We start from the raw sequence: 65,096 nt of genomic DNA, 5'->3' as shown, positions 1-65,096 counted from the left end.
TCTGGTCTGATGAGACCAAGATAGAACTTTTTGGCCTTAATTCTAAGCGGTATGTGTGGAGAAAACCAGGCACTGCTCATCACCTGTCCAGTACAGTCTCAACAGTGAAGCATGGTGGTGGCAGCATCATGCTGTGGGGGTGTTTTTCAGCTGCAGGGACAGGACGTTGCAATCGAGGGAAAGATGAATGCGGCCAAGTACAGGGATATCCTGGACGAAAACCTTTTCCAGAGTGCTCTGGACCTCAGACTGGGCCGAAGGTTTACCTTCCAACAAGACAATGACCCTAAGCACACCGCTAAAATAACGAAGGAGTGGCTTCACAACAACTCCGTGGCTGTTCTTGAATGGCCCAGCCAGAGCCCTGACTTAAACCCAATTGAGCATCTCTGGAGAGACCTGAAAATGGCTGTCCACCAACGTTTACCATCCAACCTGACAGAACTGGAGAGGATCTGCAAGGAGGAATGGCAGAGGATACCCAAATCCAGATGTGAAAAACTTGTTGCATCTTTCCCAAAACGACTCATGGCTGTATTGAGATCAAAAGGGTGCTTCTACTAAATACAGAGCAAAGGGTCTGAATACTTATGACCATGTGATATTTCAGTTTTTCTTTTTTAATAAATTTGCAAAAATTTCTACATTTCTGTTTTTTTTCTGTCAAGATGGGGTGCTGAGTGTACATTACTGAGAAATAAAATATAATAAAATAAAAAACTTTTTTGATTTTTGGAAAATGGCTGCAATGAAACAAAGAGTGAAAAATTTAAAGGGGTCTGAATACTTTCCATACCCACTGTATATACCTTGCTAGTACAGGGTTGGACCCCCTTTTGCCTTCAGAACTGCCTTAATTCTTTGTGGAATACTTTCAACAAGGTGTTGGAAACATGATCATCACGCAGTTGCTGCAGATTTGTCGTATGCACATCCATGATGCAAATCTCCCATTCCCCCACATCCCAAAGGTTCTCTATTGGATTGACATCTGGTGACTGGAGGCCATTGGAGTACAGTGAACTCATTGTCATGTTCAAGAAACAAGTTTGAGATGATTTGAGCTTTGTGACATGGTGCGTTAACCTGCTGTAAGTAGCCATCAGAAGATGGGTACCCTGTGGTTATAAAGGGATGGACATTCCCTCACACCATTACACCACCACCACAAGCCTGAACTGTAGATACAAGGCTGATGGATCCATGCTTTCATGTTGTTTACACCATATTCTGACCTTACCATCTGAATGTTGCAGCTGAAATCTCGTCAGAATACTGAGTGTCTGAAATACTCAGACCAGCCATTATTATAACTGCATTATTATTAATAATAATAATAATAATAATAATCTTTATTTGTAGAGCACTTTTCAAAAACAAGTTACAAAGTGCTTTAACAAGTGTAAAGACAATAATACCCAAGAGACAATAATACAAAAACAATACAAGATAAAAGCATGAAAACGTCCATAATGGACAGTATAATCTGTTAGTGACTGATCAGTGACTATGTGTGTATATATATATATACATATATATGTGTGTGTGTGTGTGTGTGTGTGTGTGTGTGTGTGTGTGTGTGTGTGTGTGTATGTGTGTTACAATAGTGTCAGTGTGAAAGTGGTACAAGGACAAGTGCCTAGAAGAGCACAACAAGACATGCAAGATGAATTACATTTAGTACATATACTTTATACTGTGTTGTAATTTCACCTGAACAAAATATGAAGTCAAGTTACTGTACTGTCTTGTCACTAACTCAACATATTAAAGGATAAAAAAGACATGACTCATAGTCAGGTCATTATAAAAAGTGTATTTAGGATACAGTAATTCAGTAATAAAGAAAAAAGAAGGGAAAAAAAATACAAAGACTTGAAGTGGCAGCTAGTGGCACTGCAACATGTTTCAAGCTTGGCACCAAAGACATCAGTTTAACTATTCTTCATTCAGTGGCTCCAATCCTTTCTTCTTTGTAAAAACATATATTTATAATCACATGTAAACATTGAATGGGTTCATGTTCCCTCTCATTAAACACTAGACCATGATCTAGACTATGATCCCATACAGGCGCTGGGCGCTGTATTGAGCAGGTCAACAATTGGATGTGCCAGAATTTTCTTCAATTAAACAAGGATAAAACTGAAGTTATTGTTTTTGGAGCCAAGGAGGAACGATTGAAAGTCAGTGCTCGACTTCATTCTGTAATGTTAAGAACCACAAATCAAGCCAGAAATCTTGGTGAAGTCATGGACTCAGACCTCAATTTGAGGAGCCATATTAAGACAATTACAAAGTCAGCCTACTATTACCTGAAGAATATATCAAGGATTAAAGGACATGTCTCAGCAGGACCTTTACATTGGCTTCCTGTATGTCAAAGAATTGATTTCAAAGTCCTGCAGTTAGTTTATAAAGCACTAAATGGTTTAGGGCCAAAATACATTTCTGATCTTCTGCTTCGTTACGAACCATCCAGACCTCTCAGGTTGTCTGGGGCAGGTCTGCTTTCTGTCCCCAGAGTCAAAACTAAATAGGGAGAAGCAGCGTTCAGTTATTATGCTCTGTATATTTGGAACAAACTCCCAGATAACTGCAGGTCTGCTGAAACTGTCAGTTCTTTTAAATTAAGACTGAAGACTTTTCTTTTTACCATTGCTTTTAATTAAATATTTAAGATTTTTCTTTTTATTGATAACTTACACTGCACTGTAACTTTTACTGTCCTGTTTTCTTTTTCTTTGTTTTTAGCTTTTTATCATTGATTTTATCCATTTAACTCTTTTAACCCTGATTGTAACACTGTAACTTTTATTATATTTTATGTTGCTTTTAAACTTTTTTATATTTCCCTGTTGCTTTTATGTTTTATGTAAAGCACTTTGAATGACCTTGTTGTTAAAATGTGCTATACAAATAAACTTGCCTTGCCTTAGACCATCTCAGTCTGCATTGACGCTTTGCTGCCTCTCTGTGGCTGCAAAAGATTACTGTACAGTTCAGTTCCTAAAATCTGGAGATATCACAGTTAGCAGACATTTAAAAGAGTGCAGTATTTCAGATGATCAGAACAAATCTGGATTACCAAATTGGCAGTGGGCAAAGCCCCAGGCCCTGAAGCGGCCCAAAGGCTCCAGGTCACTATATATGTTTTGGTGTATATTATGTTTACATGGCATATTTTAGGTAGGTTTATTATCACAATATAACAAGTTATAGAGTGAAATGAGTTTTGTAACTCTCTTCTGCTACATAGCAGACAATATACATTAATACAGAATCAATTGTGAAAAATGGTAAACAGAAATAAACTATTATCAGTGGAGCAGTGCTGAGTATGAATTAGAGTTAAAGAGTCTGATAGCTTGGATGAAAAAGCTGCTCTGCTAAATAATGTTGTCCTTCAATCAAATTATCATAATAAATTACTAATACATACACAATGCATAGAGACTGAGAAACTGGGTGGTTGGTCCATAGGGACCCACAGCTAATTTTTGGCCCACAGGCCCTGATCATCTAAAACAGTTAAGGAGAAACACATTATTCTAAAACTGAACACTGATTTTGATCATATTTTTCATTCATTTAAACTACTGCAGGAAACTATATTTTAATATACTGGGAAACTATACATTTCACTGTATATTAAAATATAACAGCTGGATCCTTGTACTTTCAACACATAGTATTGCTGACTTTAACCAGGTGTCCTGCTTGGCCTTTAACATGACTATCTGTGGCACGACCCCTGCTGCGCCGGGCCCTGAACCCTGCCATTTCCTCCCCAACACTGCCAGCACTGTATCATTTCCCTGTCACCAAATGACTAGCTAGCTGCTGTGGCGTGCTAATGAGGGGAAGAGAGGGCAGACGAAGAGAAGCTACAGGAAGACTGCTTCTTCATTTCCCCTGTGCAATACAATACACAGAATCAATCCCCCACTTGTCTGTCTGCAGCCACTTTGGCTGCAGGGAGAAATTAAGAGCAACACAACAGTTATTAGCGTTGGAGAAAATCTCATTTGAGAAGATAAGAGTGCTGATTTCTATCCAACAAAAAACAGATCTGTGATTCAGTGGCTGTAATTTGTACATCATATTGGCACTTGTTTATCTTAGCAGATAATATTGCACCTGTCCTGTTTTTCCTGAGCATAATAATATTGTACAGTACCTCCTCTGTGTCAGTCAGATGAGCTTGTTTTGAATAATAAATGTCATTTCCCCCCTTGTGGCTGCACAAATATATTGTTAGATTAAAATATTAACATTTAAATATTTTTTCTCAACGTATTACTGTGCATTGTGATCCCAACCGCGACTCTGGGAGCTTCTGCAATATTTTAATGTTTCTCTGGCATACACGAGACATAAGAATCATCCTATACACTACTCCTTCAGTATATCTGCCTCATCACACTCAAACTTTAATCTGAACATCTTCTCAGTTTTCAATTAATCTCAATTAAACTGGTTTAAAAAGATAACATTTTACATAAGATGGCTGTGTTTCTTTAGACTCATTCAAAGTTAAAGGTTTGATTTGGTTCATATTAAGTTAATCAGATACTAACAGAGAGTGCAGACAGATAAAGGATGGGCAATCTAATGTGTTGCTTTCTCATAGAAAGCCATCAGTGTCTTTGAATAGGTTTCTCCAACAGGCCCGGCTGAATGAATTACACTAGTCTGTTAGTATTCTGCCTCTGCCGTACAAAAGGTCAATGTCAAATGCACCTCATTTAAAAGTCAATAGCAACCATGCACATCATCTCCTGGGAATTCTGTCCGGGAACCCTCCAGACGGCATTGTGTATCATTCAGTTAGTAGAGGGCAGCCAGAGAGCTTTTTTAATCTTGACCTTCCAATAAAATATGCTCCCCATCCAGAATTACATGGTCTAAAATGGAGACATAAGCTCCCAACAAATCATGCCCAGACTGGAGCATCTCAAGGGAGAGGTTCAACAATGTCGGACACAGACACAACAGGTTCAGCACTGCATGCAGCATGCAATCTCTCTTCTTTATTTCCATTATCTTTAAATCTTAAACACACACACACACACACACACACACATACTCATTCACTACAATGTCAGTATTGACACGTATGAACAAAATTGAATACAATAATTGTAATGCAAGATTTTAAGATTTTAATTGCATCTGTTGTATTATTAATTGCAAGAAAACAAAATGATGCTAAAAAGCTAAATGATCACAATAAATGATTCAATACTGTCTCATTGGGAGAAAAATACACCTCCTCTAAAATGTTTTTAACACTGTTTGCAGAATACTGTCAGTAGATATTATAAAATGTGTCTCACACAGACAGCAGCAGCGCCACTCCAGCTTCAATCCACTTGGCAGGAGGCTGTTTAGTTCGGAGGTGGAGGGTCCACACATATGTGGGCCCACGCTGCTTAGTGCGGTATACTGGGCACTCGTAAGTGTTCTTGAGCTCCTGCTCCTCCACAGGCACAGCTCTAACATACAGCACAGGCATGGCTGGGCTCAGATCCCTCAAAACCGCCTCAGAGATGACTCCAGACTGAGTGTCCCAGCGTGCTCCTAAAAGGACACAGAACATGCTGGAGACGCTCATTTTACAAAGACATGCATTGCAAAATACTGTCAAAAATCAATGTTATTTAATTAAGTACAGCTGATTAATTCTGACCCTCCATGAAGAGTCCATGGATATAGGCCCCCTCCCGTGGTGGATGTCCAAAGTCATCTTTTGTCTTCTTTGTCACGTCCACAGTCAGAGTCATCTTGTCCAGGGGCCACTGATTCTTGCGAGCAATACTCTGCAGCACAGCTGGGTGAAAAAAAAGTCTGCATGTTTATATTTCGGGTGCACATGTCATCGAAATCATCTGTCTTGATGGTTTTGAGATTGTGATCTCACCAGTGAGGAAAGACTGTGGGTTGAAGAGCCCTGGGAGCCAAACAACTGCAGGAAGAACCAAGTCTTGAGTCCAACTGTCCAGCTCTCGACAGCTACACATTAGATCACTAAACCTAGAGAAAAAAGAAGAATCATTAATTGACATGATATATCATTACTTGAAGACTTCACAATGTGTTTGCAAGAGTCACCTTAATATTGGCTTCTTGTCTGAAGTTTTTTCAGACAGAATTTTTACTACAATGAACAATGCAGTGTGTCACTGGGAACATAATAAAGGGCTTAATAAAAAGGAGATAAATAAAGCCATGTTGAGAAAGAAATACAGTATTATTAGGAAGGAGTAGTTACCATTGTGCCAATGTTTTAGTGGAGGGATAACACAATCTGGCCCAGGAATCTGGAACAGAGTCATTGAACAGGGCTGACTGCAGAGTCTCCATACTGGAGGAGATTGTGAGTTCTCCCTGTGGACAAAGACATCCTCATTCATGCTACAGGACCTTAATATTTATTGAGTGATTTTTAATTTTGTATATGGCACAGTAGACTGTACCTTCAGGCCAAGTTCCAGCTCATTAAGCGACTTCCTTATTTCTGCTAGTAGAAGATTCATGCGCTCACACTCCTGGAAACAGACTAAAATGTAGGAGCTTCGCTTTGTTGTCTTTGTGATTATCTCTGCCATGTTGTACTCCTCAGGAAGCTTGTCAAGGATATCTTCAATGACAGACTTGACCTGACAAATATAATATACATGGTTAGGGGGTCATTGTAATCTCTGCTACTTCATCCCAATAATGGTTCTGTCTGCCTCCACACCTTCTCCTCTGTGCTCTGAGCTGCCCCATCTCCTCTGGAGGTGTCCTGTGGCTGCAGTTCCAGCAGACTCCTTAAGAGGTTGTCTGAAGTGACAGTGAGGCACTCAAGCTCAGCATTTGGATGGAGACCGTACAGAGTGGGGTTCTCAGGTGGGAGATGTTCATCAATATAACTGTGGTAACCACTGTAGTCCATGAATGCAGGGCCCAGGAACCCAGGACACAGAAAAAGCTCCCCTTCAAACTATGAATTGAAAATTTAAAGAATCCACACACACACACACAATATACAGCAAAAATTGTGAAATTTAACATTCAACTTAAACAGCCCTCATATATCTTAGCAAAGCTTAATGCAAGCAAAGCTCAGCGTCTGTGTTTTAGAATTCAGTATGACAGACAGCAGTGCAAGCCTGTTGCTGCACATTCAGCAAAACACACAGATTGACGTCTGATTGTTCAAATAGCAACTTTGGAGAAACGGTAGCTGTTAGCTTGTAGTAAAGGTAAACTGGAAGAGGGCTAATCAGTCCTCTGAGTGAAACAGATGAATTACAATTGAAGCATCGATCATCTTAACACATGCTTAAGAGAAAAGTACCAAATGATCACCTAATAATGCTCATAGTGTAGCTTGCAAAGTTGGCACATTGCACAAAGAGGTCACATCAAATTAAAGTCAGGGTGGAAAATGTAGCAATGGGAGAAACTTTAAGTGCAATATTGCAGTTTAGGTTTACATCCCAAGAGGGCACCCTTTACCTTAACACCACCACCAAGAAATTCAAAACAGCTTACTCTTTGGCACAGTGAAATTGAATGTAACCACATTGAGTGTATATCCAGGTTAACAAGTAGTGACAATGAAAAAATGAAATGAAATGTATACAATTAAACCAATTAAAATTAAGTAGTGTTATAGTTTTGTTTAGAAAAAAAAATACAGAAAAAATTAATAAATTATTCGAACATGGCAACATGAACACTGACATACCATTTTTGGATGCATGAACTCCTGCAGATAGGTCTTACAGAGTCTTCTATCCCAGTCATCAGTGATGTGTCCTCCATACATGATCTCTCCAAAAAGATAACACAAGTCCTCCCAGGGCACCTGCATGGACTATAACAAACTTAGTCTGTAGACTGATATGACAATGCAAAATACAAGAAGAAGAAATGTAGTATTTAAATTATTAGGAGCATCTTAAACTAGAAAGATTAAAGACAATGGTTTCAGGATCATCTCACAAGTAATTTTCAGCACATTCATTCCATTTTGTCCTTTGGAACTTCAAGCTGTAACTACATGTCGTCATCCCAAATGAGCTCTTTCAATAATGATAAAGGTAGGGAAACGTAACAAAATTATGTTTCTTTGCACACACTGATCTAATGTATGACAGAAGAGTCTTCTCCTCAGCGGGAGATTATGATCCGTGAGGGTGAAGGAGGAAGAAAGGAACCTGCGATTCATAACAAATTACAAAAGCTGGAGGTTCACAATCATTTGTACCTGTATTGTTTTGCAAATTGCTTCCTTCATCAGCACTAATTGCAGTGATCACTTATGTAGCGTTGTGAACTGTCACATTGGCTGCATGTAATTACATTTAGCATTACGCTTCATTGGCCTCCTAATGAATTCTCTGTATACGCACATACAGGTTACTGTTTGGTTAACATAATGAAGGACATTCGTTTTTGGAGGGCAGAATACCTAGGAGACATAATTGGTTGTGACCAGAATAATAGGAGTTCTTAGAGACATGCATTAGGAGTTGTGAGGGGTGCAGCACCCCAAGAATGGATTTTTTGTCTTCGTGAAATAAAGCTAAATTATAGGTTGCGTGTTCATAGTTATAAGAGACGAAATGTGAAAAAGACGAGAATGAAAATTTTTCACAAATAACATTAGGACAAAAGATTTCAATAAGTAATTGGATACACTGTGGTATAATTCAACATCCCTGTCTGATAATAATGCCCCTGCAAACACTATTATCGTTATACATTTACACAGCTTTAAAAAAAAGTCATAGTAAAAACAAATTAAAAGTTTTATGAATATCAACTAAAATATGAATAAAATATATATTTTTAAAGAAATATGCTGAATTATCTTTACAAAACGGCGGTATAAAATACTTTGGTGTTGGCCTCTAAATAGTTGTACAAGACACTGGCTGAGATGGTGAGGTCTCCAGTGCTGAAGGGGTAGTTATGGTTCCACCCTTGGGGACCAAATTTACGGCGCTCTGTTACGCAAGCATGAAAGAAGCAGAGGGAGAAGAACATTGAGTTGAACTCCTGTTCTCTGGAAGACATGTCCAGAGTGTCCTGAAAATGGAGAGAGGGAGTAATAAATACAGATTAGTGAATGCTATGTTCAAAACCCATTAGAAATTTAATCAAATACAAAGCACTTTTAGTAATTATTTAAAAACTTTAACACACTTGACTGAAGTTGTTAAGGGCTGTGTGTAGACTGGCATTCATGCCAGTGGGGGGCTCATTGGTGATTTTGATGGCATTCTCCAGTATGCCTCTGGGAATAACATGCTGCTCAGGGCTTGGTGCTGGTTCCCCAGTGATGAACACCCTGTAGTTTGGGTGACTGCCCACCGCTGCTGTCTCCAGAAGAGCATCTAGAGAGGGCAGCCAGCGAGCCACCAGGTGTACATTCTGAACAATTACAATTTCAAAAAGATTAGACAGATTATGGTACATGTTGATAAAATTAAATGTGTTTTTATGTCTAGTTACGAAAGATTCATTCTGAAAACTGTCTTCCTATGTTCTGAATTAGTGAGAAAAACATTCATTGGCTCACTTGGCCGCAGGCTTCTCCCTTTAAAGGAGGCATTAATGGCGCTGATCTAGCCAATTATGGTTTTTATTGAACCAAATTGAGTTTGTTTCTCTTGCTCACGCAATGAGATAATATCATTATGTGCATTACAGGCTGGCTAGAAGAGCAGACTGAAGTCTCTACAGTAGAATAGTCACTGAAAAGAAATGCTCCCTACCTGCAGAATGACCCAGTGTCCAAGTTTACAGGCATTTTTCAGAACCCTCTCAGCTACTTCCTCCTGCCCCTGTCCCAGTGATACATTGTGCAAAGTGCCCTGGTTGATGGAAAATCCCAGCTTCAATCCTGCACAGAGAGAATATTTAGAAAATGTATGCCTACCAAGTGATACCGGAGGTGTAAATAATAAACAATACGTGTAGTACCTAGTTTCTCTACGTCTTTGAGTGGATCCACTCCAGGTGAGAGGATGAAGAACACAGGGGTTGATGGCCCACTATCCTCGAATAACTTGTCAAATTCCAGCCTGGCAGCCTCCACATATTTTGTTCCCATGCTTTCCTCCACAAAGTTCCTGGAGAAAGGAAAACATTGTCGAAAAGCTTAGTGATATACTGAACTTAAAGATATGAATGTACGTTGGTCATTTACTCACCTTAGTGCATAGGTCATCCTATCAGGGCGAAGTGCTTTAAGGATGATGAGCTTCTGGAGGGAGCTCTTATTTTTCAAGTCCTGGGGAAGTCTTTCCTTTTCAGGACAACTGGATTCAACGATCTTCCTCCAGCGCTTCGGTGAGCTCTCCACATCTCTGTCAAGTCCACTGAAGTCCTCCATTGTAGCAATTGTCTACAAATAAAATATACTGTAATTGGAAAATGGTATGTAGTGAAGACCTGCTAACAAGAATGAAAATGTGACCCTTTAACATGTTATATCACATATGTTAACAGCCTAGACTGTACCTTAATGGCTCCCCAGGCATGTGCAGAGAGGAAGGACACAGGACTGACTTTGCTAGCTTCTACAGGGAAACGCAGAAGGAAGTCAAACTCCTGAGCATCAATCAGGCCCTGCTTGAGCAGAATCTGTGGGGAAGAACCAACAGCAGTTTGTAATGATCTATGTTGTATTGATGTCTTTTCAATCATTTCGACAATAATTGAAAGAAAACTCATACAGGCTGAATAAGTGCCTCTGAATGTGAAATAGCCACATGAAGGACAGCTTTCAGAGCAGCACTATTTCTAAGATGAAAACAGTTGGCGCAATGACAGATAATTGCATTATGCCATCAGAACCAACCCCCTTGTCAGAACCAACTGTCTGAACAGCAGCCATGGGGGAAGGTGTGAGAGGTAATCAATAGCAGCGTATGGTCCTGCTGACTGCTTTTAATTGAAGTTAATGTGGGGGCAGAAAAGTACTTTGATTGATGAGGATGACAGGAGGCCCCACCTTTGAGGCGGCCCTGAGTCCCTCACCTGGAAGGCAGTGTGTGACAAGAAGGTTAACTTGTCTCTCTCAAACAGACCCTGGCTGGTGTACAGGAATACAGAATAGGTGATGGCCTCAGTGATGGTGTGCACTCGGGTCCCCACATCCTCGTCCCATTCTGCGCGCTCCATTGCTTTGTTAAACACTGAGTTAAAGGTCTGGAATACAACCAAAAGGAGGACAGTGCTCTGATAAGGAATACATACATATAGCCAGGACCCAACCTCTGCATTTGGATTGACAGCTAAACACAAAAACACACATTTAAGCTGATTTGTACAGACAGGGCTGTGCCTAAAATCTTAATCACCAAGAAAAACAACAATTACAATCGGCACGGTGGTATGGTTTGAAATGCTGCAAAAAATGTGTGTCCCCTGAGAGCACTTCAGGGGTGAAGGTTTCACCTTGAGAGAAAACTGGTACATGAGGTTAATCTTGCTGAGGTCGTTGATGATGAAGAAGAGGAGCGACGCTCTCTCAGCTGCTGGGCGGTATAGTTCTCGAGCCTCGTTGATCTTTGTCTCATTCTCTCTGGCCTCCACCACCTGTGCGTTCCAATTGCACAAAATGAGCTATTAGGCTCTCAGTCATGCTCCAAAACCCTCTCATTACACATATTCCTAACTGCGCATCACTTGCAGCTAATGCAATAAAATGAGGCGCTCGCTGTGTGACATTCAAAAACACTTGATGACAAAAAAAACACATGCACTTGACTACAGTCAGACAACTGAGAGGACCCTGTTGGTGTAATAACCTCACCTTGTACTGAATGTGAGCGGCTGTGGTCTTGGTGTTTTCGAGTTGCTCCACCAGAGAAATATCACCCAGAAAATTACCCTGCGCTGCAGAGAGGCGATTCAACAGGTCATCCTCTAACCTCTTAAGCTCAATCTTGAAGTGGTTCTGCTGTGTGGTCAGTTCCATCTTGGGAAATGTACACAAAACAATTCAGACTTTCCTATTTTTGTATTACTGATGTCTTACATGTAAAATCACTAAGAGCAATGCTTACCTGTAGGTTTTACAGTTCATATCTTTCATAAAATGAAATTCACCTTAAGGGCCTCCAGGTCGGGCCTTTCCCGAGACACGACCTGTCCCAGCAGCTGTTCCTCCAGGCCCACCGGAGTCACTGTGAAGTTGATGAGGGTTGTCTGGGCCTGGACCTCAGGAGGGAAATGTGGATTGGCCAACTTGGTGTGGATAATGAGTTGAAAGTTACTGTTGTATTCACACTCCTTGCCCCCAATCCGAATGTACCTGGAGAATAAGACAACGGCACCTAAAGAAATCAGCCAATGACAACTTAACTGCTGTGATAATTTATTCCTTAAGTAAAGGTCACTGATGACCCTTGCAAGGGTCACCCTTGCAAAAGAGTTTCTTACTCTCAATGGGACTCTCCTGATTAAATAAAGGTTAAATAAAAAATACATTTAATAAACAACAAAAAGTACACTCCCTGCTTTAAACAATTTTACGTCTTCTTCATTTTAAAAAAGTCAGCATGACATTAATTCATACTTTTAAGCCAGCATGAATGAAAAAAGTATAACAGTTACCAAGCTTACATGTTTACAGACCCATCTCCATGACAACTGAGCAAAATAATTAGTTTAAAACTTTAGAAAAAACTAGCGAGTGGAATTTGAGTTTGTACTGTTTTGTCAAACTACAATTTTCCAAGGTCAAGAGTTAACGTTTATGTTTAGAGTTATTGTTTACAAATCAAACACCACTTTCATTCCTGCCTGGCAAAGAAAAATTATCTACTTACAAAAATGGCAGCAGAGTTAAACCTGCTGTAGTTATTACATTAAATTTCAATGTGAGAAAATAAAACATTAATGATGATTAGATGCCGACTAGACGATTAAATCTAGTGCAAGGTGATTTCAGAATTATTTAGACAAAAACAAATCATAAATGATGATGATCCTGTAGAACATTTGAACTGTGGCAAACCCTCTGGATCTTGGAAGCCGTTTGTGTCCTTATGCATCTGAGCACATCAACCTCTCACTTTAATGCATTGCAACTTCAACAGGGGAAAGAACTTACCAGCGAACACTCCAAATGTCACTTAACACTGTAGACAAATAATCTTGAAAAAATGTGAAAGATTATCACCACAGCAGCCAATATTTATCTGTTCCTGCATTTCAATTAAATTAGCGCTGGCTTGACGAACCTGGTGGCTTTTCATTTTTCTCTAATTACCCCTTGGATGTCAGGCAAGGCCCCAATTTTACGGCACAGGTTCCTCATGGCCTGGGTCTGGTTCAACTCTATATCTTCACAAGCCAGAATTAATGTACTATTGATAGAACCATTACTCCACCAAATTAAAGTCCTTGCTGATGGATTGGCTTGTAGTCTTCTGTCAGCCATGAAAGGAATAATTAGTATTCATTACTTCACACTCTACAACATTCCAATTATTAATGAACTTCAGCTGTGGATCCCTACCAGATCCATCATGGCTGCCCCAGCAGGTTGTATTAATCATCGACAGAAACAAGTGTGTGGGTCATCTACAAGGGATAAACTTATAATCAGATTTACTATGATGAATTGTTATGTCTGGACAGATAGGACTTCGGAAGAGGTTCGATGAACATGCACCGAGATATTTAATATTCATGGTCATACATAGATCAGAGCAAGAAAGATGTAAACATTTTTAGAGGTGGGAAGTCAAAACGGAATGTCAATATGTGGTATGTTCTATTTATTCTGCTGTTGGTTGTCCCGTTTAGGAAACTTGCCGGATTTTGCCTGTTGAGGGTAATTGGTAACTGAGCAAAGGTAATTACAGAGCAGCTATTTTGGCGGCAATGTTATATTTGTGAAGTGGATTACAGAGGGCAGCAGTAGTCATGTTTTGTTTCAGACAAGAGCCAGTCTGATGGCATGTTTAACTCAATAACAGAGAAGAAAGTAGCATTAGTGGTAAAGCCTTGTTCATAATTAAATGGCACAAAATACTCGCATAATATGACCTCACTACTTGACAATTCACATCATGGTACAATTTAAGATAATCCAGATGCAACGAGTCATCTAACGGAGTGTAGAGCAGATTGTTCTTTTTTTCAAATAAATGAATGCAGAAAAATACCAGCAAATCACCTATCAGCGTTACCAAATTATTGAAGCCTAAATGAGTTTGCAATAATGATGGAGGACCACTGAATTTAGTGTGTTACATGCCATCTTTTTGTGGGTGACATGAGTCCTTATACATAACCATGACTGCCCTCAAATTCAGCTTTTCCACTGAGGCTCAGCTGTTCAATATTCATCCTACCTAAAGAATATGAACACACAAATATACATCTATCACCCGTCTTGAGGGGCCAATCAATATGTTGGCCTCAGGGATTTAGAACACGCGGCGCAAATTCATTTATAATCTAAAGAGTGGGCAATAATAATGCATTCAGTCATGTCTTACTGGTGTTTCAATGCTCAGTGAGATTCAACCATCTGGCAAATCTGCTCCTTTTGTCTAACAACACAGACACATTGGGTTGTGGGCATATCGACTTGTGTATCAACAGGGATACAAAAACTGCACATTGATTTTAAATGCTTCTGATGTGCAACAGCCTCGTGCTAAATAGCTTTTACAAAACCAAAAAAAAAGCTGGTTTGATGCTTCATACCCTTGATCTCGCTGAGTACAACAATGTAAATGTAATAACGCAGTTTCATTACCAACCTTCCTCTTTTGATAGTGTTTCTGCCCAGTAGAGGCTCCAAGACTGGGTCTACCTTTTCTTGCAGATTTTCTATTAGAACTGTTTCACCACAGGCAAGGGCTTGTTCAATCACATCTAAATACCTGTTGGAAAAAAAGCAGCTACATATTAGAACTATTTTCAAACAGGACACTGTGATTGCAAACATACAATAGATAGCACCTCTCACCCTTTCTGTCCCAGCTGCACCACCCTCAGCTCTGAGCCTAGCCAGTTTCGGATCCACTTGATGCCCTGCTGCTGTGGGTCAATGATGAGTGGCCAACGCTCACTGGTGGTCAGGATGGCAGCATTCTCAGTGGACATCCTATCATTTGGCAGGCCCTGGTTATGCCAGGCAGCCACAGTGGCATCATCTGTAAGCATGAGGACTGGATCCAGGCCGTCTGTCAAGGGTACAGAGACCTGGAACAGAAACAGGGAAATGAGGTCACTCTAGATGGAGCACTGGCAGCAAGCAGTACAATGAACTCTAGTTCACAGACTCTGCTGTGGATGTTTATAGAGAGAACAATTTTACTCTGTAAATAACTAGTCCACACAATACAAAGTCTTTTGAAAAACTGGCCTTACCATCTGAGACCGAAGGAAAGGGATCCATGCATTGTTAAGGAGCTCCATACGATACTGTCTGGTAAAGTAACCCATGTAGGAGACGAATGCTGAAGTGATGAGGATATCACCACACAGGGTTTTCTGTTGCTTTTCATACTGAACAACTGCCTGGGACCAGCGCTCCTTCTCTGACTGAAAGACACAAAGAGCAGGCTTCAATATCCTTTTAAAAACACACAGGAGACACAATAAATAATTTACACAGGGAAATGTACATGCTGGGCAACTTCCCTCTCCGTTTCTTGTACACACTAAGAAGATGTAAGTAGTAAAGAATACAACTGCAATTCCCTTAAAATAGCATTGGAAGCTTGCCTGTAGATTCACTCAGCATCAATTCAGCATTAATTTAAACCTTCAATACTATGACTGTGACAGCACTACAACAATAAATCATGCATGGCATTTTCTTACAAGGGGCTGTGGAGCTAGAATATGTCACATAATAAATTCTCAGACAGTTAAAAATCACTATAATTTTGCTCTAATGCATTATGGATTGCCTGTAATATCACTCAGTCTGGGGTGAGACATTGTTAATTTCCAACAGCTGTTCAGGCTTTGAGGTAAGTTAATGATTAAATATAGATGGCCTGATTTATTAGTCTGAACACTATTGCTTCCAGGTCAATGCCATAAAGACAAAACATTTATCTTGATATGCTTAAAAGGCAAGCTGTTCCATGCAAACCACATTTATTTTATGGAATAAGAAAGTCCAACTTACAAAATGGCCACTGAAATAAAAATCTTTTATTTCATATTTGCATCCATAAACATAATAGATACTGTAGCCTGAAAAGGCATGCACAGGAACGCAAAAGAGTTGAATATTATATTCGACAAATGACACAAATGTGCAATATTCAACATTTACATATTCCATATATTCATATTTCACAACTTTACCTTGATACTTTTTCATTTTCTTCAAAAAATATTAAGAATTAATTATTATTGCTTTATTACTGCATAGTTATGTGCACACACACACACACGCTACTCCTTTCTTCTTTTGGAAAACATTCAGGCAGCCAGTTGCCCAGTTCAGCCATGCGTTTTCTGTGGTCCAGCCCTCTCTACCTGTCTCACAAGTCCCGAGGATGCTGCTGGGCCAGGCTGTAAAATCTCCCTCTGCCTGATCTACTCACACAACTGTCAGGCTACCTTGCCAGGACATAACAACTTCAAGTCCAGATTACTGATGCAATTCGATTACTAGCGCCTCTCCATGCATGCCTCCGGCAAATTGACAGTTTACTTTGTGCCAGGGCAGCCCCAGTGACACCACCAAACTCCTCTGTCTCTCCTTGTTTACCTCTAAGCCCTTGACTAGTCGGTTGGCCAGCTCTATGGTCTGATTGGTACGCGTCACCTCCTCCTGACAACTGATTTTCTCAGCTGTAGCCTTTTCAAACTGAGCTGTGAGGCTCTGGAGGCTGGCATCAAGATCCTAAAGAAGCAAACCAAAGAAAGCCATGGAAATTCCACACTGTTAAGAAAATGTAGCTGTAATGTAGATGTAACAAAGTGACCAAATTAAGTATAATAACATTGCACTCACCACCAACTTCTTTTGAACTGCTAACAGTTTTGCTGTTGCTGTTTCTAGTTCTGCATTAGCTTGTGATAATGCATGCCTCTTTGGAATGACCTCACAATAAATCTGCAAAAAAGGAGGCATACTTTATGGGGAAAAAAAGTATAATGATAATAAAGTATATAATAAAGTATAACGAAGAACAAACTATCTTGCAGAAAATGCCAAGAAAATGTATTGACATTTATTTTAATTACAACTTTTCTGAAGGCATTGTCTGACCTCATAGTATCTGACAATGTTAATAGTCCAGGCACAGAGACCAGCTGCAGCTGTAGATTTGGTCCGAACTAGATCAGGGTGGAACTCTGGGTTTCTCAGATACTCTTGTTTCACCACAGTCAAACAGGTCTCATGGATGTGCTCTTTGTCATATGATACTAGGGCCTGCAGGAAATCATCCACCTGACAGACATAAGGACAAAAATAGGTTTCATAAAATAATGAATGGAAAAGGCATGTATCAGTTTTAACTTTTCAAATAAATCTGATCAACCAATCAATCCCTTAAATAACTTTTAAACATTCTACGTTTAAAATCCTTAAAACATGCTTTTGGTATCCCCATTTAATCCTAAATTCTACTGGCTTTTTAAAAAAAACAAATACATCCTTTTATGGCCAAACTTGCATAAATAACAGCTAGAGGTTGAGAGACGGATCAACACACTTGCTCCCCTCCTGAGAGAGCATATTCATAGAGCCATCCAGCTGTAATGTGAGCACTGGAAAGATGCTGGGCAGGGCCAGGGTCAAGGCCCACACACAAATTAGATTGGCATTAATCAGGCAGATGTGATTGACATGATGACAGCTTAACCTTGCCCATGAAGGCCCGCGCCGCCTTCCAGCTCCGATCCTTAGGCACTCGACCACGAGGAGCTAGCAGAACCATCACAGCTGCTGCTACATTGATCACTGCAGCTGGAGGGTTTGGAAAGGCCTTCAGCTCAGTAAGATTCACCTAAAAAAACAATTATAAAAATTACATTTAATCTTTAGAAAAACTGAAGATTTTATGGAAAATTGTCCAGGTTGATAAAATTAAGCACCTTGTTGAGGGTGTGCAGTGCTGCTGTCGCAGCTGTCAGTGACGGCTCTGCCTTAGCTAGATCATTTTCACAGTCTTTCTGTTTAACCGCGACTTCTTCCTGGATGACAGCAACCTGTACAAAACAACCACAATGAACTAAATCACAAAAAGTATATGTAATGAATGGTGTGACATGGTGTGGTATGAAGAGTGCAATGCCAAAAAGTGGCATGAAAACCATTATGTGATCGGATAGCTCACCTTTTGTGCCTCAACATCTGCAGCCTCTCTCTTGCTGCTAACTCTCTCAGTCTGCAGTCCAATCTTTGTAATTAGACACTCAATATTCTGTTTTTTAAAGGTCAGCTCAGATTCTTGGGATGCCAATTTAGCCTTCAGATCCTCAACCTAATACAGAGAAGAAAATTGTTACACATACGACAGTGTGTAATACGTTTAATGTCAGGGGAAATCCTGCCCTGTTTAAATCTAAGACTAATACTATTCCTACTTTTCCTACCTTAACCTTGTACCTCAAACACTAATATTAGCCCCCTACAGTATACTGTATAATAAAGACGTTTACCTGAGTGGCAGTGGTCTGGAGTTTTTGAAGGCCGCTGTCAAGCCGGTTCATCTTGTGGTGGAGCTGAGCCCGACTCTTCTCCAGAAGGTTCCTGTACAGGGTGATTTGCTGGAGAAAGCTCTTGGGGGTGGTGTAATTGTACCTCTTCTCATTGCGCTGGTATTTTTCACTTGCCTGGTTGACACTGGTGTGAACATAGGCCATGAAAAGACTGATGGATTCCTGGACGGCAGGCTGTAAAAATAAGCAGACAAGGGGGAGAGGGGAGAACAGGGAGAGCTGGATTGAGTAGAGTTTAACATCCACAATCTGATGGGGACTGAAATATTATCTTCATAAATTTTGAATTCATCTACAAGTTTTGCCATCTCACTTGGCTGGCCCTGACTTACTCAATCTGAAATTTAGGTGCGGCTAGCAGGAATGATTGGGCTTTGAAACCTCTGCGAAAATAATGTCTTTAGACTGCTGACGTTCAGCTTGTAAAACATGCTCACTGTTTACATTACCTCTGATGTCCTCCAACTTTCTAAACACCATCTACAGCGGCTGTTGTACTACATTCCAGCTAGGTATTCATCATATGTTGCTCAATGACACAAAGCCTTTATTAATCGTATAGTTAGCAATCAATTAAAGCAAAAACAAATGAGCAGAGAATACAAGGATCAAACCTAACCATAACTCACAAAAAGCCATTGTTAATGATCATGAGCCAGTAGGGGAAAAAATCATTATTAATTAAGATCTGACATAATGCTTTTTGACAAAGCATGCTATGCTCAGTTGAGATGCGAACAAAGTTCTCATTGATTGGTCTTGTGCAACAACTATTAGGGGGTTGTGCATTTCTAACTTTATATAAATGATCATTTCATTTCCCTGCCTCTTTAAGATAAACAATCATTTATGATCATTAACGTAATGTCTCACATACTGTTTTGTTTCAACTTTTCAAAATATTTTGTTATTAATGCACTTTAACTTAAATAAACACAAAAGTCCTTTCTACATCCCCAATCATGTTATTATTTAATTATTATTATTATTTATTGTTATTATTTTCTCCTCTGAGTATCTTTCTATTACTATAACTTTACTGCTAATAGAGTTGCAACTAATGATTATTTTCATTTTCAATTCATCTGCAATTATTTTCTCAATTACTCGTTTTCTCTATAAAATGTCTGAAAAATATGAAAAATGCCTTTTATACATTTTCTACATCCGAAGATAGTGTTTTTTTTATAGATCTTTTTTTGACTGACCAACAGTTAACCCCTCCTCCCCCAAAAAAGGATCAAATGTTGACATCTGAGAAGCTGAAACCAAAGTGTGAAGTGTTTGGCATTTTTGCTTAAAAGATGACTAAAACGAGTATTTGATTTTTAAACTTGTTCGACCGATCAATTGATCGACTAATGATTGCAGCTCTAACTACTACCACCCAAATCTAGAATACTGGTCTACTAAAGCTGCTGCTACATCCATTACACAACTCTACCTCCTACCGCTAATAATTTTGGTGCTTAAGTATCACAGCTTGTTAAGCACTAAAGCTACTATAGCGAACACAAATTCTTTTGCTGCACATGAACATCCACACATGAACAGATGTACACACACAAACAATGGAAAGTAATAGTCTGGCACATGTTCACATATGTGATGACACTTCCTGGTTGTGACAGCTGTGCCTCCTTAGAGGGTCGTTATGTGCTTAATCACTCTTCTCTCATTAACATAAATGATTCTGGGTTGTGATCGTTCCACTGCAGTGATGGAAAACAATGATATGCCTGCACTCACTGTAAGTCTCCAGGCATGTGTTCAGCAATTTGTCAGTACCTCAGCAGAGAACTAATGATGAGGGATCTATGGAGAAGTTAATCCAGCTGCACTGTAGTAATTAGAAGGTGTTCATTAAAGTCTAACCCAGTCTGGAATAAGGGGGTAAATGGAAAACCTTGGGTAGATACTGTACTGTATGTCACATCCACAGATCTCTGACAGCTAATACTGTTTAGCTGTCAGAGATCTGTGAATACTGATTATTATTTGCAATAATAGTACATAGCTGAACACGTGTGTTGGAAAGGAGGGAGAAACAAAATAATCATTTCATTTTGAATTGAACTATTAGGAAAGAGAAAGATTATAACATCAAGTCCTTAGGTTCAAATGCCTGACCTCAATGTCTTCAATCTCTTGGATGAACCTGTAGCTGACCGATTGCAGAGCTTCAAAGGTCCAAGGATGGAACCAGTCAATGGTGGTGCATTGGACAAGAGCAGGGAATCGACGGGCCCTAAGACGAAGGGCACTGCCCACGGGAGACAAACACAGTACCACCTACAAAAAGGGAAGCAGGGACACAAAGAGTCACTCAAGCACACATACACAAACAGGTCCCTACAAACATGCATCCCCATACTTGAGCATGATATACAGCCAAGTGCACATAGGAAAATCAACACAGGTCATAGATATCACAGATGCATTCACAAGGGAAACCCATAACTGGCAACATTCTATGCCCCCACCTTCGTCAGCTTGGCATGCGGACAGGCAGCAACATTCCCAGTTGTCTTGAGCAGACGGTGACGCTACCAGAGGCCCTGGCGCAAAGATTAACTGGATGGCATACATGTGTACTGAGACAAGAATTTCCTTCCTTTTAACCCCCCAGTTTGTCTGACTCTGTTAATTCACTGTGTCAAACATATTTAATAACACTAAACAGCAGCTGTGCTTTTAATTTTGTAGCTCCAACATGCTGGAGTACGTGTAAGATTTTCTCATTAATTTCATGTTGTGAACATCGGCTGCGCAGGCACATTCAAGTGCTATCAAAAGTCCTCAAGTGCAAAAGCGATCTAATTTGTGTTTTCAATTTGTGCTGGTCACTTTATGTGTCCTCCACTTCAATAGCTGGCTGAGGCTCCAGCCGAAATAAGCACTAATGGCAGCTAGACGCTGCTCCAAAAACCAAACAAAAACAAATGTAATCTTTTTTTCTCAGAAAAAAAAAGGGTTTTCTACAGGGTATGAGTAACATGTTGCTGCTGCCATGTGAAAATTTACTATTACTGTCCTAAGGGTGACAATATCTTAAGAAGAAACATTGCGTTGTTGACGGAAGGCATCTCACATAGACATCAACACTGAATAGTTATGACATGATAACTGAACACATTATCTGTGTGAAAGAGTAATTATATATCAGTAACTTTCATTCTTCAGACTGATAAGGCTAAATGTGCTGGTGAATAATGATGTTTTTAGAAGGAAAATTAAAATTAAAAAAGACTAGACCGTGAGCTGTAATCGAACACGGTCAGTAAAGAATCTCCAGCAGTTCTCCCTGTTGTCCAGCAGTCCGAGGGCTCGGACCTCAGCTCTCATACCCGACACAATACCTTCAATCTCTTCCTCACTGAAGAGCTCAGGAATTTCTCCTGGAGGGAAAGGCACAGTCATAATATTATAATTTTCAGAATGATGAGACTGACTAAGTTTAATAATTGATGATGTACATTCATGAAGAAAACTATGTTGACAACAGGCAAGTTCTCTCAGGTAGACACAGCAGAAACACAGTGTGATTATTATGGGGTTTGGGTCTGACCTGATGCCAGTAAGTCATTAACAATGACCAGGAACCGCTCATCAGGTATCTGTGCATCAGTCAGGAGCAGAGCCACACGCTGGTTCTTCACTCCAGTCTTGAAGAACAAGCCTGCCAGGTCCATCTAAATAAAACCACACATGCCATGAATGGACACCTGCTGTATCATGTTCATGCTGAGTCCACTAGAGAATTTCAAATTGTCCAACAGGAATCAATGGGATAGCACAAGTCCCATGATAGCACCTTTATTTTTTTAAAGAGGCTATTAAATGATTAAAATCGACAAACTTGCTTCGTCAATGAGATATTGAAACATTTCCCAGTGGCTTTAAATAGTATCTGACAAGTGTTTCCCGCGTCAGTGGGGAACAAAACTGAATTACATCAATATCCTGCATGCAGCTGGAAGGAAAATTGATCTGGCAAATTTCTTTCAAAGAAACCCTGATTTAAGTTAATTGTGAATAGTAAAGGATTGTAACTACAAGCGGGTTATACAGTTATATTGTGCTTGATGTTCTGTTTGGCTATAATCCATTCACAACATCAATATTTACCTTGAGGTCCTGGATGCTATATCCCTTACTCAGAGTGATTTGGAAGACTTCCACAGAGGATATGTAGGCAGCCAGACGGGTCAGGCTCTGCTTCCCACTGCCCCCAACCCCGACCAGTAAGCCATGACCCCTCGGAGACTCCAGGATACGGCTGATGCGACAGCTGGTAACAACACAGTCTTTGTTATGCTATGAAACCTCTCTGCCTAACCATATGTTATAAATCTATACAGACAGTCTTTCAAAGTCTTTATAAATATTTTAATTTAATATATTATTTTCATTTTCTAACATACTAACACACACATTTTTTCAGTTTTAATTATGAACTTTTTTTATATTCATTTTTACAGAATTTTTATATTTTAAATATATTCTTTTATTATTATTATTTTATTTTGTAACTTTTGCCGTTTTATTTCCTTATCTAATGAAATGTATGAAATGAATTGTCCTTATGTACTTTATATATAGCTTTGGCAATATTGTTGCTTTAAATTCATGCCAATAAAGCTAATCTGAATTTGAATTTAAATAGTCTCCACATCAACGGCATGGAGGCTTTTAACATATGTCTGTAACTCACATCATATAAACTTCCCTTCCTGCATTAAACTGCTATCTTTATATTTCATAAAATTGTTTATGTCCTTTTCTTACTACTTTTATGTTGTGTTTATAAGCTCTTGCTTTAGTTAATGTGTGTTTAATATCTTAGTTTTAATTTAAGTGTGCAAAACACTTCAAGAACATAACTAAGTTTTCTCTGATCTTTATAATGATGTGGGAACCAAATATACTTACATATGTTGCATTGCATCTTCAAACATCACCAGATTCATGGCTGCATTGAGCTCATTGTAGCTCTCCAGGGCATCTGTGAGGATGGACCTGAGAGCAGACCAGTCTGTAACAGGAGTATAGGAGGCTTCATCACCCATTTGGACAAAGTGGCAATAGAGGAGGGGCTGCTTTGTCACCTTTTTGTCCTCCAGTCCCTAGAAGAGGACAGGGATAATAAATCATTTAAATCTTTTGGTCAGTGTTAATAATGTTACCTGGAGGTGAAGAACAGCAATTTATACTGTTTGCACTGTTTTTCAGAATCCGTATTGCACCTCAAAGCATTCATGCACAGTTTCCATCTGGAGCTTCTGGAAGAGCTGCAGGTCCTTGACATCTACCAATCTGTCTGAGTACACTCTGCAGGACTCGTGGAGCCACAACAGTGCCAGGTCAGTACTCTCTTTCACACAATCAGGCCCCGCAAAAAGGATCCCCTGAATAACAAACAAAATATATCAATATTTCACTTTTCAGTCAAAAGTCTAATTGCAAAAAATTGCTACTACCTGAAAGACGTTGGCCAAGTCTCGTAGATTAAATGTGTAGTGAAATTTGATGGCTGTGGGCAGAAAGCTGTGAACCATCTTGTGATGAATAGTTACGGCAGCTTGGACCACAGCTGCAGCGTTCCTCTGAACCAGCGGATTGAAGAGCTGCTGCTTCAGGTGGCCACACAGGATCTGACTGAAGATTGACATCTGAACTTCAGATGACGGAAAGTTCACCGCAAACACTGAGAAGTATCTCTGTAGAGAGAAAAGGCACCACCAAATGTCAGAAAATATAGAGCACTGTATAATATTAATTATTAAAAAGATGCTAGTTTAGGGATGACTTCAATATCAACTCAAAATTTTCAAAACTTTCAAAACTATGCTATACTTAAAACTAAAAGAAAGTTTATATAAGACTATCAACACAGATGAAAAAATAATTATGATGCTACAATATGCTTCTTTTAAGAAATAAGATTAAGGGCAGTTGAAATGGGAAACATACCTGTAGTCTGGGATTGATACTGAAACTCCCAGCAGTTGGATTCATACAGGTAACATACTGGGTATTGTGTATTTCTTTTAGGGTCAGTTTCTGTCTGTCATACCTACATAGAGTGATAAAGAAAAGAATGTTTGGTTTGATAAGCAGAACCGTAGTTTGGCAGAATGTTTCATGCTGTGGCGTAAGACTCAAACAAACAACTGTAAAACTGGTACTAAGTGTGCCAGTTCTTCTCACCAGTGGCCATAATCCAGATGCTGGCGTATAAGTGTGTGAGGTTGCACTGTTCCATAACTGTCGACAGCAGGCATATTAATATCATCTATGAAATATACCATCCTTCTGTTGCCTACAGGGGAGTAGCTTTTGCCTGCTCCTTTCTCTAATGGTCGCTCCAGAATCACTGCAAGAGAAAGCAAAGTGATTGAACACATACAAGACAAAACACATTGCTTTTTTAAAGAGCTAGAATAATCTTTCCCTGGTCAAACCAACTTTGGGAGAGTCTACCCTTTCTGAATCAGTGAACATTACCAGCAGGTGGTGCTAGAGTTTACTTGAAGTGTTACAGAACAATCAAAAAGCCTCACTCACTCTGCAGCATGAGGGAGTTAGTGTAATAGTTGAAGGGTACTTTTGTAGTCATGTAACTCTCTGGCAGACAGTCTAACTTGTTCCTGACAAGTGCAGTCTTTCCCACTCCAGCGTTCCCCACAAGCATCAGTGGCTGTCTCCGCTCCAGCAACAAGTCCATGAAGTACCGAAGGCGCACGGTCTCTGCTGTGTGCACCAGAACAGCCTGCAATCACACAAACAGCAGGACGACAGAGAACAGAAACATACATAGTTATTATGGCTTTCTTTGAGTGTGATTTATTGACAGACATGTGTTCAGTGAATTGTATGTGATTTATAATTTCTTGTATTTCTCCAGTACACCACAACTATTCTGTCATAATAGCATCATTTGCTCAGAACAAAACCCTACTAATTACAGCTCAGCAAGAGCCTCTGGAGCATTCACAGCTGTACACAGGAGCTTAAAGAAAGACAATAGAACGTGGGTGATAGCTCAAGCCTTGTTGCTCATGCCTTCACCCCCACACAGTCTAGTATGGGGTGTACTAGATGGTAATCAGACACAGTGGAAAGCCTATCATCCATTCTAGGGCCCCTGCCATAACCTCATGATGTGACTTTACCCTCTCTTATTATGTTCACTGAGGCATACATATATTTTTAATATGACTGTATTGTTCATTTTTAGTTATTTTTCTTTAAAATGGCTGCTTCTTGTGATCGTGTATGTGATTATTTGTCAAACAACTTAGAAAGGTCTGTGTTTCTGAGGTTGCATGAGGGGTTCTACTGTCCCATATTTATAGAAGCTTATATATTCTTACCTGTAATGGTGTACAAGTTTCCGTTTCAAATGGAGGCACGGTATCACTCCAGGGCAGGAACCGTCTGGTTTGAGGGTCAAGGTAATAGTCAAACACTGTACCCTGTGCTGGTAGCTTCACTGTCTTCATTTCTTTGGTCCACCACTGACTGAAGTCTACCCGGTAATCAAGGAGCTGGAAAATCATGGAAAATATAATATCACGCATTAATTCATATCATTTCAACAGATAACATTAGTCCAAATGATTGACAGTTAAACTTATATTATTCTTGGTCACATGACACTCTTGACATATCTCATGCCTCACCCTATATTTATACCTTCATGAAAGGAGAACAAAGAAAAAAAACAGGAGTGAGTGGACAGATAACTAAGTGGACTACAGTCCTTGTCGAGGGACAACAGTTTATTTTTGAGCAACATTTGCTTTATTACGACACAAACACTTGTCATGTCAACACTTATGCACCCATATTATAAAATGTATATTTGCTATATATAAGTTGATATATAAAAGAAAATTAAATTAGAATTGTTATACCATACTCATTTTCATCCCCTTTGAAGTTATACCTGGTCTTGATACAGGGCCCCACCAAAAGCCCAGATGCAGCCAAATGTGAAGTATGTTTCATAGAGCTCACGTGGAGAGTCAGAGGGAATATTTTCTGGTGTTAGAAGGCAGTCGAGCAAAGTGCAGAGTGTCTGTGCAAGAAGAAAACAATTTTTTTATTGGGATTTGCTGAGGGCATCATCATATGAAAGAAGGAATAAATTCCCTGTATGTGCTTGTTGTGTACCTGCACCATAGAGTTTTCTGGGATAGGAGTGATTGTCTTGAAGGTGTTTCTCATCTGTTCTAGACAACGAGGAACATATTTTTCAAACAGTATGGTGAGGTGGGCTCGTTCTGTCTGGCGTTCTCGTTGGTCAATCCAACTGGCAACGTACCTGAGCAGCAATCCAAGGAATAATTTTACATTGCTGTGCTGATCTGATCATGATCTGAATCAGCGTCCCTTGTCTTTTACGAACAATACATGCATGATATAATGATACAGATGATAATAAAAAAAACAGCATTTCATTGAAAACCTAAAAATGCTTTTATGTTATGTGAATACAAATTGTGTGACTTACGGGTTCCAGCCCAGGTCCTGGTGGTTAACATAGAGAATTCCTGCTCTGGACACAGTAGCAGGAGTGGCCGTCCTTAGGTGACTGATTTCAAACACCAGTCTCATGGAAGACGTGAGTGGCACACGTTCATTACTGGCCAGAGTCAGGACCTGAAAGATGTTATGAAGCAGTACGTCCATATATCATAACATTTGAATGGCTAATATGACAGACAGGACTCTACCTAACAATAAGGAAAACCCCTTCATATCTCATCAGGTTTGACAGACTTGCTTTAGAATATTTCAAAAGGAACACTATCACCGTGACATGATTCATTGCTCTGGAAAAAGACCTCCAAGTACTCACAATCCAGGAAGTGATTGCTGAAGGAGGGGGAAAGAAACATCTTTTTCTATCCCTACCACCTTGGTTGCGTGTTGTACAATAGCTTATGAGTGAACACGGGGAGGTACCTTGTTGTCATCCATCACTGTGTTGAGTGATTCAATCCACATCGGATCAATGTCTCCATCCAACACAATCCACTTAGGTCCTATGTGGGAGATGTTTGCTTGCTCTCGCATCAGTGATGAAAGCAAACCTTACACAGATTGAAGAACGCAAACAACAACTGAGATTTTAAGGTAAAACCTCTGTTGACATTTAGTATGAGTTAGCACTGGTTCAATGTGTAGTTATTCTCATTAAAAACCTAAGCTCTGTTTACCATCTTTCCACTCTCGAGTTGCGGGATGGATGAAGCCAAACAATTCATCTCTGTCCACTGCCTTTGGATTGAGGTCATTCCATACAGGCTTCCTCTTCAAGTTTACGTAGGTTTTGTGGAGAACTCTCAATATCTATTGAAAAGACAAATACCTGACATTTGATGTACCTTACAAAGTGCAGTTAGTTTACAATTTCTAAGGCAATAAAATCTGACCTGGCTTTTCCCAGTCCCTGCATTTCCAAGAACAAAGACAGAATGACGCACTGCCACGAGTTCCTCCAGCTGCACCACCTGACAAAATAAATGTTTAGAACCAGATTATTTCATTCCTTTTTTAAGCACTGACCAGGTACACACTGTGTCATGTCCAACCTTAAGGATGAATGTCTCCTCAGGCTGGAGTCGGAGCTCCAGTGTAGTCTTCCGGATGGCCTTTTCAAAGTCACAGTCCCTCTCTCTCTCCACCTCCACGCCTGGGAAGAGGTCTCCCAGCAGTCCCAAGAAGATAGTCACATCCTCAGTCACAATTTTAGGCATGTTGAAGTCCCTCAGCGCACGCATCAGCACCTGGGAAATAAAGTGCACTTATAGATTATATAAAACAATGGAACTTCCTCTTGTGGCTGTGAGATGACGTGCACATAGAATTCACCTGTTCCTCTGGTCTACTCTTGTCTCTTCTTCTCAGTGCCCCGGCCACAACCAGAACAGACTTGACAGCACGCAAACCCCAATCATAGTGGTCCTAACGAGAATAGACAATCATGATGTGTATTCCAGTGTTTATGTTTATAATAAATTATATCATAAAAATTACTAAGATTTACTGAATGTATCGCTGTGCTCCTGAGGTATAGCTCTCTGTTCTAAGCCAACATTATGAAATATAAAAGTGCTATTAAGTGCTTTTCTCCTACCTGCTTGGACAGCAGTTCCTTGCAGAGAGTGTACAGAGTGATAAACTTCCTGGCTAAAAGCTTAGCACCACGGAAGCCCTCTGCCACCAACATTATCTCACAAATAAGCTCAGTGTCAGGCACCACCATGGCACAGGGTCTACAGTGGGACACAGACAGTGCAGACAATGAACTTCACGCTGAGTAAAGACATGGTATTAACAAAATGACTTTATTACTCCCACCTGAAAAGAGCCTTAAGGTTCTCAGGTAGCTCTGTCCTGCCTGCATAGCCAGGGTTCATAGTGATGAAAATCCCCACAGAGGGCTTTAAGGCAATGTCTTTATCCAAGAACAGGAACCTATGAGGTTGCAAAGAGAGTTAACCCAATTTTTTACAGTATAAATGCATTATGTATTCAGATTCAGTTGCTTACCTTTTCTTTTTGGAGCGAATGGCATCCTGTATAGTTTTGACCTGCACTGCTACAACTGACAGAACGTCTACAGCGATACGATTGAACTCATCAAAGCAGCCCCATGCTCCAGTTTGGGCCAGACCTTTGTAGATGTTTCCAATTGACTGAACATAAACAAAAAACTGGTTTTAAACATACATGTTTAATTAAACATCTAATCAAGACATAACCTGACCAACACTGAATTTCACACCTTGTAGTCCATCTGTTCAGAACAGTTGAAGATGTATACCATGACGCCCATGGCTCTGCCCAGATCCTTAGTGGTTTCAGTTTTCCCTGTTCCAGCGGGGCCTGCTGGGGCTCCACTCATGGTCAGGTGGAGTGACTGAGTTAAGGTGATGTAGCACCTAAACATGCCCATGGCAACAGCACACAGAGAAACGCAAATGTGCTACTTCAGCAATGCTGAATGTAGCAAATGTATTGAAACGAGACGTTACATGCATAGACTGAAAACTGATAAGCAGGAGAGCTGACCTGTCTGTGAGGGGAGTGATGACTAGACGAGGTGTATTTCCAAGATACTCGTATGAGTAAAGGAACTGAGCGTCACAGATGTTAACGAAGCAGTAATGCTGCTGCTCATACCAGCAGTGTCGGAGCTGGGAAAGCCACTGGAAGGCCTGTGAGGTGGTGACCTGTGAACACAGGTGGCTGCTTTTTAACTATGTCAATCCTATGTCACAAGCGATACGGTACAAGTTTGCAGCAGGTAGTATGATGATCATAACTAGTTAAAATATAGTCTTTTTCCCCATTACATTTAGGCTAACCCTAGCTATATGATGAGTAAATTAAGTTACAATCCCAAAGTTTGCCCAATCAGACCTAAAGGAAATGCTGATTATGAAATGATTCAATTGCCATTACCTTTTGGGCAATAAGCCTGGTAACAATGTCTCTCGCATGGACATCAATAGTGCATATAGTCATGATCTTCTGCCTGTTGCCTGAGCTCAGTTCTCCCAGCAGCATGCTGATCAACAAGTTGAGTTGAGAAATCTGGAGGAAGGAAGGAAAAAAAAGATTCAAAGCAATGCTGAGGAAAATTGTCAGAAGAGTGCCAATTTAAATTCCCACGAGACTGAATTGACAACAATCTGCTTTGAAATCATATTTCCTGTCTCACTTGTATAGTTAGGTATTGAAAGAACAACATACACACTGTATGTATGAATGAAGACCATGTGGAAAATTCAACAGACACACCATTGATCACTAATCAACCACTGAGACACCAAAGACAATCAAAAGAAGACGTATGTTCTATGACAGACGATCCAATCAGTGCATTGAAGGGAGAGAGAGATTATTCATACAACCACCAAGGACATGCCAACCTTAAATAGTGCTGATGAAATTGACACAAGTGATGTTGTAATACAACTATGAGTATAGCTCACCATGAGGCTCTACAAACCGAACTCAGGTCACTGACTCTGATGTGATTACGGTGGCATTATGGAAATCATGTCAATTAGAAGTTGCCACTTAGCACAGATTACACACAAATTAGTACAATGTAATACTATCTTTACATTTAAATATACACTGTATACCTGTATATATAATGCACACTTGAAATGAAATTAATTGAAATTAAATTGCAATAATGCACTTTTACACCTATGGTCAATTAGTATAGTAGAAGCATCAGCAACATCAAGATGAGGTCAAATTTTTTTCAAGCAAATGTTTACAAAAATGTTAATGTTTTTTTTATTTTGGATCTTTTCTAGCCAACTAAGATGCATTTAATAAAATTCTATTATTGCGTGTTCACGCATCACACGATGTACCTGTTTCTTGTTGTAGTCTTTTAGTGCAGACTCAAATCCTTCCTCCAGTCTTTTAAACACAAGCTCCATATCATTGCTCCACCAGATCTGAGATCCAATGAGAGCCACCTGGGCAGGGAAGTCGAGAATCCACTGCTCTCTGGGCCTGTCCTCGTACACAGACACAGCCTCAGACAGGTGACCCCTGACACATTCCTTCATAGATTCCTCCAGACAAGTAAGCCACGCCTCCACCTATTGTAAAGTATTTTTAACATTAGTTAAGTTATTTTATAAACTGTGATAGATAATTCTTAATTAATGGAATCTTACCGGACCGTAACAGCTACATTCAGTCTGGAATGGGACATATTCCCTCTCTTTGCTGTACATTCCCACTGCAAGTTTCGGATTATCCAACTGTTTGTTTTTGGCAAACTCAAGATCTGACATGTTGTCAAATAATTTTGAGAGGTGGACAATTACCTGCAAAAGAGTCATTACATTTTGTATGACAGATACACTAGAGAAAAAGTGACACTGGATGAATACTAAAACAACAATGAAGGGAAAGTCTACATAAATGTACCTCTCTGGGACGATTCCCTTTAGAGAGGATGTCCAACAAGTCTGCAGATGAAATAAAGTAGAATCGTGGAAATGCAAATCTCTTTGTCTCCAGATATTCAGCAAGAGCTTTTTCACATAATGTCAGCCTATTAAAAGAGAAAGTATGGGAATTCTGTCCACAAAATAGCAAACTGTGAACAGTATATTGAGAATGTATTGAATAAACATGGACCTTTTTTGTAGATCCTCTAACTTCTCAAATAGATGAAGTTTGTTGGTGGCCTCAATCACGTTTTTAGTCTTAGCGCTGTCCAACATTAACTCCTGAAATAAGCAAAATCAACAATGTTATACGATGATGAGAACAATGAAATTTGCATAACTAAATTACTGGTATTTTAGGGCAGACCTGAAATTCTGCATCTATAGCTTGGAATCTGTGTGCATCTGCAGGCAGCTGTTGACAGATGTCATCACAGCCTTTGAAGATACTTTCCAGGTAGGCCCATGTCCTTTGGACCTCCATCCAGACCATCAGCACAGAGTCAGCCACAGTCAGCTGTTTCTGTAGTTCCACTACCTGGACCAGGAAGTGATCTACATGCTTGCTCTGAAAGATGCCCTGGAGATGAACCTTGTGGATGAAGAAATGGAGACGTGAGCATAGCCTATCAAAATCATTTGGTCCAATGTAAAACTCAAATACACCAAACTCCCACCCAAGCTTTGGCAAGAAAAAGTAATATCTTGATAACCTTAATATCATACCATATGTTAGTTTAATTTCAATGCATATTCAACCGCATCAGCATGCTGTGCCATAAAAAAGTGGGGATGGGAAACAGTCTGTTTACACAAAGATGGAGGCACTAAAGTGGCAAGACATCTAATTGCTGGCTATAACCCCCCAATGCATCTGGTGTATACGAATAAAGACCGCCATTGTGCAACAATGCCCTGTGTCCTACAGCAGCTATAAATCTAAGGACTCAATAGGGACCGCTCCATTCTTCATAGGGACCTCTCTATTCTCAGTTGTGCTGTTAGACAGTCAGACAGGGCGGACCCTTACTGCACTCTAATCTCTATTCAGCATATCAGTGCTTCTCACAGACAACTGATCTCAAGAACTTGTTGTAGTGTTTCACCATTATGCATTTTTCTAAGCTATGAAGTCACAGATAAAATATCAGTATCAATATAAGTAACTTAGATATTTACCTGATGATCCTCAAGAGTTTCAATAAGTTCCTCGTCACATTTAAGCAGTGGCACAGAGGTCTGGTAATGATCTTCATATGAAAGCTCCATTGATGCCCACGTTTGACTTATTTGTGTCACAACCTGAAATAAAAAATATTGGACCACATAATGGTAACATGTTTGGATACAAATTATCTTACTGTATAAAATATTATATTTGGTTTAGAAGTAACACCCAAACCAAATATAGTAACTACACAAGCAGCTGTCCTGCAAAAACTCCAAATCTTGTTAAAGTTATTAATAGCTGAATAGCTGGTACAGTATGTTGCAATATAATTGGTCACTATGACTACAAGACAGCAGATGATGTGTGATGTGACCACAATCTATTAATAATGGAAGAAGAACCTTCTCTATGGCCATTTCTTTGACCGCCTTATCCACTACGTTAAGAACTTCGTCTTCCAACGCATGGAGCTGCAGAGCCAGGAGGTCTTCCAAGGTGGTACTGTCAGTCACAGTGAAGTCCATCTATTTCAAAAGAATTACGGTCATGATGCAAAGTCTCAGAATTCTATCATGCAAGAAATAACGCGGCTTTATAGTAAGACCTCTGCTGTGTGTATTTATGCACCTGTGTTGTTCTAATTAGCTGCACCCAGTGGCGCTCTCGTATTGCCAGGTTCTGTAGCTGACTCACGGCCCGCAGTGACGTCAACAGGTTCTTTACATAAAGGTCTAACCCAGAATACACATCCCACACGCGAGCCTCTTTGTCAAACTTCCGTATGTCCTACACAAACAGAAGGTAGGTAAACATAATTAGTTATTAGGGGCATCTGTTACAAAGAGCAACGGTGCATGACAGCAAGACAGCAGGAGAGATGCGCTGGTGTGATGTAGCACGGTTGGTGACCTCACCTTGGCAAAACTCCTCAATTCTGCATCCATCTGGTCCACGTTTATCTGCCTCCATTTGGTCATTGTCCAGTTTTCCACACTGCTCTGTACAGATAAAGACAAACGCAACGCAAAGGGGTCAATGGGCTAAGGGTGCTTAATGGGGACATTTAAAGTCTACAAGTTATTCAAAGAATCAGTGACATACTGGTCAAGTTATTGAGTTATTGGGGTATTGTAGTGCTGTGATCCCTTCAGCTGAATTTCTATTTCCTCCAGAATAGTGACATTTTAAGTATACAAAATATACTAAGTCACTTACCTGCACAAATACAACAATGTCCCACAGTTCTTTGAGGACCGTGATCTCTCGTCTGCAGAGCTTAATGTCTCTGTAGTCAGGGACAGTAACATCAAACAGATTTGTGGACTCCTGTAGCTCTGCTACCTCTTTTTCCATGTCTCGGATTGCTTTTTCAGACTAGAAAACAACATACTACAATTGTTATCCAAAGTGTACAGAATAACACAATGTAATTTTAATTCTATATTCAAGCAATGTTTAAATTCCTACTTTCTCCAGACTGACGTAGGGGTGCACTGCATTGTAACTGAAGGGTGCAGTTGCTCTGAACATCTCCTTGAATTTGCTTTGTTTCTCCTGAAAAATTAGTACCACTTTAATAGTCTTCACACTGGAATATACAACACAATAGCTTTAAAACTGTGCATATTTGATTTCTCTGGTAATAAATACTAAAAGTGACTCGTCACCTCAAACGCCTTGCATCGCCTTCGTAAAACCATCACTTCTGCATTCTGCATGGGTGCCACCTCATGCCTCACTTTTAAGGCCAGTTTTTTTGCCCCACTCCACTTCTCAGGAAGTTCCTATAGAGAGAGTTATTTTGATTTCTTCAGGTTGAATGGGATCAAATTCACATTTGTTATATTATTGTAGTTAGCGCTTGAAAGTTACCTCCAGCTGAGAATAGACCTGGTCAGGTATGGTCACTCCATATTGTTCAAGTAGGATTATTGTGTCTCTAAGAGGCTCAAACATCTTGTCTGTGGCTGCTTGTCTGTCTCTGACAGCCAACAGGTGACTCATCACTTCCACCAAGCCATGGTGGTTTCCTTTAGCCACAGGCTGACCTAGCCCTTCAACACTGGCTCGGACAAACTTCTGCAGCTCATCAAGACTGAGTGGGAAAGCATGGACAGTGAGAACACGTGTTGTTACAGTTTGGTCTGCATTAAATAGCCATGCAGAAATAAATTTACCTGTTAGTGACATATGTCAAGAGGTGTTCTTTAAAAAGCCAGCTCCACTTCTTTACAGTGTTAAGCAGGCTCACTTTAAAGAACTTGATATCCACCCGAAAAAATCCATTGAACACTCTGAAGTCTTCAACATTGGAAATTTCAGCATACAGTTCCTCGTAATAATCTATCTGTAAAATTAACACCACAACAACAATTAAGATACCTTCCAAGTACGGGGAAAATGTGATTCGTGATTTAAAAAAGCCTTTTACCTGTTCTTTGAAGTTATCGATTGTAGGCGGGCTCTCAGGGAGTGCATCTGCTCCATAAGCCTCCATCTCTTCAGCTGTAAGTACACGTCCATACAGGAGAAACTGGCTGAGAAACTCAGCCCTGTCATCTTGCCAGAGGTGGGTGTAGCAGTCAAACTTTCTCTGGTAATTTATCGCTTTCTTGAGGACGTTCTTCACTCGCTCCATTATTTCCTGTCTCAGGTCTAACAAATCTAGCATGTCATCCATTACATCCTGTAAGAGTTATATTACATAACATATAACATGAGAAGCATATACTATTTGTAGGGGAATACACTGTAATTAGTTTAGAAAGATTAGTGAGAAAGTACCCATTTTTGATATAGAATGCTTCTTTATGACTGACTTATTTTAACTATTTTGAATTAAATTCTAAAACAGAAACTTTATTTGATACCAAGTATTATTACCTGGTGGTAATAATGCTTGTACAGTTCAGTTAGCTAAAACACCCCATAACATCCAACCTGATCCTATGTGGCAGCCATCCTTATACATTCATCTACATTGCTGTTATAAGACCATGATCTGACAGACAGCCATCCAAAATCCTGCAACATTGGGACCCTTGTAGCACATATGTTAAAACATCCCAATCTACTGAGAGACTGTAGTATTTTGATATGACTTTTGATGAAGATGTTATAGTTATCTCCTTGCACAGATGAAAAGGCAATAGATGTTAACAGAAGCAAACCATTGCACACAGTTTGCAGTACCTGGTAGCTCTCCATGCCAAGATGAGCAGCCACTCTGTTGATATTCACTGAAGTCTTGAATATGTCTCCAACCAGCCCTTCTATCAACTCATAAAGTCCGTCTCCTGCATCTGGCTCCAACGAGGGGAGGAAGACCATTCCTGAGCTACTCAGCATCAGCTGGGCCTCAAACAGAGGTGTCTGGTTTGGCCATGATTCCATGTTGTCCACAAAGAACTGAAGAGAGTGGCTGATGTAGCTGAAGAGTCCCTCCACTACCATCTCATCCACATACTCCAGGTAGGACTGCCATGCTTCTGAAGCAGCGTCAGCATGGAAAAGAGTCATGTTCTCCTGATGAAATTGTAGGATATTGGAGGAATGGTGAGCATGAATACTGTTAATGTTTTGGCTCTGTACTTTTACAGAGTACAATTTATGAAATTAATGCAATGTATACAAAAATGCAAGTATTCATGAACAATCTATAATGTATAAGAGTGAATATTATCATAAATCCAGTCAAACGCACCTCTACCAGCTTGTGGATAGAGTCTCCATCTTTCTTCATGGAGTTGTACTTCTTGCTGACACGGTCTCCCCTGTCTTCCAGCTGTATGAGCGAGGATTTCTTGTTGTCCTTTCTGCAAAACATGGCCTGTTTGCTCCAGCCCTTCATCATTGACTGGATGGCTTCACAGTTTTCCTTGGCTCTACCGACTCGACATACAAGGCCGTGGACCAGATCTTTGGTGGTGCTGATGAACCTCCAGCAGTCCGGATCTTGCCATGTCAGGTCAGACTCTGCTCTTGTCAACTGCACGTCTATGGACTCCAGCTCAGCTCTGATGAGAGGAAGTTCCACCTGTAGCACTGTCTGCTTTAGCTTGTTGTACCATTGTACTAATAGCTGCAGACTGCTCACATACTGGAAAATATAAGTGTAAAGAAAAGATGTATTTTGAGGAGCTGACTATGTAAAGGATAATATATGTATATATATATGTATATATATATAAGGTATTGCCCATTGTTTAACTCAAACAGGTGTGCATGAGTGTAAGTGAGCCCATAAAGTAATATGTTTGTTTTTTACCTTTGTGAACATGTCACGCTTCTCAAAAACAGTCATTGCAGCTGCAGGGATTTTGATCTGACTGAGAGTCTGAATATACTTCACATCTTTCAACACTTCAGTCAGCTGAGGAGTGAAAGGAAATGGTGATTAACCAATATACATAGTCACAGCGGGGTGGTGGTAAAATGCTTTGTCTCAACTACCAGAAACCCTCAGAGAATATAATAACTAAAATTAAATAACTGTAACAAATAACTATTCCCTCCGCCAGGGAGGTTATATTTTTGCACTTGTTACTAAGTCTGTCAGAATTATGTTATGAACAAAATATTTTTAAAACTAAAAGGGGAGATACAGTTTGAGCCAAGGAATAATAATTAAGTGGTGAACTGCATCTAGGTTTTGGACCAAACAAGGAATATTGTTGTCTTTTGCCAAACCTAGTATGATAAAATATATTAACAGAGATCCCAATTTCGAGGGGTCTTGATCATTTAGCATTGGAGGATGTTTGATGTAATGTTTCTGCAAACTAGAAGGCACTCATTTAGCAATTACCTTTGGATTGAAGTTGACTGAGATAAGGTCAGAAGACGCATTTCTGGAGAGAAGGGGCCTGTTCAGGTTGACCAGACAGGCCTGTTCCAAACCATTACACCAGTCAGAGTAAATGTCCTCCTCATATTGGTCCAGGAGTCTCAAAATCTCCATGTACATGTAGTACTCCGTCACCATCTCTACACCTCCTGCAAGCCTGGAAATATTGCATAATTGTGAGACAATTGTCGTTTTTAAGCACAATAGCAATATCTTGTCTGTTCTATGCACTGTGTGTCTGTATCTTTGTATCTATTTAAATATTTTTCTGACTAGCTATTTTTGTAACAAATTCGCTGGAAATAATCAGGTGTTTTACTGACATGTCAAACAGCAATCTGATTTTTTCCCACGGTGTTTGAATGCGTTGTCTCAACATTTTTGCCCACTTCAACGCTCCAGATGTGTGAGTCATGTTCTTAGTCAGGCCACACTCCATCTGTAACATAAGAATGGAAAAGGGTTGTTGTATGGACAGTACCCTGTGACTTGAATGCATATTTCTAATATTGTATTTTGCTTCCCGTACCTTACTAAGCTGGGATTTAAACAGACATTTACATTTCTCCAGCTCTTCTCTGAAGTGTTGCTGCAGCAGAAGGATGTTGGGAATGAATATCTGTTTAATTTGTCTTCTCTCCAGGAAGGGCCCAACAATAGTTAGCAGCTAAAGCACAAAAAACAAATATGTTGGTGTCCCACAACACAGCTCTGTCACTCACTATCACTTTATCAATACTGTCACTACCATCATCTTATTATCCAGTCTTGCTTACTTTAAATGCTGATTCCAGTCCTGAGCAATCCTTGAAGGCCAAGCATAGAAGGCTGGCAAGGCGGCATTCAAAGTCCACAATCCTCACTTTGAAATCTTTAAACTCGTTTTCAAAATCCTTATGACAAAGTTAAGAATGCAACAGTATTTAATGATGGACACCGGTGTAAAATCATACATTATGAATCTATGCAGGAGCTGTTCACAAAAAAAAAATAATTTCACCTGAGAGTGTAAGTCAAGTGGGCTGTTTTCACTGTGCTTTAAAGCTTGGCAGTGGTTCCTGAACTCTTTGTACATCTGAGCAGCATGCTCAGTGTAGACTTTGCCTTTAAGTCCACCAAATTCCAGTTTTTCCATCCTCTGAAAGTCAACCATGATTTCAAACAAGTCCTGCAAAGGTAACATACAGTAATAAGAAACAAAACCACCTAAAAATATCATTGTGACACATAACTGCAAAAACAAAAATACTAATGTGATCTCACCTCCAGCTGTAGCATACGATTAAGGAACTGGTTGAAACGTGCAAAAATCATAGCAGATGGGAAGTCCCAGGGTGCATGTTTCACATGGTTGGCCAACCTCTCCCTCTGGGTCTGGTAACTGTCTCTGAAACATCTAAAGACTTTTATCACCCTCTTAACCAGTTGTAGACTTTCCTCTGGATCCTCTCGGAGTAGCAGATCTGCAGAGAGGTATGTAGAAGCCTAAAGGGTGAAAGATTTTATATCTGTGAATTTGTTCACACCAACATCCAATAACCTAAGTCAGAATAATATTGATTGACTAAAATTCTTACCTGTTCAATGAACAGATTACAAAGTTCCTGCAGTAACCCCACGATGCGTGCCGGCCTTTGATAAGATTGGCAGTTGGTCCAGGTAAGGAAGAGAGTGTGAAACAGTGCAGGGATGAATGTTTCCAAGTGATGAAATCTTTCCTTTTCCAGTTGAGACAGTTGTGCATGTAGAGGTTGTAGATGGAGGTCAATGTCCTGGGCTTCTTGAAGTGCTTGTGATTGAGAAATAAAAATCAGTTTTAAAAGAAAACATCATAATCAGAGATAATAAGCTTTTGACATTTGTCAAGGTGCAAACTACAGTGTGTCCTGTTTGGCTTTGCAAAAGAAACTAGCTAATCTTACCATCAAATACATTTCCAATTAGAGTCTTGATTGTTGGATGATAGCTGCTATCCATCATCTCTAACATCTTTGCCATCTTCTGAACAATGGGACTCTGAAGCTACAAGGCAAAGTACCAAACATTTTAACAGAGGACTGTCGGGAGATGAAAATAAATTAAATGATAATAATAAATGTTAATGTTAAATGATTTTAATGAAGATCAGGGGGAAAGGGAGAATACCTGATGATAAATGTTCTGTATATTGCCCTTCCTGGAAGCCCAAAACTTCAGCTCTGCATTGGGCCCTGGATTACAGCCAGTCATAAGTAGATCTGATGAATTCTGCTTTAAAATCTTCTGGATCAGATTGGTCCAGTTGATGACCTCGGTCTCTATGGCATGGGCCAGTGCCCTGTCATAGTTATTATACCTGAGTGTGAAAATACATGTTGAAAGTTAATACTTATGTTACAAAGAAAGATTCCAGTCTCTGAAACAAAAGCAAAATGTGTTTCTTACATTTTGATGGTGTTGTATGAATTTTCTATCCAATCTGCCACAGTCAGGATAGGGAGAACAGTTTTCCCTGAAACCTGTCCCTGCACAACTGATGTCTTACTGCACAGGCTCTCAACATGTTGAATGATGTCTTCAGCCATCAGATTTGGCCACATCTGATGGTTTTTGTCATTTAACAGCAGTGGAACACATACCTTTTGAATAGACACAATTAATTCACACAGAAGTCATGAATGCAAGCTAGAAAACTGCCTAACAAAAATAACTGACAGCAACGGAGGTTTTAACAATCACCTGCTCAACTGTGCTCGAAAGCTGCAGTAACGTTAGTGGTGATGGAGAAATTATGCCATAAAGCAGAAGTTCCCTGTAGTTTTCAGCATTGATGGGAACATCTGCCTTCTTAAGGACATAGACTTGCTTGTATTGAGCAACACGTGGGACCTGCATTTGCAATAATATCACAATCAATATCAACATTTTGTAAGCTTAATTTACTAGTCAAGTGTACACAGGCTAAGCTAGCTAGACTGTATCATACTACCATAATGTTATTGGAGATTCCGTAACAACCATACCTTATTAGAAGCAACCAGACAAAATTGTTTTGAAGAAGAGAAAAACATAATAGACTCCCTTTCAAAGAAGTCTTTCAGAAGTGTTTGAAACTCTTCGTTGACAGCGCTCCTCTCCCATGTTTGACGGTGCAATCGCAGTAGCCCACAAACTTTTTCCTCGACAAACTTTACTCTGACGTCCTCCAGAAAGGAAGGCACACTTTCATCGTCGGACATGACTACTCTACTACCATGATATGCTTTAGCCCTGTCACTTCCTTCCACAAAACAGAAAAATGTGTGACCGCTCCAGAAACCGTCCCCCAAATTAGCTATTAACTTCGTGTTAGAATAGTTTTAACTATCTAACATAAAGCCCGTCTGCAAAGAAGACTGCCAGGAGCTGGGCAGTCCTGGTGGCGGTTCAGCATTCCGTTGCTTAGAAACAGCCACTATCCTCAATCACTGCCAGGTACGTTTATTTAGCTAGCTCCCAAATGTGAAGTGAAAGCACTTTCCCCCAATAAAAGTCATGAAGTAACTACTAAGTTACTGCATCTACTATAATACTGATTTTACCATTTTACATTTTAGAAGACCAGAATATCAAGCGTGCAGGTCATTTAGAGTAAAATCAACAAAACAGTAGGCTACAGTTGCAAAGGATGCTCTAATTAATATTCCACCAGATATAGAGTTAAAATGTTAGTTAGTTAGATATATGTAGGTGTATCATATGACTTAATGCTTAAGGACGTGCACTTTTAATTAAAGTTCAAATAATAGCTGACTTGGAATTGATGCATACATGGCCTTCAGTTTGAGAGACATTAAACTAATGACATGTGCATGACCAATAGTCATTTCACTGGGCAGATGACTATATGGTCGATATGGATAAACAGTAAATCAAAACATTGCTGGTTTCAACAGGTGAAAATGCCTGTGTCCTTTTTAATGCCTCCTTTGTGAAAGGCCTGGACGTGAAGAGGCCCGCGTATCTGAGCCACAGACTGTAGTAAAATATATGTGATATATGTGTGTGTGAGTAGCTTGACTGTTGTCTTGGCAGCAGAGCATTACCCAGCGACTGCCATTTACAAGGCACTTTACTACACCTCATTTCAGAACAGTCTACGGGGTCTGACTGCTTGGACAAAATGATTCTTTGGAGTAACTTACCTTGAAGATTTAAATAAGCTAGCTGAGTGGTATACCCTGATCTATTAGTAAATGCTTGAAGTTATAGTAAATAAACATACTAGATATAGAGGATACTATGTATGATTTTACACTTTATATAATTTCTAGAAAATGCACTACTTCCTGTAGAGTGACTTTTTTTCTACTTTTTATCCACAACAAGATGCAGATCCTCAGGAAAAAGAAGAGGAGAGTGAGACAAACTCCCCAGGTTTGCAGGTGGCACTACCGTTTTGGACCTCATCACTAACAATGACAGGACCACCTACGGGGAAGAGATTGCCTGCCTGTTGCTATGGTGCTAATAACAAGTTGGGGGCAATGCATTCAAGCAGTTAAGATGAAGATGGCTCCTGATGTAATCCACATCCTCATTTTACTCTGGAAATCAGCACAGATGTTAACATGGCTGAGAACATGAGTCTTTTGATTTGCTAAAGACCAGAAACCTCTTACAGCCTCAAATGGGATGAGATCATTACGACTATCATCACAAGATGGAAAGAGAAAGAAAGGTCACTCCACTCCATGTATAGCTATGCGTGTATCTTTCTATTCTTTCATCATACTGTGGCCTCAAACTCAACAAAGGAACAAACAAATACATATCTTTTCAAATATCACTTTCTGCTAGCTGCCTCTAATGCTGAAGCTGTCACAAAAGTGTGCAAGACAGACTGCACCATTCGTACCCTCCCAGGCAACCAAAAACTGTTTCTTAGGGAACAATGCTATTCAAACCTGGCACTATACCTGCCACCTCGACCATTTTTCTGCCAAGGCTTGTTACACTGCTGAGCTAGCCCCCATAATATCTCCATCTACTGCCTCTTGTGCATCTGCCACAAAAAGAATGTGCTGCAATCTGAGTGAAAGTCTTTTGGCCTTCATTCATCGCTTGCAATCATTGTCATTGGTACTAAAATGAGTGTTCTGTTGAAATGCATGATTTGTTTGCTTGGGTAAACTTATTGTATGTGTTGCACTTTGTCTTTTGGCCTTCAAAATTCTACTAGGTACATTTGTCATACAAAGCAGCTCATCAATGACTGGTCGTGTCAACAGAGTTTTGTTGATGATGCTTTATTGATTCCCAAACTGAATCACAAAACAGCACTCCATCACCACAGCCCAGTCAATCCAACAAGCAACGTTGAGCAAGCAAATGTGTTTGTTTGTTATTTGTTTGTTTGATGATGTACAGTTTCGGATTCTGAACTAATGTGTCTGTGTATATTGAAACCACAAAGGTGAACTGTATATAAATACCAGTGCATTACTGGTTTAGTGATCTTCTTCTATCCTGATAAAAATGAAATCTGTACTATAGTACATTTTTCACTAAGAGTTTTAGTATTACCAGTCCTGAGGGCAGTTCAGAATTCCTGTTGCAGCGTACATAAGGTGAACTGAAGTTCTATTATTATACATGATACCCAGTGATGGAAGAAGTACTTATTTTAAGTGAAAGTACTAATACCACAGTGCAGAAATACCCTGCTACAAGTAAAAGTCATGCATTTAACATTTTGCTGAAGTAAAAGTACAAACGTATTAGCATCAAAATATACTATAAAAAGTCAAAAGTAAAAGTACTCCTTTTGAAGAAAGGCACATGTTAGAATAATACATATTTTTTTTATTGGATTATGATTATTGATGTATTAATTTGTACATCACTTTAATATTGTAGCTGGTAAATGTGGGGCAAATTTTCTTTTGTAATATATATAGGATATATAAATAAATGATGTAGGCCTACTAGGGATCATTAAAGGCTCATTGATATCACAGTTGATTATATTTTGTATCTGAATCTGGAAAGTAGAGTAAGTAATTAATGTAGTGGAGTAAAAAGTACGATATTTGGCTCTGAACTTAGTTTTCTTCTTTCCACTGCTGTTCAACAGCCACATGCTGTGTGCACATAACATCGGACCCCAGGATGTCAGAGGGTCCAAACCACAAGGTCGCCCTCTACAGGACCAGGTTGAGTTATGGCTACGTGCAATAAACATTATTATCTATGAGAAAAAAATATATAGTCAAGTCAGTTTTATTTACATAACACGAAATCACATTTTCGTTTCCTCTGTTCTCATTTTCTCTTAGCTGAAATCGTTTTTGCTTTTCAATTGTTTTTGCTGTCTCTCTCTTGTACAATGTGAACTTCTGAGGTTATCTTGCGTCTCTCAGTGTGCGCACCATCACCATCAGTCGCGTCCTGTAGAGGGCACTGGCTTTTCTCTTTTGACAGATCTTGATGTAGATCCAAGGGACTTGGAGATCCAGCAGCGAAAGAAAATAGTTGAGACAGTTTCTCAAATTAAACCTGTTTATTTTATATAGATAGATAGATAGATAGATAGATAGATAGATAGATAGATAGATAGGCGATACATTTGATTTAATTTGGTCATTTTATTATTATAGGCCTAATAAAGGACAAATGACAAGCAGCTGGTTGCCAAAAGTCCAGAAAGCAATTTGTAAGCCATATTTAAAAACACAGCACGTCAGGAGGCTGCCTGCATCTGTTGTTTGGTGACCTCCCGTTTACATAATAATTGATCACATTGACTATATAATCACTCCGTTATAAGTCACTGTTCCACCTGTCTCCGGAAATATAGACACAGTAATCTAGTTTCGATGTGTTGATGGCAAGTAATCCTACATGTGGAAGATTTGCCCTGGAGTGAATTAAGCCACTGTAACGAAATGTTAAAAAAAAAAAAAAAATCCGACCCAGAGAGCGCTGAAGCTCTCGGGGTGTTATGTAAGCCCCAGAATGAACAAATTTGTTAGCCCACACCCGAGGGGATCTGGTGATGGATATGTTGTCCTGGGGGACTGGGGAAGCCGCACTACAACAGCCGGCCACTTATCTTGAAAGGCTTGTTTTAAGTGCTCCTCTGCTGGGAAACAAAAGCTTTAAGGGCACCCATTACCTTACAATTGTTGTAGCCTACAATCCCCATTGTTTAGTTAGCTCCCACACATACATATTAGAGCATATGCCATGCATTAGGCTTAAGCCTACTGGTTTATGTGGATGAAAGAAAATCAGAATATAAAATTATTAATAGCCAGATAGGTAGGTGTGGGCATCAGACTGTAGAAGTGTGATTTGTAGTTTTGATCTAGTTCCTCTGCGCTAAAGTGCATAAAATTAAATGCCATAGCATTATATGGCACATAAAGTCATCTTACACTTTTTAAGTGCCGGTGCTCCTGTCTGAGGTGTGTCACAGTCTGGGTGGCTTGAGTGTGTTGTGTGGGAGGCTGGGTCCAGGCAGTTAGGTAGGGACTCCCCTGAGGATGGCCAGGCCACTTGTGTCTGGCCTCTGTGCTGGTTTATCCCACTTAATCAGCATCCTGAGAGACTGGCACTGCCCCTCATGGCCATAATGACTGAGGTCACCATGGGCTCCTCAAAATGAAGTGAAGCCTCACCAGACAATGCTGCTGTCAATCAGCCTTAACCTGAGCTGGGCCCTTTATTCCTCATATAGTGTACTTGTGTAATCATTCACTCCATAAATGCAAATGATTTCATCAATGTTTTGACTAACACAGGGCAAGGATACATCGAGAGTGTTTTTTTGCATATGAAATACTTGGATTTCTCACAGTACGGTTTCTCTTCCTGGAGACTGCATAATGGACTACACAGAAGGGATGTACACAATGCAATGCAACGTTAATCACACATGCACCTGCTGATGAGAATATAGCATCTTGTATGACAAGCAAACATAGTCCAGATTCTCTAAAATTATTTTGCACATACCATGTTAAGTAAAATTCTGCTTCTACCTGTAGGGAAAATAACTCTTGTTAGGCTCATCATCATAGCCAGATGCTGCTGAAAATAATTTATCTAAAAAACTAAGATAATTAAGACACAGGAAAATGCTTCCTGCAATTTGCAGGTGCTCTTCCGCTTCATTTGGACCATAATTTGTACTTGTTTGTATGGCACATACAGTCAGTGGTTTGGGGTTTGTAGCGGTAATGTCCCAAGGGCTTCTGTCAGTCCGGCTCCATTATAAATGACTGAGCTGAGTGAGCCTCCTTGGCTGTTTCTCAACATGCTGGCTTCCTTGGGGCCTTGTGTAGCATTTGCAGAGCGTGTGCCCTTTTGATTTCCTAATCCCAGCACGAGCTGTGGAATGCTGTCTCTCCATGAGATATTCTACTCACAGGCCTTGATTCATGTTCTTGTGATGCACAGCTCAGTGGTGAGAAGTACGCAGGTGTTGTGGAGCCTTAGTAAAAACTTTTAATATGCACACCTCGTGGTCTCTGGCAGGGCCTGGCACAAGGATTACTGCCATTCAGTGGGGGGATGGGTCAATAAATGTTTAAAATTCATCTGAGGCTTTACTGTCTGATAGGTATTATACAAACATCCATGTATGTTTTTCCAATTCACTTTTCTTATAGTAATGATATAAAATGCAGAAAAATAAATAATATATTAGGACCATACATACCGCAAATAAAATAAACCAGCAAAGACAGCATTGGCAGCTACTGGCTGTTAATTACTACATTGTTGACTGTGTAGTTAATTCCCACTTTAAAGTGAAGAGGTCAACCTTTCCTCATGTCACGGTAAAAGTCTCATCATAAAATCAAGAGTGCAAACATTCGAAGTGTTTGCCCTCTCTGTATCCACCACATTATTGGGCAACTCCTTGATATTTTAATTAAAGCTGTGAGAGAGCATCCCCTTATCATGCAAAGTGAAGGGGTTTATTTCATAAGGTTTGAGAAATAAAGAGAAAGGGGGTTTACTCCCCACTGCTGTTGCTGTCAGACTAATGATTGTGTGAATGAATCTATGACAGTTTGCACTGCAGTGGTCCAGATATGCTACATTTCACTCATATGTGTATTTCAGACTTTTGGCATGTGTTATGAAAATAAACTTACAATCAGTGCCAATCTCCATAGGCTCAGGCAGTTATCATTTGGCTAGTACTATAATCTAGTATTCTTCTGAATAAATGCATAACGCTGACAAGAGAAACAGATGTAGTTCATCATTAAATGCGATGACACTAATTATGCTGTATCTTCCCATCAAAAAATGTTCCATTCAGAGATTTATTTGGGTTCTTCCAGCCAGTGAGCCAGATTTTGTCGTGACATGTCACAGACAACTTCATGTGCACTAACAACCTTCCAGCTTGATTTAATAATAGTGATCTGTGTTAATCACCCACCCTCCCTTTTCCGCTTTTCATACTTTGCCATAGGGATTTCTGTAAACTGCACCAACTTACCTGACTGCAACAATCTCGTCTTCTAACCCACCCCCCTCCCCACCCCCCTTCTTTGACCTGTTATCTAGGCACAGAGGTCAGGAAGGCCTTTTAGTTGTGTAGCTGAGTAATGACCTTTTCAACTCTCTTTACTGTTAATCCCTGAAGCTGTTAGTTTTCATACTTTGATTAGATATGAAAGGATTGAGCATTTAAATGTGTCATCTACAGTATATTTCAATTGGTATTGCAGATTGGAATTATATATAGAATGACGAATGATGATGATGAATTTATATATGATCATGTTTAGGCTCTTGATTGGAAATAAACAAACATCAGTGTTAACACTTTTAATTCAATTAGCATTTGTCTCTGTAGTCTAAGGGTAAATTTCACCTTTGATTTTTTTGTGTGTGTGTGTGTATTTATCACATGAAATCCAAAGTACACTAAAATCAGGGTTGCTCTGAATATCATAAATATTAAGATGAAAATGTTAATCCTATTCATGATTGGTATAGTTACCCATAATATTACATCAACTCATTTGTAGCTTGAGAGATATATGCAAAGGTCCAAGTAGAATATATTTAAGTTGACACAAATGAATATGTGATTTTATGTGTCACAGGTTCTTTTTATAAGCTACTAATATTACTGTTTCCTTGTTATTTTAACTTGTTAAATTGCTGCAATGCCTCATATGTACAGCCACTGAATTTTTGTAGCACTGCCAGAATTTCACCTCTGAATTTATGCTAAAAATGTTCCTCCCCAAGGTTACATAGCACATTCATTTAGTCCTTACTGTGCCACCCCCTTCTCCCTCTCCCTCCTTCTGCTCCTCTTTCTTTCCCATGTCCATTAGACCTTGCAGACTAATCGAGCAGCACCAATTGCTCCCGTGGTGAGATCATTAAGTAAATTATTTTAAGATCAAACGGTCAGCAGCCACAATGAAGTCCTGTGTAATGGTAAAAGCCTCAGATGCTGCCACCCACCCCTCTCTCAAATTAAAGCCCAGTGGGGAGAGCTCTGCACCTCTCAGGTGGATGCCCCCACCATTAGGCCTTTTAGCTGCAGGCTAAGGTAGGACCCACTAATTGGTCCTTTGAACAAAACTAACCCACTGACAGGATCTGACTTGTATGCAGCTTAAGAGTGCAAAATTGTTCCTGGCCAAAGACAGCAGTTTTAAACCACTGTAATATTCCACCTATAGAGAAAGTCAGCGTGGACTTGCCCTGGAACAGTGGCAACATACGGGTGATCATAGGGATTTATAAAGGGGGAGAGACCCCTTTTTACTGTTCTTTTAGTTGACAACAATTCCAACTAGAAGCGCTGTAGTTAAAATTACATGTACTGACTTGAAATGATTTCAGTTTTCACGTTTTCAGTTCAGGAAATAAGACTACAAATTTGTGTGTCAGTGAGTGCATGTGAGTTTGTTTGCATAATACACTGACTCAGTATAAAAGCCATTAGACAGTGATTACTCGCAAAGTGCTGTCCCTGGATGGATAGGTTGACAACTTCCCTTTTAATAGGTCAGAGTTTCACTCAGTTTAACATAATGAAGAGCTTATAGAAGGACAAATTCACATACATTACACAAAGATTCTTACACCGATGTTGGCCTTCACAAGTGACATTGTTTCCTCAGATTATTTCACATATTTGGCTAAGAAGCTAAAGTCTTAAGGACATAATGCACAAACAAACATTAAAAAAAAAATACCAGAAATAACACTGTACTCTGCCATTTGTTTATTCCCCTCAACTGAAGAAGTGTTGAACTTACAGTAGCTTACGGTGTGGAAACAGGAACCAATGCAGCAAAGTGACTGTGAGAGTGATTTATCCACCTCTGGCATGAAGCGTCAACGTCATCAATCACATGGTTTTAATTAGTGATGGCTCCCCTTTGTGGCTGAGAAATGTGCATGTAATTCAATTTGGGAGTCACTGCTGCCTCAAGAACCACACACAAAGATTTGTCAATTCACTGTTAAGTTCATACACAGTTAGAACAGTTGCTACTGATGAAGCTGACCCAACTGTTTGGCAAAGAATACATTCATGATCCAGTTAAAAAGAATGTATTTTTTTAAATGATTACAACACTTGGAATCCATTTGTTAATATACATTAAAATAAATCAGAAATTGTATTTTACACTGTTCTATTGTGAAATAGTCCTCAATCTCCAATATATATAATAACTACAAATGTCTTATTTCCATACAATGAATACAAACTGACTTATTTAGCAGAGGGATTCTACATAAACAAGACAAACCTTTGACCTGCAATGGCCTCAGGTGAGTTGATTTTTGGTTCTCCAAAATTTAGAATGCACTCAAAAAACAACATAGAAATTTAATGTTGCAATGGTTATCCAATGTATGATAAAGAAACAAAATTTAACCCTGAATGGAAAAAAAAACACTTCACACGCATCTTTTTATTATCAAGTGTCAATCAACAAGGAATAGATATCAATTGCACAAATAAATTGAGAGAGGTAAGTCCTTTTTACAAGAAAACAATATTCAATGTAGCTGCACAATGTGAGTGCTGTCACTATTACTTTGTTTTCCCTTAAAGTAATTCTTTGAAATGGCAATACAGTGATACAAGACAAAAACAGCTCCTTTTAGCTCTTGGCACACAGAAGCCTCTTATCCCTCATTTAAATGTTGGTTTCTTCTGATTTCCTCTTCAATGGGAAACTCAACTGATACCAGCAGCAAAGGCCTGAACCTTAAATAAAAACAATGACAGCTTAGAGAGTTAAGGTGGCCATTGAAATGCTAAAATATCAATAGCAGTTATTTAGCTCCCTAAAGAGACTTGAAAGTCTCTTATCTGACACATGGTAATGCTAGTAACTGTAGTGATGTTTTTTCACAGCAGTCATTCACTTTATGGTCAAATGAAAGACTGTTTTTGCATCTGAAATCTCATTTCTTATTGTGAATTTGATCTTTGACCTCATCACAGTCAAAAGAAAATATTTTTGTTCTCATTGTGCTGTTGAGAGACATTATTTTGGCTAAATTACAAGAAAAATACAATAGCTTTGGCTTGAGAAAAATCAGATTAACTAACTGACTGACTGATTTGGGAAATTAAATAGTTAGACATATATATAGTTAATATATATACATATATGTTTATATATATATAAATTAACAATAAAACTCTTTCATGAGTGACATGCAAACATGTCTCAGTACAGTACAGCATAATGCATTCTAAAAATAGTATTTCAAACTACTCATGGCATAGACAGAGACTTGGTCATGCCAAGATGACACACACCAACAGTCACCTCATTACTGCCGTTACAGTAAAAAATCAATGGTCTTCACCCTTTGCATGACAGCCTAATTTGTTCTTTTACCAAAAAACATCTTGCGCAATCCGACACTCTGCAAATAATTTCTACAGTGCTTGTGAAGGTGTATGTGTGAGCAAAAGCAAGTAAGAACATATAAGAAAGATAGAAGTCATAAACCAGTGAATACCAGAGGAGTTCTTCTTCTTATTATTATTATTTTTGTTGTTACTGTTATAAGTCTATTTGACAGAAATGCATTTTTATTAATTTGTATGTTTTCAGGAACATGTGAAACACAACATAATAATAATAATAATTACAACAACAACATTTTAACTATAAAAAGTCACGTATTTACCCCAGTTTTCCTTTTGGTGAAAGTGTTTTCATTGGTTCTCCACGATTGCTGATCTATTACATGATACTATATTCCCTGCCCGCACTTGGCTTAATCAAATCTGAATATCAGCTTCTACCAATGTCTCAAAATCTATATAATGATCCAACAAAATCTTGTTGATTTAACAGTCTGATTGTGCTGCGTGACAAAATGTCATATTTAAGGTGTCTCGTTTTGTTCTTGGGATATATCAGCTCTCTTACAACATCTCCACCAATCATTTTCTTTGATGCTGGTGTTCTATACAACTTTTAGAGGTGCTGATTATATTCTGTCCTTTTCCTCTCTAACAGCCCCAAATCAGCACACGCTCACTTTCCATGCAGCTCACAATCAAGCTGTCATTTGGTCCATGAAAATTTGGCTGTGCCATTAGGTGATGTGCCGAGAGGAGAAATTCCAGACCTCTGTCTGTGTGGTTGTTTTGAAGGAAATGTTGGTTTCACCCCCTGCTGATTGACTCTAATCAGCCACACCATGCAAACATCACTCTGTCCTGAAGCCCATATACACTGGTGGCTGATTAGGTGGGAAGACTGGGGAATTGAAAAATACATAAATATTTAGTATGCCTTGATGCTCTATGAACACGAGGAAGGCTGTTTTGGTACATACATGTACAGTCATGTGTTGTCTGCGGGGGCTACGGTCGCTGAACTTCGATAAAGCCATGTTATGAAATGATGAACTGGTCTTTATAGGTGCAAACTGTTTCCATGCGGTCACCAACAGCCAATCCTGAAGCATTAACAGTATGCTAACATTTTAACAAAGAAGATTTTGATGCCAGCAGCAGTGACTGTTGCTGTTGTCAAAAAGTTTGCTGTCCAAAGGAGCTAAAGCCAAACACATCGCATGTGTTGACTTGTGTTTCCATGTCTTGAACAGGTCTGACAAAGAAAACATTGTTGACGCCAGGCTCATGCTACGCTGTCTGAATCCACACCACAGTGGATTGTGAAATCACCACACTGTGATCTTTAAAGTTAGTCAGTGTAAACATAAGTCATCATATATGAGCAGAAGACTCTTGTGCCTTGAAACGTAAGTGCAATGTTACACATGCTGACATTAGGAAGCTAGTTCAGGGGTAATGTCCGGGGGCTAAGAGAGACAGATACTTCCTATATCCTGTGGTTGATGGCGAGGTGCCTCACCTGGGCTGTAATCTGTGTGGACTGATCACAAAGAACCAGAGTGAAGTGAATTCCGCCTGTCCTACTTCAAACACAGCAGGACAGTAAATCAGACAGGTAGACAACAGTAGGCGGCTCACTCAACCCCAAGGGCGCAGGAAACAAGTATGCCAACAATGTCACCTGACAACACCGTGGAGCCATTTCGCCACAAAACCAATTTACAGGATGGCTGTGAGGAGGCGAATTGTGAAGTTATGTGCCTACACAGAAAGAGTTCTCCAAAACACAGTGAAGGATACATTTTTAAAGTCAGAAATTTTGAAATGTTTTTTTTTTAAGAAAACAGAAAATCTGCATGAGACGCAGATTTGTCAACATAATATATAGATAGACAAAATGTTTTCTATTGTGCTATTTTACAGCATTTGGTATAAATTATACTTGAAAATTCTGATTGTTAAGTTTTCAGCAGTGGTAACTTTAGGTGATTTTGCAATTACTGTTCTTTGCAGACACGTTTTACATTTTACATTTACACATCTGCTACCGGCATCTTAACATCAATAAATAGTAGAACAATGGATTCAATCATTCTGGTCTAATGTGGCCAATTTTAAACATGTTTTTACTATGATGGATCTGCATTAAAATAAATTTCAGCAAATGTCAGCAAAGTCCATCTAGCATTAGTTTTTAGAAGTTGGAAGAATAACACAAACGTGAATGATACATTATTGGCCTTGCAAAACATCCTGTACAGTAAATATGTTGTAAAACAAACAAAAATATGACAACATGCTGTGCTCAAAGCTTTAAATCATGTCACAAGTTGTGTAAAAAGTAGATATCACTGCATAAAAATCACTTTGAACGTTGAATTTTCTTCTCCAGCTAAAGTGATTCTATAAGAAGATGTTTTTTTGTGCAGAAAATCCTATATACGCAATATGCATTTTACAGTATTTTACACCATCATCACATTATGATACCACACAACAACATTTCATTATATTTTTAAATTATGGGAAGAGTTACAGTGCAAGTATATCAGTCAGATGTGTAACTTCTGAGAAATTCCATCTGAGGGTAGGGTGTCAGGGAAAAATGAATCAGAAAGGAGCACCAAGGTCAGTGTGATATTTCAAGGCTTCTACTTTACATGGCTGCATTGCAAATTTAGGCCTTCAATCAAGTCAGATTGGGTGGATGGACTATAGGTGCACCAACACACAGCACTGACAGTAATGATAAAGGAATAAATCCATTAAATAAAAGGAAAAAAAGAGAACTGCAAAAAACCTTTTAGGGTCAACACAATAGTGTTTCAAGATAGACAATATCATTTGGATTGTTTGGACTAATTTTAATCAAATAGACATGCTTTTGTTTCCAAACAGCTGCCATTTAAATTAAAGCAAAATGAGAAAAAAGGATTGTGATCCTTATCTGAAGTGCTGCTGTGTGCGTGCCTTCCCTTTATTTTCCCAAAGGTGCCTCACCCTAAATACTTTTTTTGTATTGAGAAATGCAATCGTTCTTGCATGTGCCTGAGGACAAGGATGCATATCTGTCTAATAATGCCATACATTACTACCTTGTCATTACTGCAAAATGTTAACTGCTATACAAACTCTGTTTGCTCTTTTCTTTATGTAACCTATTTGAATTTACACTGAGGGGGTTTTACAAATTACACGTATTAAGACCCCAGATTCTTCATATCTTTGCTGCCAAACTGGAATATATCCAGGATATTAATAGTATAGGGTTTGATCGATCTCCCAAGAACCATTTATCTAAAGTTTGTGCTATCTAAATATGAGCCAGAAACCCAAAGCACCAGTGCTTTAACAATCAATATATTATCTTATGTGCAAAGTCTAAATGTGAGTCGTCGTCCCCCCCCCCCCGCCGACTGTGTGAAACAAATTAAAAGCCCGGCCAGTCAGTAAAAGACCAATTCATAAAGGTGAAAAAGTGAGGTTGCGGCTGTGTCGGGGAGGACCAGTGAAAAATCTCTGCTGACCCTCTCATCCCTCTGCTCATCTATCTCTCACTACTGTCCACTGATAGATTTCCCCTCGCTGATTTATGGGAGAAAAAAAATGTCACAGTGGAATGGGCTTTTGATAAAATTGTTCAAGAGATTCTGGGCAATAAATCCTGATCTTTACATCCAGGTTGCAAGCTACTTTCACATTCTTGTGCCATCAATAAGAGCCGCCAAACATGACAACTAATCAATAACTTTACAATATTCTGGGCAGTTTGGGAAAACAGTTACATTTATATTTAACAGAAAAGAGCAAGTCACTCTTTTATACGCAACAAACTACGGATACGAGGAGCTTGACTGTAACTTAGGCTGAAAATGAGTCACACTGTGTTTGCACTGACTACTGGAGAGAAACTGTTGTCCTTCACAATAACCTTTGAAAATATAAAACAATAAAATAGTTTTTCAACAAGAAATGCACTGCAATGCTATTATTTTTTTAATGTATTCAAATTGTGTGCACAGATCTACCAACTCCTGTCAATTAGTTAAATTCCCATTTAGAAAAATATATCAATTTCAATTGATAGATAAATCACTTGTAATTTGCCACATAACCCATTGGGGAATGAAAATAATGGTAATTTAGCAATCATCAATGATCAAGTGACTTCATATTGTAATGTTTTCCCGAGATGAGCTTATGTTTCCTGTGAAGCAAAACAGCCCAATATAATGGTACAAACAAGTTACAGGATCTCTAGTCCCACATCACTCATGATGGAGTGTTTCTGACAGGAACTCTTCAGTCAGCCGAGTGGCGCCAGGAAGGATGAGTGATTCAGCAAACCTGCCTGGTGTTGTCTCTCTCGTCTCTCAATCTTTACGATGTAGCTAAGAGGAAAACAATGAGCCTGTTGCTCAGTACAGGTGTTTCTCAGAGGAGATGACTTGTAAAAACAGGTAGATTTCCACTGAGACGAGAATTGACTCACATAAAAGGCTTTGGCTGCTGCAATAACTCACAACTGAGCTCTGGCCGTCTGCCCAGAGACGCTGAAATCATAGCAGTGTTTAATTTACACAAATATGCTCACAGGAGGGAATATTAAAAAGTCCCTGTACGACTGAAAGCATCTGACAATGTTTGTGGTAATGTAATACATTGTTGACCAGGAAATAAACATCAGCACTGTAACCTCAGATTGACAAAGACAAGCAGCGAGCCACTTTAAGGAACATATTTTTAGGCCTTTACACTCTCAATAAAGGGCAGGAAATACTGGAACTTAAGTAGCTCTAAAGACAAGGCTGTCACAAGAGATGAGAGGTCAGGAGGCAAAAGACAAATAGAAAGCATGGAAGCGATCTGGCTGACTTTGTCTTTCAGATTAAAGCCCAAGCAACAACCAGCAACAAAGACATTTCTGACAGGATGAGGAAATGAAATGTTTACAGTAAGGGGGCTGATAAGGGGAGCCACATGAGATGTTGGGGAGCACTTGTTCGGACAGTCACTTTGTGCTATGGATGAGAAACGGTCATTTTTAAAACATGTGTCAATACAGGCCAGTGAGAAATGGCAAGTTGCGTGCTCCCCCGTTTAATTTACCCCATCTATATGTCAACCACAATTTCACCTCAAGAGCACTCAGATCAGCAATTTGTTTTGTCTTTACAATGAAATTTAAATACTTTCCCTCTGCATGCCAATGACTATTTAAAGAGATTGAAATTACATGTGCTTTGCTATGGAAATATTTCATGTATATACAGATTTATCTGGAGCTACATAAGATGCTGTCTTGCTTCTGTCATGCAAAGACTCCAAACCAGAGAGGTGGAGGACATTTGAATTATTTACATCAGTTGTCACAGACTGGCGTGATTTCTAAGAACATGCTCCCAGAGGCCCATTATCCTGCTCTTGTTTGCCGGGGGAGATGAGGCATTTTCTCAGTGATAGGCTGCTTTTCTGATTCCTGCAGAGAGAAAAACACCATGTTAATTTAATGTGTCCTGGCCCAACGCGATACACTAGCACAGAAAAAAGATGCTTGTTCTCATCTTTGTAATCACAGCGGCAGGAGCAGAGGGCACACGTCCCCCGTGTCTCATTTCAGGGCTAATCTTTCATTTCATAGCCCATCTCTCCATATCAAACAACACAAATGGCTCAATTTGCATGACAGGATTTGTAACATGGCGAATCAGGTGTCAGACTCGATTAAACATTACACCGGCACACTATCATAATCAGCCGTCTAATGAGTGTGGCTGCTGGTGTGAGAGGCTTGGATGGATCAGGGAGAAGGGCTTCTCCACGCTGCCCAGCGGGGGGTGAGTAACTGAGGGATTAAATTGGAGGTGCGGTCCCTATGGCCCTGACAGAGGGGCTTCTCTGGGTGGCAAGGCTCGAGCCCTGTGATGCTGATGAGACAAGGCGACACAGGCCACACACACACACACACACACACACACACACACACATTAGGAGGACTGGAGGGGAGAGCTGCTCTTATAGTTGAAACACATAGACAGCCAAGAGGCAGCATCTGATGACTGCTTACTCCTGTGTATCCTCAGCTTTGAATACTAATGTGTGGGGCCATTACAGAGGATAGAAGCCCCGGCAGAGTGACCCCAGCCCTCGATCACATCAGGCTATCACCGAAATGAGGCAACGGGATCATTAAGATGCAACAAGACTCTGGACCAGACATCATTTGTGTGAGAGGGAGCTTTGACAATACTTTCTGAAGGTGTTTTTTTTCTTTCCAGTATACATTTACATACAAATTGTCAGGCTCATTACCCTGAACTGTTTTCGGATGATTACTTAAAAAAAAGAAGTACCATTCAAGAGTAAAATTATTTTTAATCAGAAATAGTGATAAGCTTTTTTAAAAACATATTATTATTTGTTTTTTTATTGTGGCATGCATTGGAAATCTTGGAAGGAAAGAGAGGTAATTAAACTGAAAATACTTGTTGTGCTCTTTTTTTCATGTAAACATCAAAACACATGATGAGTTGATGTCATCTTTACCCCTCCTCCTTGTGTACAGTTTGCCCCTCCCATTGTGCAGCCCTTATTTGTTACCTGTTGAATATACACTGATGCTAATTCTACTGTTGGCTGTGTATATGTGCAGCTTTTGGTCCCTGGTCCACAGAGACTTCCCCATTGCCACCATCCTACCACCCTCAGCATCAAGGTCCCCCTCCCTCTTACTCCTTCCCCCACCCTCTGCCCTGCTCCCCATTTGGGGTGACCCGGGTGCTGTTCTGAGGGTTCCTCACACCCCAGAAGCTGTCAGTGGCCCCCTTCCTTCCCATGAGCAGAACACACAATAGAGAAAGGGCTCCGGCTGAGAGGTTCAGTAGCCATTAACCCCTACCAGCTGTTCCTGCCGAGGGTATTCTGTGCCACAATACATGCCCCCGAGGGGGCCCTCACGTCCACTAATCTAGCCATTGTTGGCCAGGAATGCTGACAGAAGAAAAGAAATTTTTCTTGTGTCCATGCAAGCGTGTGTATCCATGTGTGAGAGCCGAGAAACGTAGGGCTAATTTCTATAGTTGCCTGTGAAGAAGGGAGACCATGAAGAATACCCTATTTAGCTGCTTGACAAAATTCTTTTGCTTAAAAATGGAAAAACAATAGCAATTGTTTTCAAGTGGACTCCTTTACACTGTCCAAGTCTCCGAATTTAACAAGACAAAATTCTATAAATGTCTGCTGTGCAAAAAGTTAATATAACTTGAATTATTTAGTTATCTGCGATTCATTTTTAATGCATGGCCAGACAAACATTCAGAAGCCACGATCAGTTCCAAAGCCATTTCTAAATGGATTAAATTTTGGGGAAATTATTCCATTTTGGTACTTTGCTCTCGGAATATATTAACAATTAGTCCATTTCAATTAACATGGAAATTAAAACAGCATTTTCCAGTCAATTTAACCATGATGCAGCCATTAGGGGCTTCTGGTGTGCTGAGCTTGTTTGTTACTCCAGTCTCCAGTCTATAAATGAAGCAGAAAGAGAGACAGATTCTTGCTGCATATCAGGAAAGCGAGTTTGATATTCCTGTAGTTGCATGTTATTTATCCTTTCTAAAAAATTAAAAAGTAAATATCTACATCAAACATGGCAAAACAAAATCCAGCTATTCTCACAATTTGTTGTAAAAAAAAAAAAAAAAGGGTCTGTACTGGCAAATAAAATCTTTCCAATTATTTTATTTTTCCTGAAGCACTGCAATCTGGGTTGAATTAAATTATATTGAAACACTGAAATTTAGCAAAAGACTTTCTGGAATTTCTTACTGTTGAGGACTTAGGATAGAACACTATATCTGTTTTTCTCTTCCCACTGAGTAAAGTCAATAGATGTGATATCAACAGTGTTGACAGCAACAGGAAGCAGTGCTCCATAGCTGTCAGCAGGCTGTGGGATGCAACATTTGCATGAAGGAAGTAAACACAACAGCACCTAAAGACAGGGGGAGGGCAGCTCTAATGTAAATTGTTAGGTGAGTTTTGAAGAGGAAAGGTATTTTTCTGTATGTGCTCTGCCCCACAGCCTGTGCTGTGTTGTGACAGGCGGGGGATCTGCATCAGTCAATTATATGTCCCAACAGACTTTTGTGCTAATGAGCTGGTCCATCCATCGGCAGACTTCCCCTGTCGTCCAGAAAAGATCACTTTCATTGCTTGCAGAACTAATTCAGGGCACAAAAGTGGGAGCTTCACCATTGCAGCCTCTTTTACTGCTCCTTTTGTGGAAGCTTTAGAAGTGCGCTAAAGAGAGGGCCTAGCGCTCAGGCCTCTTCATCTCCAGTCCATTGCCTGTCATTAACATACATATCCATATGAAAAGTGGGGTAAGGCCGGAACAGCTGTCCAGTTAAGAGGTAGTGATTCCCTCTCCCAAATGCTGACAGAAGCCTTTAGCCTTCCTTGGCCAATAATAAACCAAACCATTTAAACAGTCTTTCAGGGAGTGAGAAAGAGATTGGGCCATAGTGCTACATTCACAGGAATCGGTGTCGCTCATTGGCTTGCAACAGTCTCTAGTAGATTTACAAAAGTTAAGGGATAAACCAGTACCAATATCATGAGACAACCTCAGCACTAGATTCTCCTCTTGTTGTGCGAGGAAAACATGCAGGTCTAGAGACACACTGACATCCAAATGTTGGTTCAAAAGATTAAACCATTAATTTTAAGTGGTTAAGTGGGATTAGAAACAGCAATCATAATGCTCAAACTTAGCTAAATCAGCAGAGTTCTTTTTGTTAGCTTTAGATGTGACTTTTAAGTGTTGTCATTGGACATTGTAATAAAAATGGTATATTTGTTTACTCTGAGAGCTCTGTGTTGAGGGCTTTTCACCCTGAGCAAAATGATTTGGTCTAAGGGGACTTGAGGAGTGTATGGGGATGGAACTGAGCAATCCCCTTGTTTAAACTTGGGTGGTGGGCATGAAGACAGAGGTTAAGTGACTTGCCCCAGGTCACATGGGAAGTCATTTACTCAGGGTGGATTTTCTCACCTAAACCCTCATCCAATTAGACCATAAGGGTTTCTGTAACATTCCTTTACAAAGATCACTTATTGAATTGTTGTTCACATTTAAAATATTTTTTTAACAGTATATTGCTATTTAGTGCTATTTAGATTCTGTTTCAGTTTCTCTAAGTATAAGTGACTTTTTGAGAGTTGTAGGAAATAACACAGAAGTGTTTTACAAAATCATATCTTTTGGATAATTATGAGAAAAAACTGTGCTTTCATTTGCATCAATTTGGGATAACTTTTGGGATTATATTTCCCTAAAACATGACTAAACGCTGGTATGGGACTGTTGAAATCATAGCAAAACATCAGGAGAAAATGGTGACTAAATACTTCCTGCATGTGTGCTGTTTAAAACAGCTTCCAGAGTGTATTTAATTGCTAAAAATGCATTTTATTAAAATTCTTTGGTGACAAAGATGGTGATGATGGAGAAAATTGTATGGGGGTTGCAGCTGTGTGGGTGTTGGTGAAAGGTTTTCACAATGTATCTTTAATATTCATGTTATTATTTTACACATTTCCCTCCATTTGCTAAACAGATTGATGACATTTTAAAATACCTTATGCTTATGTCAGTCAAAATCTATACAAAACGAAAGTGATTGACATAATAACAGGCTGTCTTCTAAAATAAATTTAAAATAAATACTTGTGAATCCTTGGATATTTACAGTGGCGTTCTTTTTCTTAGATTATTGCCCACCAACATTAGTGGAACTTGTGTTTTAAGTAACAATGATGTTAACTGTTAAAAAATACAGAATAATAATAATTATTATTATTTTCATTGCCTATGACATTATCCTAAACCTTAGTTCAGGGATCTTTTTGAATTTTGTCTCCTTCCACTGAGTGGTTTTCTATGCTTCAGATGCCTCATTCTGTAGAAAAGGAGGTAAAGGGAGAAGCCAGGATCCGGATCTAATGAATAAGAAAAGCCTTTGGTTAAAAGGGGACTGGTTTGTCTCTTCATGGGTCGCTTATTATTCAGCTTTAGAAAGACGAGGAGTCCTGATTGATAAATCCCCTCCCTTGCCCCCCTGGCGGCTGTGACCCCAGAGTCATCAAGTACAATACACAGCACCTTAAGTTTCTAAATCTGCGATTGAAAAATAGAGGGAGCGAATTTGTGTCCATTGAGGAAGCTTTGACATGCTTTTACAGCGATGATTATTCTGAGGCTGCATGCCCAGCGGGCTACCAGAAGCTAGCTGCATGCAGGATTTATTTTCCATCTGATCCTCCTACCCCCCACCTCCTGTGCATCAGCAGCATTCAAAAACTACTGTAATGGCACTTGTTGCAAGCGCTTAAATCCAGCGGAAGTGTTTTTTCATAGATAACCAGCCAACACCTCAGGCCCTTACCTATCACACTCCCCCTCTGGTCTGTCCTTTATTTATCACGGTTCTGCTGTTTGTTGTCTGTGTAAAGTTCCACAATTCATTAAAAAAGGGAAAGGGGGTGGGGAGCAGAAGAGAGGGACAGAGTATGGAGGAGCTAAGCTCGGGCGGTTGCGGGGGAGCAGGGGGTAAAGGGGAGGGATTAGGATGACTTCTTGAACACATTTTCTCCCTTTTGCTGCAATTAAACAAAGTAGGGCTGTGATTAGTGCAGCGCAGGGAGCAGAGAAAAAGACACCCTTGAATCCCAATGGAGGGACCTGACTGAGCATTATTGCCTGACAATGCCTGAGTTTATTGCTGAAACCTGCTTACCCTCCTGCATGGCAAACCATGGGAACTCCAGTCAGGTGGAAACTTTTTTTCCTTTTCTTTTCCCGCTCCTTGTTTTTCTCCCCCCTCTGACCACGGAAGCCCTCCAGGAGCTCACAGTGTGGTTAAAGCCACACAACTCCCCCCTGGTAACTGAGATGTTTAGGCTAAGCTCTGCCTGGTTTTTGTGCATGAGCTCACACTTGTCTGCTGTTGTTCGAACACAGTTAATGATGAGCTTCCTCTGTTTTTTCCACACCCCTTCCCTCTCTCCTGTCCTCCTCCTCCTCCACCTCCTCTCTCCGCTCCTTTTCTCCTTTCTTATTTGAAGCTAAGCGGCTGTTTAAGTGGAGTGCCTCCTCCCTCTGGCTCTTGGGAATGCTCTCAAGGGGCCCTTGCCTGGCACTGTGTGCATGACACATAATGAAAACAATTTTACGCTGCGGAGGAAAGTATGAGGCAATTACGGATGTGACAGCCACCTGCAGACTCACCCCCCTACAGTCTCCAACTGCACTCTCCCAACCACTGCACCATTGCTACAACCACCGCACAGTGTCACCGCACTGATAACCCCCCCACCACTGCCACCCATCCCTCACAAACACACACTCCACCAGCTCACAGCTTCATGAATATGTGATGACTTGATGATGTTGTGAATGGCTGGGGCAGGTGAGGAGGGGGTGAGAAAGACGGGGGCTGTAATAAGTTGCCCAGCTGGAGGTGGTGTTGTGGCCCTGTCGCCCTGTGGCAGTCCATAGAGGCATCTCTCCACAAGCACTGACCCTGGGATCGGCCTCCTGAGGGGAGCCAAGAGATGACGTGACAGGGGCGTGCAAAGCGCTCCCCCAAATCTCTTGTTGGCCAATTTTACACATGAAGCCTGGCCCAAAAGCCCAAGTGGCAGGCCTAACAGAGCCCTGATTTAATTTGATAACCTGCTTAGTGAATGTGAATTAAATGAGTATTTCACATACAAATTATCTCCTTTCACTTCTATGGTTAAAAGAAGTACTCTTTTGGTTTGCAAAACACAGACGTCTCCGAACCTCTTGGGTATTTCTGGTTTGCTTTGTTTTACACATCCAGATACATCTGGTCTAGTTAGTCTGGCTCCCCTCAAGTGTAGACAACAGAGATGCGAAACTCAGAGCAAACACTACACATTCTCTGTCCACAAGGTCACGCCTGTAAAAATCCCAGCGGTCTGTTAACTGAAAAAGTTGATCCACACATATGACGTGTGACTGTTTAAGTCTTCAATCCGTCATGTTTCTGTTCCACAGCGCTTGTTCTAAAACCTCCAGCTATACGCAAAGCCCCTCTGACCTGAACATTATTCAGAGTAAGGCCAAAGGGTGTATTTTATGCCTGTCCTCAAGAGCTGCCTCCTGATAGCTTGATGTGTCCTTAATGGCCCTGTTGAACAGCAGAGACAGCAGCGTGATGAGTGGATCCTCAGCACCAACTGACACATTAGAGACCAGCTGATAAAAGCCACTGGGTAGGTACCCACACATACACACACATGCACACACTGTTCATGCATACACCGACTCAGACAATGATGTCCTACATGACACAGAGCACAAGGGTATAAACAGAGACACTAGCTGGAGATGTGTGCATGGAGCAAATCATGAGTGCTGATCAAATGAAACACAGGTGGGCACATGGTGAAAAATGGCCCACTGAAAGTTGATATTATGCAATGGTTTCTGTAACCATCAATCTAATAAGGCCACGAGGACTATACTCTCTCAGTGCTCCGAAGAAGTGTAATATAATAGAAGAGAAGATCAAGGTGAAACAGAAATGAATAAGTGAAAACAGCATATCTAAGCATGAAAAATATCACAGGAGACATTGCAGACAGTAAACTGAGGAGCTAAGAGATGAGAAGTAGTAAATTAATCTTCCTGCAATATCTTGTGGAAGAGAAAAGTGCACCGGTCTTTATTTCTTATAACAACTCAAGACAAATGACCACAGCTGGTACATTAGTTCTGATAACGGACATGCAAGAAAGACAATGGCTTTCAAGTCCTGATTTAATCAACCCCTGGCATGATGTACTTCTGAAAATAACAAAATAGATTAATCAGGAATCAGGACATTGGAGGGGGTGCAAGGGCAAGCGCCTAATTTCTCTGCATGGTTGCGATGAAATATACATAGTATAATAAACGGCCTGCTGCTGCCGGTAGCCTGCCGTGGCTAGGCACCTGTGAGATTGAAGCTGTGGACACAACATTACCAAAATACCCGACTGCACTGAATTAATGGGACCAAAGCTTCAGTGTGTGCACATCCAGCCTGATCTGGGGAGTCTTAATTTATTTTCTCTTTCCAACTCATCCTTTACAAAAATGACAGTGTCTTCTTATCGATTTTACACTCAGATATCAATCAGCTTTGCCCTGACTCGGAGAAAATTTACAGCCCCCTCCCCGACCTCCACATTCAGTGAGCTCTGGTCTGCTAAAATGGCAGTAGGGGGTTATATGAACCCCACTTCCTCCCCCACACTCACACCCACATATACACACTAAACCATCCTCTGTCTGTGTAAAAGCCTGACCGCAGTTAAAATAAGCTAATCTACAAGAGAGGAGGAGACCGCTTCCTTGTTCAGACTGATTTGAGTCCTCTTTCTCGTCCCCCCTCCCCTGCCTGCATTACACTCCCTCACCTCAGGCAAAGACATGAGCACAAAAGAACTGAGGATGAGAGCTGTTTATATACGAGAGCGAGTACACACAGAGAGCTGCCATAGCAGAATATGACTGGACTAAAATAAAACCTGTCATAGCCTGAAAAGTGCCAGTTTTTCTGTTTTAGGTGATTCACTATAATATCTACCAAGTCCTGTAAGTGAAGAATTAATCTGAGATATAAATGACAAACTGTTTGGATTTACAGCAGGCTACAAAATCTTAAAAAGAAAACAAATGTTGTTAATGTTCTCCTAAAGGATCCTTTCCCATGTTTGTCAAGACTGAGACAGGGCAAGAGAGCAGTGCTCCTTATGATCCTAGAGGGATGGCAGGGCTGAGTAATATCTCCGCCTGGCAGTGGCACTCGGACGCCAGCTGTACAGAGATGGCCATGCTGTCATACTGCCCCTCAGATGGAGCAAACTGTGCCAACGAGAGTCAATGGTACCTGGCATTGGGCACACACAGCCATTAGCCAAGGCCATTACCTTGCACTCGGGCCTGGAGGGTTAATCCAGGGTTAATTCTATTGGCCTGTCTGGCAGAGGAGATGTGAGCAGACTGACAGCACTTCAGTACATTCAATACAGGAATACCAAGTCTGCTAGGGGAGGGAGGCACTTTCTCATCATCATGCTTTTGAGACAGTAATAAATGAAAATGGAATTGTCTGTAGCTGACAACTGGAGGGATGAAAGAGGTGGTGATTGAAGCAGAATAAAAATGAATTCTTCAGTATTCAGGAGATTATCAAAACCCTGAGCGTGGCAGTGACTTCTTTTAAATAGTTTTGTAAACTATCAGACTAGAGTGTGTGTCAAGAGTGTGAGTGAAATCTCAGCATCAGGAACAGTAGGTGAAATTCTGTTTAATGTCAAACACCATTATTAACTCCACAGCCAGCTGCTATAATGCCTAAAACTGCCACAAATGTTCAAATCTAGATGGCCACATCCAAAGCTTTAGAAAGCCTAAAAAGGAGGTAAATTCTCACAATTGTT

General features: G+C 40.0%; 1 protein-coding gene and 1 long non-coding RNA gene across 10 annotated transcripts; one reads left to right on the top strand and one right to left on the bottom strand.

The window, feature by feature from the left end:
* Positions 1–5,145: 5,145 nt before the first annotated feature.
* LOC123968004 (dynein axonemal heavy chain 11) lies at positions 5,146–41,137 on the bottom strand. Of its 9 annotated transcripts, none has more exons than XM_046044448.1 (82): positions 40,735–41,137; positions 40,451–40,600; positions 40,157–40,350; positions 39,878–40,067; positions 39,655–39,754; positions 39,310–39,521; positions 38,996–39,217; positions 38,733–38,900; positions 38,509–38,625; positions 38,262–38,399; positions 38,056–38,171; positions 37,694–37,889; positions 37,154–37,258; positions 36,590–36,985; positions 36,079–36,411; positions 35,318–35,572; positions 35,064–35,233; positions 34,759–34,981; positions 34,554–34,670; positions 34,354–34,440; positions 34,102–34,260; positions 33,801–33,884; positions 33,514–33,672; positions 33,288–33,410; positions 32,895–33,017; positions 32,083–32,307; positions 31,906–31,997; positions 31,693–31,819; positions 31,437–31,589; positions 31,125–31,358; positions 30,196–30,327; positions 29,803–29,963; positions 29,516–29,672; positions 29,281–29,426; positions 29,089–29,205; positions 28,865–29,003; positions 28,600–28,692; positions 28,320–28,514; positions 28,161–28,238; positions 27,945–28,077; positions 27,691–27,818; positions 27,236–27,384; positions 26,896–27,046; positions 26,669–26,800; positions 26,094–26,267; positions 25,285–25,489; positions 24,928–25,093; positions 24,691–24,793; positions 24,198–24,437; positions 23,964–24,125; positions 23,650–23,843; positions 22,846–23,008; positions 22,286–22,409; positions 21,973–22,115; positions 20,848–21,009; positions 18,658–18,891; positions 18,333–18,479; positions 18,091–18,204; positions 17,859–18,002; positions 17,261–17,443; positions 17,003–17,104; positions 16,757–16,891; positions 15,397–15,570; positions 14,993–15,228; positions 14,784–14,906; positions 12,115–12,319; positions 11,819–11,983; positions 11,461–11,601; positions 11,041–11,211; positions 10,522–10,644; positions 10,212–10,405; positions 9,982–10,130; positions 9,774–9,901; positions 9,202–9,429; positions 8,893–9,084; positions 7,739–7,867; positions 6,746–6,988; positions 6,480–6,662; positions 6,275–6,390; positions 5,924–6,036; positions 5,693–5,833; positions 5,146–5,583 (listed from the first exon to the last, which is right to left on the bottom strand). In XM_046044448.1, exons 1-82 carry the CDS (start codon positions 40,948–40,950, stop codon positions 5,336–5,338), a joined length of 13,392 nt encoding a protein of 4,463 aa, XP_045900404.1. In that variant the 5' UTR covers positions 40,951–41,137; the 3' UTR covers positions 5,146–5,335. The 9 variants fall into 9 exon arrangements, 8 of the variants coding, with proteins under 8 accessions (XP_045900404.1, XP_045900406.1, XP_045900407.1 ...); XM_046044450.1 differs by having other exon boundaries at positions 38,733–38,870; XR_006824382.1 differs by lacking the exons at positions 5,146–5,583; positions 5,693–5,833; positions 5,924–6,036; positions 6,275–6,390 and having other exon boundaries at positions 6,520–6,662; positions 7,739–7,858; positions 8,873–9,084.
* On the top strand, positions 40,936–43,932 carry LOC123968005. Its single transcript, XR_006824383.1, has 3 exons — positions 40,936–41,185; positions 42,080–42,431; positions 43,827–43,932. It is a non-coding gene; the product is annotated as an uncharacterized LOC123968005 (long non-coding RNA).
* The last annotated feature ends 21,164 nt before the right edge of the window (positions 43,933–65,096 follow it).

Source organism: Micropterus dolomieu, linkage group LG03 (genome assembly GCF_021292245.1).
Source record: "Micropterus dolomieu isolate WLL.071019.BEF.003 ecotype Adirondacks linkage group LG03, ASM2129224v1, whole genome shotgun sequence".
Taxonomy (NCBI): Eukaryota; Metazoa; Chordata; class Actinopteri; order Centrarchiformes; family Centrarchidae; genus Micropterus; species Micropterus dolomieu.
The sequence above is the reverse complement of the archived record's forward strand: the minus strand, read 5'-3'. Positions and strand labels throughout refer to the sequence as shown.

Bases quoted from the DNA above. Each gene is read 5' to 3' on its own strand.
- LOC123968004 (XM_046044448.1), bottom strand. From the start codon at position 40,950: ATGTCCGACGATGAAAGTGTGCCTTCCTTTCTGGAGGACGTCAGAGTA. The intron at 9,902-9,981 runs GTACTACACGTA...CTCTCTGTGCAG, and splicing joins CAAAGACGTAGAGAAACTAG to GATTGAAGCTGGGATTTTCC. The intron at 5,584-5,692 runs GTCAGAATTAAT...GTGTCCTTTTAG, and splicing joins CCATGGACTCTTCATGGAGG to GAGCACGCTGGGACACTCAG.